The 71059-nt window shown below is 32.6% G+C and overlaps 9 protein-coding genes across 15 annotated transcripts; 2 read left to right on the top strand and 7 right to left on the bottom strand.

Moving 5' to 3' along the window:
• Nucleotides 1-571: 571 nt before the first annotated feature.
• LOC102659880 (early nodulin-55-1-like) lies at nt 572-1357 on the bottom strand. The gene has a single exon (XM_014761786.3). It carries the CDS (start codon nt 1320-1322, stop codon nt 789-791), a length of 534 nt encoding a protein of 177 aa, XP_014617272.3. The 5' UTR covers nt 1323-1357; the 3' UTR covers nt 572-788.
• A 4365-nt stretch (nt 1358-5722) lies between these two features.
• LOC100802691 (probable ADP-ribosylation factor GTPase-activating protein AGD15) lies at nt 5723-9763 on the bottom strand. Of its 3 annotated transcripts, XR_001382759.3 has the most exons (9): nt 9337-9757; nt 9134-9192; nt 8445-8535; nt 8317-8371; nt 7851-7947; nt 7546-7741; nt 6689-6869; nt 6295-6409; nt 5723-6088 (listed from the first exon to the last, which is right to left on the bottom strand). XR_001382759.3 is itself a non-coding variant. In XM_006587366.4 (8 exons), coding segments are annotated over exons 1-8 (732 nt in total). In that variant the 5' UTR covers nt 9388-9757; the 3' UTR covers nt 5723-6407. The 3 variants fall into 3 exon arrangements, 2 of the variants coding, with proteins under 2 accessions (XP_006587429.1, XP_040860906.1); XM_006587366.4 differs by having other exon boundaries at nt 5723-6409; XM_041004972.1 differs by lacking the exons at nt 5723-6088; nt 6295-6409 and having other exon boundaries at nt 6418-6869; nt 9337-9763.
• Nucleotides 9764-10960: 1197 nt separating this feature from the next.
• Nucleotides 10961-15735, bottom strand: LOC100783973 (eukaryotic translation initiation factor 3 subunit J). Its single transcript, XM_003534043.4, has 7 exons — nt 15587-15735; nt 14661-14723; nt 13657-13781; nt 12937-13079; nt 11808-11961; nt 11568-11727; nt 10961-11467 (listed from the first exon to the last, which is right to left on the bottom strand). The coding sequence occupies exons 2-7, from the start codon at nt 14671-14673 to the stop codon at nt 11373-11375; spliced, it is 690 nt and encodes a 229-aa protein (XP_003534091.1). The 5' UTR covers nt 14674-14723; nt 15587-15735; the 3' UTR covers nt 10961-11372.
• Nucleotides 15736-20204: 4469 nt separating this feature from the next.
• Nucleotides 20205-23824, bottom strand: LOC100791752 (protein BOLA1, chloroplastic). 2 transcript variants are annotated; one of them, XR_416044.3, is made up of 3 exons: nt 23322-23824; nt 21291-21340; nt 20205-20395 (listed from the first exon to the last, which is right to left on the bottom strand). XR_416044.3 is itself a non-coding variant. In XM_003534057.4 (2 exons), the coding sequence occupies exon 1, from the start codon at nt 23670-23672 to the stop codon at nt 23358-23360; it is 315 nt and encodes a 104-aa protein (XP_003534105.1). In that variant the 5' UTR covers nt 23673-23807; the 3' UTR covers nt 20205-20395; nt 23322-23357. The 2 variants fall into 2 exon arrangements, 1 of the variants encoding a protein (XP_003534105.1); XM_003534057.4 differs by lacking the exon at nt 21291-21340 and having other exon boundaries at nt 23322-23807.
• Nucleotides 23825-25220: 1396 nt separating this feature from the next.
• On the bottom strand, nt 25221-26545 carry LOC100792976 (inactive protein RESTRICTED TEV MOVEMENT 2). Its single transcript, XM_003534060.5, has 2 exons — nt 26259-26545; nt 25221-25754 (listed from the first exon to the last, which is right to left on the bottom strand). Exons 1-2 carry the CDS (start codon nt 26368-26370, stop codon nt 25402-25404), a joined length of 465 nt encoding a protein of 154 aa, XP_003534108.1. The 5' UTR covers nt 26371-26545; the 3' UTR covers nt 25221-25401.
• A 6888-nt stretch (nt 26546-33433) lies between these two features.
• Nucleotides 33434-42313, top strand: LOC100784504 (E3 ubiquitin-protein ligase RING1-like). 4 transcript variants are annotated; one of them, XM_003534045.5, is made up of 2 exons: nt 33434-34822; nt 40222-40350. In XM_003534045.5, exon 1 carries the CDS (start codon nt 33672-33674, stop codon nt 34800-34802), a length of 1131 nt encoding a protein of 376 aa, XP_003534093.1. In that variant the 5' UTR covers nt 33434-33671; the 3' UTR covers nt 34803-34822; nt 40222-40350. The 4 variants fall into 4 exon arrangements, with proteins under 4 accessions (XP_003534093.1, XP_040860905.1, XP_040860904.1 ...); XM_041004971.1 differs by lacking the exon at nt 40222-40350 and adding an exon at nt 39377-40175 and having other exon boundaries at nt 33493-34822; XM_041004970.1 differs by lacking the exon at nt 40222-40350 and adding an exon at nt 35179-39118 and having other exon boundaries at nt 33493-34822.
• A 4629-nt stretch (nt 42314-46942) lies between these two features.
• On the top strand, nt 46943-50232 carry LOC100786430 (peptidoglycan-binding LysM domain-containing protein). The gene is made up of 3 exons (NM_001254707.2): nt 46943-47385; nt 48393-48529; nt 48915-50232. Exons 1-3 carry the CDS (start codon nt 47263-47265, stop codon nt 49702-49704), a joined length of 1050 nt encoding a protein of 349 aa, NP_001241636.1. The 5' UTR covers nt 46943-47262; the 3' UTR covers nt 49705-50232.
• Nucleotides 50233-51220: 988 nt separating this feature from the next.
• LOC100780916 (dolichyl-diphosphooligosaccharide--protein glycosyltransferase subunit STT3B) lies at nt 51221-57199 on the bottom strand. The gene is made up of 6 exons (XM_003534037.5): nt 55903-57199; nt 54508-55044; nt 53635-54089; nt 52754-52876; nt 52223-52282; nt 51221-51540 (listed from the first exon to the last, which is right to left on the bottom strand). Exons 1-6 carry the CDS (start codon nt 56785-56787, stop codon nt 51411-51413), a joined length of 2190 nt encoding a protein of 729 aa, XP_003534085.1. The 5' UTR covers nt 56788-57199; the 3' UTR covers nt 51221-51410.
• A 1873-nt stretch (nt 57200-59072) lies between these two features.
• Nucleotides 59073-63599, bottom strand: LOC100782001 (succinyl-CoA ligase [ADP-forming] subunit alpha-1, mitochondrial-like). Its single transcript, NM_001254276.1, is given in 7 exon segments — nt 59073-59466; nt 59902-59983; nt 61243-61304; nt 61477-61600; nt 62092-62262; nt 63015-63224; nt 63337-63599. Coding segments are annotated over 7 exon segments (975 nt in total). The 5' UTR covers nt 63523-63599; the 3' UTR covers nt 59073-59326.
• Nucleotides 63600-71059: the final 7460 nt, after the last annotated feature.

Here is a 71059-nt window from a genome sequence, read left to right as displayed (position 1 = left end):
ATGTCATTTATATATTATCCTTTTTTTAATTTAAATTATTGTTAAATGAAAGCGTGTCACGTCACATTAAAAGTTTGGTCTATTTAAAACTACCACATCAGCTTTAAGTTAAAGAACTTCAATGAACAACTTCAAAAAAAAAAAAAAACAACTATACCAGTAAAAAATCGTAAAGCATAGATTAATCCTAATAAGATGCCAGTACTCTAATCGAAAACTGTTGTAGTTTTTAAACGTAAACAGTTAACATACTGACATTCTATATAACTATTATTTTCATTTTTTACTTATTTATTTTATGTAGATACATGATACATCTTACATTCTTTTTGGTTTTGTTGTAAAATGATCACAGCATCACCATGTTAAAATTCATGACCTCAGGCATATTACCTAAATCCCTCACTGATTCAATATACTCCGTAAACATACACTCTAAAATTAAAGCAGATAACTTTGTTATATTCTCATAATTATATTATTCACACGAAATTAACCAATTGAAAAAAGAAGAATATATAAGAGAGATTTAAACCGAAGAGAAAATACTCACATTGAGTTTGCACTGTGCAGAGCAATTACAAGAAAGCAAGGTACATACATTGCTTCTCAACAAACAAATTCGCCTATATGTACATGGCATGGCGAAAACGAGCAAGCAAACTCATTATTCAATATCGAAAATAACCCGAATCATCACATTCATCATATATGCACAATGAGCAATAGCGCGAGGTAAAAGCCGAAACACAAGAAAGGTAAAAACAAAAACAACTGCTGCAGCAAGCTCAACGCATGAGATGAAAACGGAGATGTGGAAATGCGATGAAGAAAGGAGCATGAGCCAACGCGACCACGATTACGAGTGTAATCAACGGCACCACCCCATGGCGCTCCTCCGCACGATTACAATCGCACGGTACGGGCTCGTCTGCAGGTGGCTGTTCATCACCATGAGGCGGCGGAGAAACCGGGGGCGGAGGCGGAGGCGGAGGCGGAGGCGGAGGCGGAGGAGGAGAAGGAGACGGAGGAGAACCGACGGTGCCGGTGCCGGCGCCGGGGCTTTGGTTTTGATCATCGCTGGTTCCGTTATTGGACTGGGCTAGAATTTGGACCTGGAGTTTAAGGCCCTGTTGGCAATGGCGCATTCGGCCGCATACAAAGTAGCGCGTTTTCGCGTCGCTCAGGTGGATCACGGTTTCTCCGTTGTCGTATGTGGCAAGCGCGTTCGCTATCGTACACGTGTTGTAACCTAGTTGGTTCACTTCCACCACGTCGTGCACCGGTGTGTATGAGAATACTTCCAACCAACGTGAAAACATTTCGTATTGTAATTAGTTTTTCTCAGAGTTTAATCAATTCATTGAAAATTAAAATGTTTATGCCCTTGGCTTCGTCTCTGTAATTTCGTGTCAGCACGCAAAACTAACTTAGGGAACGATTTTCGTACTCACGGTGTTCTACTCAAGAACAAACGGAATGTTTTACTGCGGAGATCTAGAAAAATATTCAGGAAAACGAACATGAACACAAAGCTTATTTGCTTTCAATTGATTTTTTCTTGATGCGAAAATTCAATTAGAACTTGAACTAATTAGCGATTACTCTGTTTCTGTTGTTAGTTCATTAAATTGCTCCTGCTAGATTTAAAACTTCAGAGACTCCAAAATTTCAATTATATGTGCTTAAAGAGATGAATGCATGCATGGAGATGAAGATCTAGAGAGAGAAGATGCAGATACGTACCGAGATCGTCACCGATGTTAAACGTTGTCGTAGAAGACCAGGCTTGGATATTGGAACGGAGATCCCAGCCGGAAGCTCCACCGACGGTGTGATTCTCGCCGCAGACGCATCGGAAGAGGATCGAAGTGAAAACGATCACGATGATCGCCTTAACGGCCCACGCTGGTCTCAGTTTCTCCATTTTTCTTCCAATCAAACAAGAAAAAGAAATTAAACTCTGAGCTAACTAACTGATAATTGAATCGCATAATATGGAATTTGAAGTTCAGCTCTTAAAATTCTCAGTGCAAGTGCGAACAATCGAAATCTAAAGCTTAATAAATTAATGTAACAACAAACTAGTTGATGTGTGATTCAGTTTTCTCATGAGAATGAAAGAGAAAATGCGAGGTACCGATGTGAGCTTTGCAGTGACGAGATGAATAGGAACGCTGAAGAAGTGGAACTAACTACCTGCAAATTTAGAAACGAAATTCTCAAAGCGTGAAAGAAGAATAAGAAGATCGAGGAAGAAGGAGAAAGAGTACGTTAGAGGGTGAAAAGGTTGATATGGCGGTGGTGGCAGTGATCGACGAGAGAGAATTCAATTCAGCGTTTTTCCCGCTTTTATACGTAACATACAGATAGAGAGAGAGAGTGAGCGCGCGCGAAATAGGTTCATAACTCGCAGTTTTTGTTTCTGTTGTGGAGAGTCAACTACAATGCGGACAGCCTTACGATGAGGACTGTGTGCCCAAAAATTCTATTTTTATTTTGTGATGTATGTAAATAACTAATGCCTCACTTTTTTATATTTTTTTAAAAATTTAAGTAGAATGTATGTTTTTTACATTGAAATTTAACAAAAATACTAACAATATTCTTTTTATAACTCTTTTTATTATTGATTAAAATTAATTAAAAATCATAAATTTTAATGAGTTTCACTACCTCTAAATCAAGTGAGACTCAATAAATAAAAAATAAGACCTACTAAAACTTGTGATAAAAAATGTTATTAGCACTTGTCTCTCATCTAGTTATATATGCAAGTTAACAAAAGTACGGTAACATTCTTGTAAGTAAAATGTTTTTGTTAATATCGATTATAAAATAACTAATGCTACGAGTTTTCCTTAACATTGGTTATTTTAATACCGATTTTAAAATCAACGTTATTTTTTTGCTTAATATAGATTTTATTAAAAATCAATGTTGTCCATGTGTATTTCTATCAAAAGCCAAGTTAGAGACCCTCGTTTGGCTCTTTTTATCAAAAGCAATCAAAGAAAGCAAAGTTAGGGTCTCCTTGACAAGGACCAAGTCGAAGAGGGTGAAGGAGGCGTTGGACTCAGTAATGATCTTGAGCCTTGTGTCTTGACGGCATTGAAGTTAGAAACGTGGGCAAAAACATGGATTTGGCAGGGGACTCCATCGAGCCCATGTGTCATGCATTGAAGCGTAAAATATGAGAGTAAAGAATAAATCAGCCTTGAAATTTCGATTGAATTGATTTTGATTCGTTGTTCCTCTCTTTTCCTGAATCATATATATGGCAAATTTTGGTGTGAATCGGTGAATTCCCAAAATGGGTGACTGCCATCGTTATCAAACTCTACGAGTTGATTCGTGTGCAAATTCTCTTTTTAGTAAACTCTATATAGACTTGGTAGACTCTATGTAGACTCGGTTGACTCTCGAATTTACCATTGAATCAGTGAGTCAACAAGTTAAAAAAATTAGACCAAAATACATGAAGTTTTGGGTTGTTTACTATGAGTTTAGGGTTCAACATACTTACATTTGGTCTGTTGTTTTTAAATCAAAGAACTCTCACCTTTAACAACAACAAACCCTTAATGAGAATATTCTACCACTATTATCATCTCTGCAAGTTATTATCTAGTAGTGATGCATTATTAGACTTAGTTATTTAAATATTGTAGAATTTATGATTTATTATTTTTCTTTATTATATTGTTAAAATATTCAAGTGGTATGTTATTTATAGATATTTAATTATTATTTTATATGAAATAGACTCCACAAGAGTTTATGTAGACTCTTAAGTTTGATAACTTTGGTGACATAAAAAAAACATCATCGTGTGCAAGACTCGTCATCTTCTTCATCCTCTTCATCCTTGGACTCCGAACACTCTTCGCGGCAGTGACAACACGAGAATGAGCAACTCAGAAAGAGCGAGGAAAAGGAGTAGTGAAGGAGGAAGAATAGAGACACAGAGAGGAAAAAAAGAGGCTCCACAATTCCGATGACTCCTACTCTTCGAAGGAGGAAGACAAACAACCTAGGGTGTCATATCGAAATGATGAAAGAGTTTCCCAATGTCGGCAACGATTTGAAGCATGTTTCACTTTAATTGCCACTCTCACACTACGTCAATTCCATTGTTAGTGCTTTTCTGGTGACCACACTAGAGTTGTGTTTGAATTTGAAATGGGTTATTATTGCATGTTCTTAGGTCAATGAAAATATTGTATGATATATATATATATATATATATATATATATATGCTTGATTCATTTGATTCTTATTAGTCTTGTTGCTGTTGTGTTTGAGTTTAGCTCTTGCAAATGATTGATGATGGAGAAGCTGTTGACATAAAGGGTACATCAGAAAAGTCTTTAACGAAGCATTTGAAAAAGTTGTTCCTTTCGTTAAACCTTGAGGATGGAAATAGGGTTTTCTTACTGCATTCTAAAGCTCACCTTAATTTGGATGTTGTTGGCCCTCTCATTCAATCCTATATGAATATGAATCCCATGAATGAGCAAGTTGAGACTTCCACACTAGTGCCTGAATCAAGTTCAATTCCAATAGATACTGGAAATGAACAGATGATCGATGACCATGCAACAACAGGTCCAGAGGATCATTCTGTTGGTCCTAGAAGAAGGTGATGAGTGATAACTCTTTTTGTCATTTTTGTTTATGTTTATTTTTAATTTTTCGAAAGTATTGCTTGCTTTATTGTGCAGGATGATTGGCCCTGCAATGCCATCAGCTGAATTACCTCTGTTGCTGCAAAATTAACAGAGGCACAGACTGAGCTCAGGTACCGCCCTATTTAAGTTCTTGTTGATTATGTTTTGTGGCTCAATTGAGTCAATTCACATCTGACGACAATGATGACCATTTTGATGCCAATGTCTTTAGAGATATTGAATTGGACGACACTAAACTATTTGTAGGACCATCACCACCTGCTCTAGTTTCTGAACGAGAATCAGCTAATGAATACTTTCAATACAAGGGATTTCCGTGCCAAAGATCTACTGTTTCATCTCAAACATGTTGACTATGATAATAATTATTGTGTAACACAGGGGAATAAACATCATGAAGATTTATATTAATGGATCATGAACAATCAAGTAAATGAACTTCACATCACACTTTAATCCAAAAACTGTAAGGTTCAAGATTATGGATTTTTCTTTTACTAATATAATATTCAACCTTCTCATTCATATTCAACATGAGACTTCACTTCAAACTTATACTACTCCAACACGATCCAATTACATAATAAGTTTATGGCCCCCTTATTGAAAAAATAATAATTAAAAATGTATTTTTTACAAAAATGATAATAAATATTATGATTTTATCTTTCATTTTTTTTAGATAAATCTTTCTTTCATTTATTATATCATCAATTCTTTTGAACTATACAAATATACAATTCAGTTCTAGCAATTAGAAATTTTATATTTGGTTTTATACAGAATCGAGAGAGACGAAATCAATGATGGATTGTTCTTATAACATTTTGTTTATGGTAATTATTACTATTCAACATTAATTATAAAGCCATTAAAGCAATTTTTACTATTTTTATTAAAAGGCAAATGATAACATTACTTGTTAAACCATTAAATTTCCTTATCTTCTTAGAGAGATTAAAACCTTTAATTTGTTTTAACGTGTGACTAATGGCACTGCAAAATTATAAGTTTAAGATAAAACTTCTGATCATGTCAACCTTTGTTAAGCAAACCCAAAATTCACAACAGAAAGTTAACATTCTCTATGTATTTTGACTGATGAATAAAAGAAAAAGGTGCACTAGAAAAAGAACAAACTTAGGCTGGGGCATATGACGTCTTCAGTCACAGACTCTTGAATTAACACTGAAAGAAGAAAAGAATAACTGTTATTTAATTCCCTTGAGCCCTTTTGTTAATCTCAATCAATGGCTGTAATAGGAGCTACAGTGCAATCAAACCATCTTATGAACAATTTCAGGCTGTGTGATACATCAACGCCAAAGTGGTGCAGATGTGCTCCAAATTTATATCCTGCTGCAGTGTGCTTTGATTGAGATCTTTGTCCCTAAACCTGTGAAAACACAGGGCTTGTTTATGAAAACAAATTCTATTATTCTATACTACTCACTTAATCTCTCATCCAAAGTCTATTTAGGTTTTAATAATTATTGTCAAAACTAGTGTATTTAAAACTAAAAAACAGAAACTACTAGGAGATGTTTTCTGTTTTCATCTTATTCAACATCCCCCTTAACTTCACAAAAGTACACACCATACCAATGCAGCTCAAAGTTCATCCGACATTGCAAGATCATCTGCAACTATAATGTTGTGACATCTATGCGAAATGCTAGCTCAACAATCTACAAACATACACCTCATAAGCCTTTTCCTGCAAACATGAATATTGATTTAATAATTTGGAAGTGCATATCATGAGCTGCCACCATCTCATTAGTTTCGATGCAAAGGGTGCAAGGATATTAAAAGAAGAAAGAACTAGCTAACTGAAGAAACTCTATAATAGCTTCAAATTTGTCTGACCAAAATTATTCTATATAAAGCATTAAACGTCTTTACGCCTCCATAATTGTCTAAAAACTTACTATCAAGAGAATGAGAAATAGAAGAAATATTACAGAAGAGTATAATACAAGTATTGTCATCTTACAATCAAATGTTGTCCAGCTAGGAGGTGTAGTTGAGAAATCCTGTTTACTATCATGGATGGAAAGCAAGCCAAAATGATCAACAGTACCATTGTTCTTTCCCCTAGAGTAGTCAAAATCAAATGATGCAGATGGCCTCCTTATTGGTGGTGGTGAATTCTTCTTTTGCAAATCTGAGGAGCCCTGAATTGCAAAGGATAAACTTTTATTGGTTTTTTTTTGGTGACGTAATAAATCTTGAAAGGCAATCAAAATTTTTCGGAGCAGAAAAAAAGAACAAAGTTATATAGCAGAGAGGAAAAGAAAAAAGAGACAATAAAATCAAGTTGTGACCTGCCACTAGATATCTCTTACCACATTCCTCCTTTTGAATATCTAGGTCTAAAGGATGTGACTAAACCCACTAAAGGAATGTTCTACACAAGGCTATGCAATGCTAAATGCTATATACCTTAAAAGGGCTATTATGGGGGAAAAAATTTCACAAGTAGGGCAAGAAATTCCATCAGATAGCATTTTGAAATGAGAAGCGAAATTTATGGCTCCCTCCTACCCTTACCCTGCCTTGCAAAAAAAAGAAGAAAAGAAATACAGAACTTTCCACAATAGATCAGGGTATCTTAATAGCAAATTAGCAATCTAGGTCATACAAATGAAGATAACAACAAAATTCTAAGAAACAAAGAAAAATAGTAATGGACCACCCATATAGACCAAACCAACAAACCATAAAAATCACCTGCTCAACAACTGTGCATGTGACTAGTTGTTCAAATTATCAATTGTAAATGTATCTGTGCAATTAAAATCAGAAGAAAAATCTTTATCACGGTTTGAACTTGACATTAAACATGAATACCTCATGAGATCTCGTTATTGGAGACCGAATTTGTGCCATGTGTTTCACAAGAATGCTTTCCTCAAGAGACAATCTCCTATTCTGAATAGCACTCTTGGCCCCAGAAGCTGGTGACTTATTCGAGTTAAAGATTATTTCAGCTGACTTTGAAGCTGGTTGTAGTCCACCTTTTGAAGCCCATCTTTTCTCCACATACCTGAAAGATTATAAGCAAGTTCATAACACTAGAATATGGTAAAGTTGATGCAAATTTAATCTTCTGGTTTTAAGTAATGTCATGCATCAGAATCCATTAGAAGTTTTACTTGGAACGAATAAACTTCTCGACTCCATATCCATTTCTGTCAAAATTTGGCGGTAATTCTGCCTCCCAGTGCTTATTTGACTTCGCATTACCCATTACTGCATAAAACACAAAAATCAAGAGATGAGCTAGGTAGACATTATGCAGACAACCAAAGTACTATGTAAATTCAGCTGCAAGAGAATACAAGAGCCCAGTAATTTTTTCTAACAATTACCCTATCTTCCATAAGTAGTTTTACCAACCAATTAAGAGGATATTATTTAATCTCCTACAAAAGGTATATCTACCTACATATATACCAAACAGACCATACCCCATTATGTTCAGACCTACACCAAACCTTTTAAGAAAACTAGTAAATTCTCTTATTTTGAAAAGAGGACAGAGTTACTCATAGTATCTCATAATTAGCTTAACCATACTTTAGATTAAGAAAGTAAGAAACAAATTGTGAACTTCCTTACATTGCATAAAAGAAATTTGATCTGGCAACCATGTATCCAAAGTTGTGGACCGCACCTAGTTGTAAAATGAGAAGGGTTAGCCCATTATCAATTTCTAAACTGACACAGAAGAAAAGATGAATATGAACCTTTGATATATGCACTCCAAGACTCCGGTGAATTCCTGAACATTGCATGCAAATGAATATCCCTAAGTTCACACTTGCCCATCGTGGTGCCCTGAAATATTAAAAATGTATGTGCTTATAAACCATGAAAAAACCTCAACATTCCCAAGTTAACCATCAATGCTAAAACCCAAGTTGATCCCCGAAATCAAAGGATATTGAACAGGAAAGTGAATGAAAAGGAAAAGTTAAAAGTAAGTATAAAAGGGAAAAAAGAAAACTTTTAAATAGCTGATGCACAACGAATATCCATGTGAATATAACACAAGTACTCAAAATTGTTTAATACTTCCCATCCTCCCCAAAGAAAGAAAGAAAAGAAAAGAAAGGGCCTATTCGGAGTTGAAGCTTCACAATAAAAAACACTATGACAAATTACATTGATACCCCTTATAGTTTCTTGAAATTTTACACGATACTTAAGTCCACCACCTTTTTAAGGCTTAATAAGGTAACTCCTCTCAATTGTTTGAAACACATTAGACTATGTATCCTTATTATCCAAGAAACACATTACATTATGTATCCCTATAAAGGCTGGAGTATTGTGTAAAATTTCAAGAAACCACATGAAGTATGAGCGTAATTTGCCGAAAACATTAATATCTATGCTTAACATCAAACAAATGGGTTCTGAAAAAGGCATATACTTGGTCCTGCAGTCTGCACATTCCCTGTTGTCAGGTAGCTTAACAAGTCCCTCTAATATCTGCATCCATTCACAACAAAAACAAACAAAAGAAAACGGAAAAGAAAAGATGTTGCTAGCTTCACATGATGCACAAGAAGATAAAAAAACACATTGTCAAAACGTTATGATACAAAACCCAAAAGGGGTGGGAAAAAATGGAACCTTGGTGTGCTTGGCATGGAGCTCCTTAGAGACGGAGGCTTTTCCGCTCATGTTTGCAAAACCTTCACCGCGTTTCTTGCTGTTGAGTCAAAGCGAAGGAAGAGCAAAGAAAGAAAGTAAGTGGGTGGAGAAAATATGGTTCAAAAGAGGGTCTTGAAATTTCAACTTGTTCGTTGATTTGTTTTTGTTTTTGTTTTGTGGTTCCGCAAGTTCAAAGGGAAACCCTGTTGGGGATGGAACTGACACGAGAAAAACACGGATATTCCGTTCATCCTTGTATGCTAAAATCGTCACTTACTAGGTTTGGTGATTGATTATTTATTTTCAAGTCAACATGGTTGGCTTATACAAAAACAACAACGACATGCAAAAAGTCAACTCTGCTTATATATTATTGATCCTCTTCAAAAGAAACTGCATGGTGTGCAGTTGCAAATAGCCATAAAAGTTAATTAAATTTTATTTTAAGTGTTGCTTTACTATATAATAAAATAAAATGAATGGATGGGGTTCATGCAGAACATCAAAATCCTCTAATTATCTATATTCTATATTCACGTGCAATGTAGTTTAACTTTTATGCATATAATTTTGTTTACATTATTAATCAATTAAAAAAAATATACATAGAATTAGGTATGACTATAAAAAAATATCATAAAACTTATCATACATATTAATTTCTGATTAGATATAAAAGTTGAATAGCAATTTAACCTATTTTTTTAAGACACTATCTAACCTTTATTTAATATTTTTTGAATCCAAATGTGAATTGGGAATTACAAACTTGATTTCTTTTTTATAGAACAAACATAATTTTAGTTGTATTTACGTACCATACATTATAGATTAAGGAGTTCAAATGAGAACAAAAAAGGAGTTTAAATGAGTATTTAGCAGTGAAATATGTCCAACTAGATTTAATTATAATTTTGCCTCCAACTTTTTAATTTTTGATAAATTTTATCTCTAATAATCATTTTTTTATTAACAAGCACAAAAATTAGAGGTAAAATTTATCAAAATAATGAAAAATAGGAGTAAAATTCATAAAAATGAGTGTAAAATATGCCAAAAAATAAAAAATTAAAGTAAAATGTATAATTATATTAGGAGTAAAATAACAAATGATAAAATTCAAAGTTTTTTAAAAGTTGAAAGTAAAATACACCAAATTAATTTGGTGGAATAAAATTTGTCAAAAATTAAAAAAGTTAGAAGATAAAAAATAAAATTATAATAGAAAAAAAAATTAAGAAACTAACCAAAAGCATGTCTTTAATTAACCTCCCAACTTTTAGATTCCCAAACGGTCATACCTAACTCAAAAATATCACTAATGTCCTCAAAAAGGATAAAAAATACTAATTTTTTTTTTAAATTTAGGCAAGTAGCTTTAAAAGAAACAATTCTATGCAAAAACCTAATAATAAGCAAATTACGCGCTCACGATAAAAACCCTCAAAACACTCGTGAAAAACTTCACACGTTAAAGTAATAATTATATGTTAATCATGCATTGCCATAATTCTTTATTACTCATTCAATCTAGTAGGGAAAGAAGAAAGATCTGTTTTGTGGCTTACTCTCGTAACTTTGTAACCATCTCTCAACAGTGTAGTGCACATCAAACAAGGCATATTCATTCTCATGCAGTTGGTAACAATGCTATCAACATCCAACATTAACAAAAAAAAGACAATGACAAGTTCCCCTAACAAGAAAAGGTCAAGTTCTATTCTTACAATCCAAGAGCATATAAATGTACCCAAGTTAAAGGTAATGCTGAATGTTGCCACGTTCATCTTCAAACTGTTCTATAAATCATATAAACTAACTTCCAAGTATATATTGGTGGTGACAAAATTGACAATGAGAAAACAAGACACTGATGCACACTCTTATTAGACAAAATAGGGGACTGCACTCATTTAACATTTGACAAGGGTAAGCCGAAGGGTCTTGTCCCAACTTTCAATGTTGAAACACTTGAATCCCGTAACTGAATCTGAATGGAACCGAACAAAAAAATTTCACATGAAATCATAATCATCCAGAGCATCATATCGATCAGCAGGAATAAAATCCTCATCAGGTTTATCAACATTAAGTTGTTTTTTCTTTCCACCTGCAGTCACAGCAAAGACCTTGAAAACTACCCCGAAAGAGAAACAAGATAACACAAATATATAAAAGCAACAAATGGTTTTAATCCAAGATGAACTTACCTATCTTCTTTTTACCAGCATTGGCTTCTTTTTCTGCCTTTATCTTCTCATTTGCAATGGCAGTTACCGAAGATGCAATATCTTTGGCATCTGCCCCTTTTAGAGAAGTCGTTGATAGTCTCATTACTGCCTTCAGCAAGCCAATATAATGATAACTTTTCTGCATTCGTCAAAAAGCAAATTGGGATGCCTTTTCGACAAATATTCATTGAAGGAGGAAGGCAGGAGTATTTAACTGACCTCAAAAGCACGGAGCTTGTGTGAGATGAGCTCTGCATACTCCAAGAAATCACTTTCAGATTTCGGTATGAAAGTGTCAAGGTTCTTTTCATCTTTTTCATTTCCCCCACTGAACAATTCTTTAGTGGCCTTATAATCTGCTTCTTCAATTAATCTGTGATAGAGAATAGAGAGAAAATTAAATAAGACAGTAGGATGCTTGATCCAAGTTTTCAATATGCTTCTTTTAGATGCTGCAGTCATTCAGAGACTATAACAAACATTAGTAAAAAGAATGATAATTTTATCAATGACATTACTTAAACATCAAATTTAATACCATTGAATAAGAGTACGAATATCCAAGTAGGCTTCTCGCATTTAATCATTTGAGTTTGGGGGCTAATTCATACTCATAGTTCTGTTGCAGTTTTTCCTTTATTTCTGCTTGGTGGCTGACTTTAATTTTATTGGGATCATTCCTTACCCTCTCCCTACTCAGCAATCCTTTTTTTCTTTACTTTTAATGATATAATACCCAAAAAGAATAAATCAGCTCCTCATTATAAGTGCCATAGCTAGTTAAAGCAAACCTTAGATATCATTTCGCTTAAACAAAGTAGTTTAAGTAGAAGACTAAAAGTCAAAGAAGATATGGCCCTCACAAAAAGAAATTGTACTTCAACAACAGAGTATTGACATTTAACAGATTATTTTGTCACGCAAACAAACCAAGTTGCCATTGAAAAGTATACGGAAGCAACTTAATGGTCTTGTTATAATCTGGCCTAGCTCATAATCATATTTTCCTAACCAGCAGATATGGCAAACCTACACATTGTCAGGTGTAGAGTTTAATAAAATGTGATACAAAAAGAAATTGTACTTCAACAACCGAGTATTGACATTTAACAGATTATTTTGTCATGCAAACAAACCAAGTTGCCATTGAAAAGTATACGGAAGCAACTTAACGGTCTTGTTATAATCTGGCCTAGCTCATAATCATATTTTCCTAACCAGCAGATATGGCAAACCTACACATTGTCAGGTGTAGAGTTTAATAAAATGTGATACCTGTACCCATAAGCATAACAGAATGTTATTAAAGGAACATCAAGATGACCAAATTGGGTGGAAAACAATATACCTTTGTTGGCGAAGTTTTTCAGCCACAGGATCTAATGGTTCTTCCTTTATTGGTTCTACTGTCTTACCCTTCTTGTCATTATCTTTATCAGAAGATTTTTTGGGAGCCTTTACAGTAGTTTTCACAGCAGGTGCTGCAGGTGCCTGACAATATTATGCAAAGTAACATAAAAATATGGCAATTAATAACTAAGGAAAAACAGAAGACCATAATTATAAGAAATACAGCATCATTTCATTAAAGTAATCATGAAACTCAAATCTAATGGTACTAAAAAAGCAATCATTGTTAAAAGTGTATGTTAAACAACTTGCACCATTTTTAGTTTTATACAAGCCCCCCAACCTCCCCCCTCCTTTCCTCTAAAAGATAATAGATAGATAAAAACAGGTATAAAAATACAACTGCAGACTTAAGTAAAAAGAACTATACTGATAAATTGTAAATTATATTTACTAATAATATCTAATAATTTCTTGTCAAAATAATAGTAGTAATAATAATAACTAGCAATTTTGATATTTTAGTAATCAACAAAAAATTACTAATAGAAGTTGCATGGGCATAGCAGTAGTATAAAATGCATTTTAATCAGCCTATAGGAACATAACTGGATAGGAGTGTAAAAAATGTCAATCTTTCTTCAAAACTTATACACAATCATATAATCATATAAATTTAACAATTCTCAGTTGTTACATCATGTTTAATTTTTCATACCGGAGCAGGCTCATCTTCATCCTCCCATGATTCCTTCACATCATTTTCATCCACATCTTCATCGTCCCAATTAGTTTTAACTGGATCTTTCAATGTTAGATCAATAGGGGCAATATGCTCATCCTCTGCAACAGTCATTCTCAAATTAACAAGGATACAGTAGATAGTAGAAGAAACATAATATACAAGCTTACAAACATATTAGCGTGTTTGAAATAAACAAAAAATGAGAATTGAATTGATTTATAGATGGAATCTTTTAGTTTGCTAAGTTAAATAAGAGTTCATCTTATTTTTTTAGTTGGATAAATTTAGAATTTACTCAACAATGGTTGAATTTGAGCAATGTGATTTGGTTATGGTTTTCATAATTCATATTTAATTGAAAAATTCATACTTACTAGTTTAGCCATTCTAACTACTTTAAGTAAGGGCAATCCAGCAAAATTGTTAAAGTAATTAACTAATTTAATCTTTAAAGATTCAAATATGACAAAAATATTACAAATGAAGTCAAATCAATTTGTTATGATTAGTTCCATACATACAAATTGATTGCTAATAAAATCAAATCCATTTTTAATAATGTATAATTAATAATTCCAAACATACATACAATGGATCAACATGTAAGATAACTATCAATTAAATCACATTATAACTTCTGAGAACCAAAAATTCATTAGCAGGTAGCAACAACTAATATAGTTTTATCTTGTGATACATACAAATATAATATCCTAATCCTTCTTTGAAAAGAGGATCTGGAATAAGCAATAAAAAACTGATGAGAAGAGTAAATATTAAAGATGGTGTCTGGACTTGGAGGTAAAATAAACAAAAAGAAAATATAAAAGACCAACACAATGAGACTGAAAGTAATAACTAATAACCTACTACTTGATTAAAGAATTCATCCAATAAAACAACATTCCAGCAATTACATTAACATTCAACAAGTTATGTGCGTGTACAAACAAATAAGTGAAGCAAGATATCATTACCCCAATCATCCATTTGTTATCACTTCGTCAATAAAACAGAATAACTGAGTTTCCGCTAACCAACTGCATAAAGAATAAAGATCATCAGATATCTGAATTTAATCATAGAAAACCAAGAGAGCACAAAGAGAACCACCTCCTCAACCTCCCCAAAAACCCCGTAGTGGGGATAGGGGTGGAAAAGGAGTGACACAGACTAAGTAAATCAGAAAATACACGTGAAAATCAAAAGAAACAATACAGTTATATACTTTAAATCCCATTCTATTAGAATATCAAAATCAACATTTTGTGATATATCTTCCTTATATCACATCCAACGTGACATTCTTCACAAGCAAACACCTCGGATATACACAAAAATTAATCAAAACTAATCCTAGCAAGAGCCACAAAGTTTTTAAAGATTCCAAAACCAGATTCTGAGAATTCAAAATAAACCAATTAGTCTTAGAACCAAAAATTGTCAAATTACTAGATTCTATAATGCCAAAGACACAGAAATCATGTACTCAAACTCTCCCTTTCAATTCAGAATCTTCAAATCCTCACACAAAACACCAAAAAGGGGAAAAAAAAACCTCACCTTCAAGGGATATTGCACACCCGTTTGAGAGAAGAAAAAAAAATTAAGAGTTCAACCCATTAACAAAAAAAGAGAAATTCTAGCATCGAAGTGCAATCAAATAAAAACACGCAAGCATTACACCCAAGTAAAAAAGGCGAAATAAGAACACTTTTTTAGGGTTTAGAAACAAAGAAGCATCAAAGACTGCTACTTGACCGAATTGTCTAATTTGGTGCCAAAAGCATTCGATCCGTGACGATGATTTTCCAGGAAAATATCCAGTAAAAAATATTCCGAGAAAAGCTATCTCAAGAGATGGTATCTTTATCGGAATGGATTAAAGAAAACGGTGAAGTACCTGGGGAGAGCGTTGATCGGAATTAGGGGTTGGGGTTGGGGCGGTGGAGTGTGAGGTTCCGATTTGAGAAATTAGGGCACAAAGGATTTGGTCTGTGTGTTTGGTCCGGTTGGGGAATATAAACTGCCGTCGAAATAAAACTTACGGACTATAAAGGTTTTTTTTTTATTGCTAACCATGTATGCAATACGTATGGATTAAGTAAAAAAGCTCAACAAAAATTATAAAAATACAATAACTATTCTATCAATTTTTTTTTATTTCATCAAATCCTATTTGATTTATATCTTATTTAATCTTATCAAATTTTATTTGATCAAATATACAAATAATTATCTTATTATTTGATTTATATCTTACTCAATCTTTAATTAATTAATTAAATCATATCTAATTAATTATGTTATTATATTATATTTTATTTAATTAAATATGTCATTAATTAATTAAATCACATTAAATTTATATTTAGCTGCTTCTTCTATGTTTGTAAATCCTATAGATTCCTACTAAATTAACAATAATATTATTCTTATAATATTATAAACAATAATTCACATCTAACATCGAGAAAATCAATTATTTGATTTCAACCTTATCATTTTTCATTCTGCAGCTTTTGTCCCTTCATCTAAATGTCTAGATCGATTGTCATTTTCATTAAGTTCAATCATCAATTTCTCCATATACCTGAGTAGACACATAGATACAAACAGATCAAATATTTTATATTAGGTTATTTTTTGCATGGCCATGCATATAATGCGCCTCACTCTGTCAAGAGACCTATGGACATAAATACTGTTATGTAGGATAGACGAATCTTATCTACATTTCTCAACATAATTGATTCATTATAGACTTAAGTATTACTTTTATGATTATCCTTTGGATAGGATTAAAGACTACAACGCTTACATTTAAATTGGAGTTGTTTCAAGTTGAAAAACTACTATCACTTTATGATTGTGGCGAGAAACATTTTTGACACTTACATAACTATTAATTATGACACTTATAATATGTCTAGTATAAATATAAATATTACTCTTAATATTCATATTTTTGTGTCAATTTGATATTTCATATGTATGACTTGTGAGATGTGGTTATCATGCTACTCACACACTAGTCTTTAATGCATCAATGTTGTCATGGCCGACAACTTTGACTACAAACACTTTAAGAATTAGGTTATATTATTCAATGAATCCTACATTATCAAATAACTCACTTATTTTAAGAATTTTACTATATTATAAAATAAATAACATAACAACTAAAATGTCTCATATATAAATATAAATATAAATCAAATTTGTAATACAAATATAGTCTAAAATGAGATTATTAGGATTAATTCCAACAAAACTAATATGAGATTTAATAATAATTTGAAGTTTGAGTCTCAAAATATACATTTAGGTTAATATTTAGAACTAAAGTATAAATATTGGTGCGTTGTATAAGAAAATGAAGGATATTATATAATAGGTTTTTTTTACTGCAAATAATATGTTGCTATTATCATAAAGATTTTTATTTCATATATTTTTTGTGTGGTGTTACAGTGGGACTAAATGCTCAAAAACTAGAAATCACAAAACAAAAATCATTGAAAGATTAGCTTACAAGAGAATTTGGATACAAGTTGGAGCTTGGTGGTACAAGTGCATTCCTTCTTTCAAAGAGTGTATCTTTTTCACTCATCAATCAACAACTTGATTTGCTTTACAGAAAACATGATGACACTCAACATTTCGATCTTCAGGAAAAACTTAACAATATCATTATGGAATTTGTACCATTAATGCCAACCTTAATAGATTCTTTTTTCTTCATTCTCCAGTTCATAAAAAAAAATAGATTTGATTAATTCAGACCGAAAGGTTGATCAATAATTATTTTGATCAAGGATCAAACTTAAATAATATTAAAACGGTTTAACTTTAACTTAAACACATTAATCATTTTTCTTCAATCACTTAATTATCTCACTAGATTATCTCACATATTAATAATTTGTATCATTATATAATTGATGATCCAAGTTCTTTTAAAGTTTCACATCAAATTAGTTCCAATGTAGAAGCAAGTAATTACTTGCTTTTACATGCACCCCGAGGTTGAAAAACACAATATCAAACATGTGATTAGAGAAAAAAAAGTAAATTGACTAATTTTTTTAATTAAATGTGTTATATATATATATATTCACGCATGCCTCACATCAACAACAAATTCCAACAGACATTAAGACTTGAATCCTATTGCCATCTTGCTTTACATTGTTTCCACATCGTTAGGATGCATAACTGGTGATTTATTAATTGCTTGATCAAAACAACTGAATCTTTCATCAATAGCAATAGCTAGTGAATTAATTAAGAAAAAAAAGATAACACGCACAAATACCAGATATCTCAATTTTTTTTAAAACAAAGAGCACGTGTTTCCAAAATTTCTTTGCTTCCAATTCAAATAACAAAATAAAGAATAAATAAAGCAAAACACTAATCCATGAAATTAATGTTACCAAGAGTTACTGATATAGACAATTTAGTACACAATGTGAGAACTGAGAAGCAAAACTTATTTTGAATTGTTCACCCAGCGACAAGTAATTTGACAAGACAATCCAATACAAGGTAAGAGGAGGATAATTTGCTTCTCTCTAATTTAAGAATAGTGCTAAAGCAATTTAACAAGTCAACTAAGTAACTAAACACAAGAACATAAAATCCTTCATCTGCTTCTATCCAAAATAAAGTAACGTACAACTGCTTAATTTACAAAATTGACAACAGCTCTAATTCTAATAGGCTAACTTATGCATAAATGTCATTAAAAACTTACTTACTTTGCCATGTACTGTGGTAGACTGAACAGGAAGGAAAAAAAATTCAAGAGAAGGAAGCATGGAAGATCTTTTGTATTCATTAGCATTTGACACAACTTCCATGTTTGTACCTTATATGGCCGGTATTATCTGAAGCAACTGCACGTATTATGTTGTTGGCATTTGCTATAAGGTTTATTTCTTCAGGGACAGAAAGTAAACAAATTGTTTTGATTCATGAGGCATCAGAAAAGCAAAAACTGAAATTGCAATAAAGGGAGTAAATTCGAAAATACCTTTCGAATGACAAAAAAAAGTTCATAGTTAGCTTTTACATGCCTTAGGACAACCAATTTGAAAACCTCAAAGTGATAAGTAGCTATATATTGAAAAAAGAATATATTTAAAGTCCATCTCTAATGAGAAAATAGGTAAGGTATTAACGCAATAAATGATCATAAGTAAATTAGAAAATTAAATGCTAGTCACTTAGCCTTCTAAAACCCCCATTCCTTATATCTCTTTTGTCCATTCTAATGTACAGGTAAATCTTAGAAGGTCATTAAAACAAACAGTCCTTGAATAATTACCACCAAAATAAAACATAGCCTTTGAAAATAATGTAATTAATTATGCAGCAATAACTTCAAAGAAAATATCAGCAAATTTAACACCTAAGACAGCTCCGACGATGAAAATATAATATAATATGCTTATACTTAAGTTTTCATTGTTGCAAAAGACTACAAGAAGTATGTAAAAAAAAACCTAGATATTTCTACAAAATGTGGTAAATAGAGTCAACTATGAGATAAATATTTCCAAATAATCATGTCAATTTCAGTGTGGTTTGTTATCTGAAACACAAACATAGTGTGGTGACTGAAAATACTTGAAAGTAGATTAAGCATATCAACAGTACATTGCAAAGAAAAGCATAGTTATTTCAGGTAAAAAAAATTTTTTTGACCATTATCAGCTTTGCAATATTAAAATGAACCAAATAACACATGATGTCAAAGGAAATATAACGTGAATCCATTACATAGAATTAAGTGTTAAATGTGAGCATTTCTTCCAATAGGATTCAAACCTTGTTTCATGTGAGAAATGAATCTTCTCTACCGGTATAAATTATTACATGATTTGAGACTATATATAGTTCCAATCAATGTGTATATTTATATATCGTAAATTGAAAAAATTGAGTTATAGAATTTAACTGGAACCATAGAAAAGTGGTGGTTTGAGATAATTTCCCTTCTACTAGAGTCTACTCTTATAGATGTGATTATACATGTATATGATTCTGATGATGTGATTATGCCTTTAGATATTGCTGCTAGATGACATTATTCTTGTATATGTTTGTGTATCGCCGGTTATTTCTTGTAGTATTCGTGTCTGGATTCTTACTTTTTTGGCATACCATATTTGTTTGTCTATGTTCTAAATTCAACCAGTGGCTGGGAAGTATACATTTCGAGACCCTGAAGATTGTGTTTGTTGATGATCATATTAGTGGAGACCATAGGTTATGGCTCATGGGTACTTAAGCTCAATTGAACACTTCAAGCATGTTTGGATGTTAATTTAACCATAATACGAGGTGTGTTTTATCCACAAATAACATCGTTAGCTTTGAAGATAATTTCGAATTTCAAACTATATTTTGATTAGAAATTAAAAAAGTTACTTGTATAGGTGAAAGCGTGATATCCAAAATTTAATCCAAATATGCTTGTATATGTGGCTTAGACAAAGATGGTGCAGCGAATGTAAAATCAAGGTCGAAATTTTATATTATTGTAATTATAATTGTTATCTGTCCCATAATTCAATTACTTCCACTAAAAATCCAAACAATGAAATGCAATTTGCTGTTCTCTGAGGATTTGCAATCATCTTTATAGTTGATACTTTTAAGCTTCAAATCCAGTGAGACATCCTCCCAGCAAAATTGAATGAAACTGAAAGGGGTGGTAAAATAAAAGTCAGCATAATATCAAGAACAAAGAAGTTAGAGAAGCATATATCGAGAGAGAAAAAAAAAGAAGTGGGGGGAAGCATATATCCAAAAAAAATAAGTGAGAGAAGCAACCAAACAATCCTGAAATCACTTCTTTTGTAAAAACTGTCGACAAAATATCAAGAAGTTTGACAGAAGCTCCTCAGATTTACTTTCTTCTACACATAATAAGAAAAACTAATTAATTTTCAGAAATTGGAACGATGGAATTAGAAGTTTTATGGCATCAGGTTAATTCATCATAGGAGCTTTAGTCAGACTTTATCAACAAAAAGCACAGGACTATCATTGTAGAGCTTCAGCAGACATGACTCTTAAGTCTTAAACTTATAAAAATTTATCTGATATAAAAATAATATTAAACAACCTATAAATAACATAAATGCATAAATATAACAATAATACTGACAATTATTTAACATTTTAACTCCACAATAAAGCAAAGTGGTAAAACCACATACGCCTAGATCCACCAATATCAGACATCATGTTTTTTTTTTTTTTATCGGCAAAGATAATATATTAGATAGATAAAAAGCAGTACCAGAGGTACTGATATACAAATATATTAGACCTTACTGCTGGTTCCACAGTCAGACAGTCCTAGTCTAAAGGAGAACCAAAGTAAGGAATAAATTATAATTTATAAATGCATCAGAACAATAATAAATAAAACTTATTAGAATAATAAACATAACACTTAATGAGCTGATAGGAAAGTAAATGGACCAAAAGGTATTAGATTTATAGTTACATTAGTGCTGAATGGATCAAAAAGTGAATGAGCTTATCACTGATAAGTCAAAGTGAAAACAATGGACCAAAATTAGACTCACATGAGTGGATGAGCTGAATGGGTCGCTGTGACAGAGGAAGGAGCTTTAACCTGTTGCAAATGGCAGAGGAAGGTGTGAGTGTGACAGAAGAGGCGACTTCAACACAGCCAAGGGAGAGACAACTTCAAAACAGGAGAAGCGACATGCAAGAGGAAAAGTAAGGGAGCGGCGACTTCAACACAAGATGTCTCCATTTTATGACTTCAACACAGCAGAATGTGGACTCTGTTTTGTGAGAAAATTGAGCCCTAATCGAGTGAGAGAAGACATGAGAGAACTGAGCCCTAATTGTTTGGGTCCAGCCACAACTCAACATTCTTTTGCTGTGCATCTAGTGCAAGATGAATTCATGAAATCAGACCCAAGCTAACTATTTTTGGCTGATTTTGAACAATCCCCACCCGAAGCGATCCCACCAAGAAACGATTCCAGAAACAAGTGAGTGCAATTTGGAGAGGAAAGCTCTTAAACTCAGACAATTTAACGAGTTAACACCTGAGTTTGATAACAATGCATGGAATTGTGGAAACTCATTGAAAGCATCCAAGACAAAAGGCCAAAGTTTACTACCATGACCCGTATCCCATAAAACTCATCTTACTAGGGTGAAACCACCCTTGCACAAAAAAAATCTAAAAGGCAATTCAATATGAGAAGCTTTTCACATTTGCTATTGCTGGGAGCCCCCATTGACATTACAAACTAATGACAAAATTAAATCTAAACATACCAAATTCTTTGAAAGAAAAAAATTAGTTTGCCATCATTATCAATACATGCACATCTAAAATGCAAGAGTCTTAATTAAATAACTGTCACAACACAAGATAAAGGAAATTGTCAATTAGACACCAGAAAGTTTTGCAATAAGATAACTCAAATTGTTATGCACATCCAATAAGTAAAAGTACACAAGCATATTAAATAAGTAGAATGAAAGTAGCATATAATCAATTTTATCACAAATAATTGTAAAACATCTCACATTCTATGGATCACTCAGCCACATAAGATGATTAAGGGTTCATTCACAGAGCAAACTCAAACCAAGTAAATATCTAAATATCATATAGTTAATACAAAATTTAAGCTTGTGTTGCTTTAGTCCTAGAAGTTTTCATCTTTACAAATTAGTCCTTTGAAGGATAAACTTGTTCACAAATTGACAACTTAAAAGGCTAAACTTCTTAGCCAGTTGACACATTTAAAAACTAATTTCAACTATAAATATGCACTTTGAAGGATTAAAGTACCACACAAGTTATCAATAATAGGACCAAGTTGTACATTAAACTTCTCTCATAAGTAAAAATCAACTTATTTACCGCAGCTTTTGAAGGAGTTTGCTAGAAGAGACAACTTTTATAAAAGTTAAGTGCATAAGTTGATTTTAACTCAGGTTTAATACATGAATATGTCTCTGAACTTTTTGAGCATTTTTAATAGTAATTAAGTCCTTAATCTTCAACAAATTTTTTAAACAAATTTCTCTAAGTTAGTTTACTACAGCTTGAAACTGCCATAAAAATAACAATATGTGGCTGTTTTACCAACTCCAAGACCCAATTACAAAAATTGTAAGAGATCTAAGAACCCAATTACAATTTATTTTTAATTTTTTTAGAAACTTCATTAAAAATTCCCAAATAATTCAATCACCTATTGATGTATTAACCCTCTAACTTATATTATTCTCTTACAACCGTTTATAAAGTTTATCTAAACAGGACTTTACTTAGTTCCACCATTCAAAAAAACATGATTTTGTAGCTTATGCATAAGTTCACTTCAACTTATGGAGGAACTTCTTTCATCTCTCTTCTTATTTTCTTCTCATATAAGTACTCAGGGAAAAGTTTATTCAAACAGACCCTAAACCTTGATTTTACTCTCAAACATATTTTTGGAACACTCCCATCGAAAATCCAAACACACCCTTAATTTCCCAGCATTCAAAAACCCAACACAGAAAGACCCAATTGCGCAAACAAATTCCAAACGAAGTTGAAGACCAAAGCTTTATGAACTCACGGCGGAAAAGCCTCGAACTTTGACACTCCCGACGCGTCACTTATTAGGGTTTGTTTCGTGGAGCGTTTTGGCGACGATAGAGAGGGCGTGGAGGCCGCTCTGGAGCTCCTCGGCGAGGAGGTCGTAGACGAGACGGTGTCGTTTGACGAGGCTCTGGCCCTCGAACTTGGGCGATACGATCTTCACGTTGAAGTGGGTTTCTTTGTCGGAACTTCCCTTCACGGCGGCGTGGCCCGCGTGCTGGTACGACACGTCGTCCACCTCCAAAACGGTGGCTTCCAGCGCCGTTTGAAGCTTCGAGCGAATCCTGCTGGCTCGAGATAGCAGCGCGCTGGCTCCTCTCGAACTCATTGGATCGGATGAATGGTGGCGTCGGGTTAGGGTTTTGAGAACGGAGGAGTTTCCGCAGATGAAAACATGGACAGAAATTGGGGAGGGAAAGTTTATATTTCCACCTCTGGCTACTGACGGATAATATCCGATTATTATGACTTCATTCAGATTTTTTTATAATCAAAAGTCGGGTATGGGTACAGATATTACTAGATTTGTCTCGACCTCGAATCCGTTCCGTCACTTAAAATATTTAGAATTTTTGTATAATTTAATTAAAAGATATAAAATTTTTATTACTAGTTAATTTTATTTTAGAATTTTTACATAATTTAATATTATTTTCTTAACGATTTTTGTAGACACATGTACTATAATAAATTTATTGATATATAAGTAATTAAAAATAAATATTTCGCAATCAAATTATTTTTTCTAAAATCAATTTTTTAATATTTTTTTAAAAAAATAATATTTTTCTAATTTGAATCGGGTATGGGACGAGGTCGGAGATATTCGATACCCAACAAGTACCCGACGGATACGAAGATGAGATAATAAACTTAAACCCGATATCAGGGATATGTTGGGAGGGTCTGGGTAAGGGATTGTGAAGACAATACCCGTCCCGTCCCATTGTCATGTCAATGTATGACTTTTTTTAATTAATTTATGTTATTTCAGTTCATCTTAATAAATCTATTAATTATTTGTAATATCATTTTAAAATTATTATTTTTATTTATTTATTTTGTATTAATATTTAGAAATAAAATAATTAAATAAAAATATATATATAAATAAAAATAATTAACACATCTAAAAATTAAAAAATTATCTTATGAAAAGAGATAAATAATTTTAAAAAAAATCTTATAATACTCTTAGTCTCAATCAATGTTTTTAGACTAAATAATTTATTGTGGTCCTTTTTTTTTCTACTTTAAAGACCAAGGTGTCATTCAATTTATTAAGTTAAAAATTAATGTTGCTATGGTAGTGTGTGTCATTAACCCATGAAAATTTTGAATATGAAGGGAATAAAACAAGAGTTCTTCCATTATATAAATCATATTTACAAATCATGTGAATAGAGTCAGATCTTATCTGGGTTATCCATTTTGATTCTTGAGAGATAAAAAATTAATTCAAATTTAACTTTTGAATATACAAAAAGTATAACTAATAGATGATTAAATTTGTAAGATCATTTTATCAGTAAATTATAATATTTAAGATCAATTTAATAATAAATTATATTTTTGAGAATCAATTTGATATTAAATTATCCACATAACCCATGTGTCACATTATTTTACACATTTAGAGACTAAATTTAACTTTTTTTTTATCTTTTAGGACCAATTTGTTACCTTCTACCATTTTTAAAAACCAAAATGAATATTTATCCATGTTTTTTAAGTTATGTTTAATATTTTAATTATTCTTAAGCTTTAATTAATTAATTAATTAATTTTTAAATCGAACTTTTTAGGTGATATAACCTCTAATAAATAAAAATTAATAAATAACACTAATTACCATCAAAGCATGAATGAATTTAGGTGATCCAAACCACTATTATTATTCTTCGAAGGTAATGTTACAAGTAAACATAAAATATGAACACCTTACTCACTTTTTCTCATTGCCACATAAAACATTCTGAAAGCATGCAATCCTATGCATTATTATTAGCATAGACCATATCCTGATTTTAACCCCACCTCATTGTAGTTTTTGTGGTCTAGTACTTAATCAACTTTCTTATTGCATCACTACTTACTATTCGAGCTATATAAGTCCCAAGTGCCACCACGAAGACCACTCCAATTGCAACTTTAGTGGGTGATATTCTCTTTCTTGTTTCTACCCCCCAAATTAAATGTTTCTCCATGACTGCTTCTTTAGGCATTGCAATGAAAAGAACCCCATGGGAAAACTTTGCACGGATTGAATTCATATTACATCCTTTTGAAATTTTAATTTCTTTACGGAAACGGCTCCATTTATCATTGGATGCATCCACAAGCCTTTCTCCATGAATTGTTAGGATCCCCCAGTCGTAGGTTTGAATCTTAAGTTGCTCCTTTTTGAAACCTATAAAAATTTAAGACTAGAAAAGATCACCATGTATAACATTAGAATAAATTTCATCTTAATTTATTATTATGATTTTCTTTACATTTTTAGTTGATGTCTGTAATATTTTCTCTTACTACTTATCAAGTTGGGGCGATTAGTTATAATATTCTTAAGTTCCATATCCTTAAAAATGAAGGTGTAAAGTTTAGAGAAATTAATTAGGTGATATATGGGAACATTATGTCACCTCACACGGATAAATAGACATTTGTAGGTGATTTAATAACAAATAGTAGTCTAATAAGCGGAACATTATTAGAACTTAAAATTTGAATTTAATATTAACTTAAGAAATTAACACAGAAGATGAGAATTTTTCCCACTTACATATTATATTTTTGTTATGGAATCTTCAACATCTAATTCTAATGGATAATAAATTGACTCAAAATATAATTTGCATATTAAGATTAATGTCATCCAAATAAGAACATATAAGGAGAAAAGGAATTTCAATACCCTTCAAATTAATCTCAAGAGTCGCTTGTCCATCCTTTGTAAGCCATTTGCAATAAGGCTCAAAATCCTCATACATGCGATTACGAGTAGCTTCAGCAGTATTGCTTTCCATTGCAGGTGATCTCTCTTCTCCCTTTAATTAATTGACTTGAGATTTTTCTATTGCTAGAAGTAGTGGAAATGGATTGAATGAATAAAAGAATTGCGATTCAATCTCTTTTTATAAAGGCTACGTGGCAAGAATTGGCGTGAGGTTTTCTAGTTTCATTTTCCTTTTGGTTGAGAATAATTCCTTTTTGGTTTGAGTTGGTTTTCTATAGGATGTTGCTTGATTCTATCCTTGTATTGCATGGTGAGAATCAGGTGTGTAAACTGTAAATGAAGGAAACCTGTGTTTTAAATTCCTTCCCCATTTTATATTCCTTTTCTTTTCTTAGCTTACTTTTGATCCTTTTACTACAACTTAAGAATTTGAGATTTCATTTTACAAAAAAAAAAAATGTTCCAAAAACCTTGTGAGATGTGAACTTTTTTTTTTTCGAAGAAGGATTAAAAAGCTAAAAATGAGCTTGGGAACTAGAATCAGTTAGAATTTGTAAATGAATAGCTAGCTGAGGTTTTATCATACAATGAATTGAGCTGCTAATAAATCTTGCTTTCAATCTAAGCCTTTTTTTTACAAGGCTTTCAATCTAAACCTAGTAGTAGTTTAGATCAACTTCAGAAAAATATATATACTCCCTTTGTACAATCTTATTGCATCGGACTTTGCATCCCTTGTGCTTAAGTCTGTTTTAAAATATGAGAAATGCTACCCACTTGGCATCCCTGTGTACTATCATCAGCCTTGACATCTTTTACATTCTTTTTCTAAGTTTTTTTCAAGTTTTAATTATTTTCTTTCCTAACTTATATTAAATGAGAATCTTATTGTTATTTGTTTCTTAAAAAAGATAAAATGAATTATATAAACTTATCTCATGAGTTAATTAAAATCAATTTATACACTTTAACTTTTAAGAAAGAAAAATACTAATCATTGTCCTTAGAATATTGATTAAGAAACTAAACTCAGAAATTTTTTATTAAGATACATAAAATTGTGTTATTTATGACTTTTTTTACACTCTCATATGATTTTCACATTAAATATTTTATTTTTTTAATTTTTTAACCAATACCCTAAAAACACTTGTTAGCAAAATACTTTAAGAAAAATTAAATAAAAGATTTGGTCAAAATATATAACAGAAGTGTATTTTCGTGATATATGTATACATATTTGACAAAAATATGTTTCGGTTTTTATAAAATTTTATCGAAATACAGAATGAAAATTTGTTTTCATTATGTTTTTGAGGTGTCAAACATTTAAGAAGGGATTATCTGATGATTACTATAACTTTGAAGAATTAGATAGTGATGGTGAAACAAATGATGAACAAACTGCAGCCAACTAGTGACTGCTCTGTTTAACCAGAGATTTTTGTATTGCCAAAAGTTATTATAATGGATTGAATGAATGACAGAACTGTGGTTTAACATCTTTTTATACAAATACATGACTGCATGCAAATGATATTTTGGCCAGAATTGTAATGGGGTTTACATGGTTTAGTCTTACTCTTGTTTGAGAGTAATTTCTTTCTGGTTTGAATACGTTTTCTAAGGGGTTGTATGCTTCAATTATAGTATTGTAAGTGAGAGTCAAGTGCATTCAACTTCCAATGAAAGAAAACGGTGTTTTAATTTTTTTTCCCCACCTTGATTTATTTTTCTTTCCTTATCAGACTTTTTATTCCATTTTCCAATGAAAGAATAAGATATTTCCATTTACAAAAATATTGATACATGCAACATGCTTGTGAGTTATGAATTTTTATTTTATTATTTTTGAAATGAGGAATACAAAATTTTGAACAAATTTTGATTTACTTGTTTATTTTATTATTTTACCCCCTCAACTAAAATTAGAACCACTTAATATTGTAACCACTCACTAATAACTCTTCACTTTTTCATTTATACCATATTAACAAATAATATCTAAAATTGAAATCAGTTTTTTCTTTCTAAAATGTAATTTTGTTTGTATTGTTTCTTTATTTTGGTAATCTTAGATTTGTATGTATTAACTACTAATTAATACCCATAATTTGATAGTTGTAAATTTATTTTTATTTTCTTTTCATATCTCTTAAAATTTCTCTTTTATTGATAATTGTTGCAAGATTTATATTTCTTAATGATTGTATTGGATAAAGTATTTTTTAACCCTTTTAAGCATCAACATTGTAAACTAACTAATGTTATCTAGAAATAACAATATCTTTTTAAATTTAAGATTTTACACTATCCCGATATTTTCTTAGTTTTTTCTTAAATAAATAAGTATTTCTTAAATATATTCATTTCATTCTGTTTTTAAAATCCTTAAGTACCTCATTACTTCCTTTAATTTTATTTTGGTTAAATTACTCATATCTTTTTTATTCCTATAGTTTAAAAGTGATATCTATAATTTGCATTTTAATTTTCTTTTAGTCTTTATAATTTAAAAGTGATTTTTTAGTCCTTATATTTTATATTTTAATTCTCTCTTAGCATCTATAATTTGAAAATGATTTTTTAGTCCCTATAATTTATATTTTAATTACTACAAAAAAATAGATAAAAATAATTAGTGATAAATTATCAATTATTTTTTATTATAAATTATCTTGTGAAAATTAGTTACGAATTATTTGTAATATTTTTGTAGTCAATTGCAATTGATAATATTATTCATATTTTGATGGTAAGAACTAAAAAAAATTAAAATATAAAATATAAAGATTAAAAAAAATATTTTCAAATTATAGAGACTACAAAGAAATTAAAATGCAAATGATAAAGAGAATTAAAATATAAATTATAGAAACTAAAAGAAAATTAAAATGTAAATGATAGGGACTAAAAAAAGTACTTTAAAACTATAGGGACTAAAAATGTATGAATGGTGAAACTATATGGATCAAAAGAGTAATTAAAGCTTTTATTTTTTATTCCAACAAAACTTGAAATGTTTTTTTTAAAGAAATATAAAAATTATTTTTTCAACAATAAAATAAATATATGATAATGTCTGAGTTTTTTTTCTTTTTAATTTATATACAATATATATAATAATACAAAAATACATCGGCTGTGTTTCCCGCTAGTTATATATGACCGCGTCAAATTAATGTTTGGTTCTTCCCTTAGCATTTGACATTATCATTTTCATATTTCAAGTTTGATTCTACTTTCCCATCCCAACACTTCAACCCATGCCATAATCATACTACGCCTTCCCCCGCACTCACCTACCATGTGTTCCTCAGCTTCAGAGGGGAAGACACACGTTATGACTTCACTGGCACTCCCTACAAAGCTCTTTGAAACAAGGGAATTCATACTTTCATTGATGACGAGAAGCTTCAGAGAGGAGAGGAAATAACACCAGCACTTCTGAAGGCAATTCATGAGTCCAGGATTGCAATCACTGTGCTCTCTGAAGACTATGCTTCTTCCACGTTTTGCTTAGATGAACTTGCAACCATCCTTCACTGCGCTCAAGAGAAAGGGATGTTGGTTATACCTGTCTTTTATATGGTGGATCCTTATGATGTCAGACACCTGAGAGGTAGTTATGAAAAAGCATTGGCTAAGCAGAAATGGAAGAAGACGGCTGTGTAAAGTAGCGGACTTCTCTGGCTATCATCTGAAAGAAGGGTATTCAACCATACTAATCTTTTTACTTTATGATTTTTATTGGATTAAGTTTCATTTATTTAATAATTTAATCACGTTAAAAATTTAAGAGAAAATGAAATGCTTGCTAACCTTGACAGCATATGCATTAAAACTTCTTTTTGTTTGAGACAGATCAGAGATGGATATGAATACAAGTTTATTGAGAAGATTGTTGAGCAGGTCTCTCGGGAGATTAATCCCGTTTGTTTACATGTTGCGGATTACCCAGTTGGACTAGAGTCACAAGTGCTACAAGTAAGGTGGCTTTTGGATGTTGGAACTGATGATGGTGTCCACATGTTAGGGTTTCACGGAATGGGTGGGGTAGGAAAATCAAACAAATGTGGGCTAGAACACCTCCAAAGCATCCTTCTTACGAAAATACATGGAGATGGAGAAGGACATCAACATAACAAGTTGTCAAGAAAGAGCTACAATGATACATGATAGGCTCCAACAATTGAAGGTTCTCTTGGTTCTAGATGATGTTGACAGGCTCAAGCAATTACAGGAACCTGTTGGAAGACCTGATTGGTTTGGTCCTGGTAGCATAATTATCATCATCTCCACTAGGGACGAACAATTAATTGCTAGCATCTCATAAGGTTAAAAGAAGGTACAAGGTGAAGGAGTTGAATGAGAAGGATGCTCTTCAGTTGCTTACACAGAAAGCTTTTGAAAACGAAAAAGCTGATCCAAGGTACAAATTAAGAGGTCTTAAATCTTGTAGTAAAGTATGCTTCAGGCCTTCCATTGGCTTTGGTAGTGATAGGCTCCAGCTTGGTTGGAAAAAGTATGGAAGATTGGAAACTTGCTATCGAAAAATATAAAAGAATTCCAGAGAATGACATCCTAAGAATTTTTTCATTTTCTATTGAGCAACCTATTAATATCAAAAAAATAATTTATGTGTGTCTAATTTTAAGAGAAGAAATTATTTATCCTTATAAAAGAATGATAATGATACATAATATGAAATTTGTTTAATCAATCTTTTTTATTTATTATTTTTATTATCTTTAATTATAATTATTTTTAACCAATCTAATATATTATTATATATATTAACATTTTTTCAAAATAAAAATAACATTCTAATATATTAAAATAATTTAATCTATCTTTTTCTTTATTAAAATATATATTTAGATATCTTTATCTAAATAATTATTGAATTATTTTTGAATGTCAGATAGAATTCCGACACTGACAAGCTTGGTTTTGATTTAAAGTTTAAACTAGTGATGTAGGTAACGACTAACTTTAAGGGTAATTCTATGTTGAAATGGACTTATTATCAAACTTACAGCAATAAGGGTAAGATGAAATGAAATAAACAAGTCAAAGTGCAACAGACCACACAATCTAATTAAGAATGAAATGCAGAGGATAAAACGTCGAAAAAAAAAAAACCAGTAAGGCAAAGATACTATGAGACCATACATGCACATGTGACAAGGAAGATGTTGTTAAGAATGGATTATCTTGCTTTTTTTGGAAAAGAGAAGGGATTATCTTATGATAATTATAACTTTGAAGAATTAGATGGTGGAGGTGAGACAATAAATGATGAGCATAGTCAGAAAACCCCTCAAAAGTTTGTTGTCCTTCCTTTGTAACTTGTAAGCCATTTGGGGTAAAACCCCCCACACAAACTATTGGTAGTTGCTCCAGCAGCTTTAGTTTCCAGTCAGGCAACTAGAGATTTTTGTATTACCAAAAAGTTATGACAATTGTGAATCTGTGATTCAGCATCTTTTTATACAAACATAGGACTTCATGCAATTGAGATTTTTATGAGGATTTGTAATGGGATTTCCATGTTTAATTGTCCTATTGGTTGAGAATAATTCTTTTTTGGTTTGAATTGGTCTTCTAGAGGGTTGATTGTTTCAATTCTGGTATTGCAATCAACTTCCAACGAAGGAAAACCGTGCTTTAATTTATTGCAAGCAAGCTTGAGAGTAATCAACTTTTCTTTTCTTTTTTTACAGGGATTAAAGGGCAAAAAGTAAGGTTAGGAACTACAATTGTATGGGAAAAAGAAAAAAAAGTTGAATATTCCTAATTATTTTATCAAAATGATTGTTGTAGATTACACATCTTACTTTTTTTACTATACAGTCTGTACTCATTATGTCCTTTTTTAAAAAATGCCAAATTTATTTTTCAAAAATATTTTCAATGCTTTCAAAACTAATTGATAGAGCTTAGAGAATCGTTAGAGACATGAACTTGTTGGTTGTTTGGAAGATTCATAGATTCATAATGCCTTTTCCCTCCTTTAAAACTTGAGAAATGAGAAACGCTTATCAGTAGACACTGCAGTGCAGCATCTGAAGCAGTGTGAGTGTATTTTTGGTTGGTATATGCTTTGAAGTTCCAATAGTTCTGGGAAAAAAACATTTTTAATATTTCAGTTAATAACTTTTACATCATCTTAAACTTTTTTCTTTTTCTTTTGCAGGTGTAACCTTTTCCTTCTTATTGCTAGAATGATCAAGCTGGTGGTTATGATAAATAGTTTGATAGATCAGGAAGAAGAAGACTTAAACTGGTTAAATTTGTAGCAGTGTTGCTTAGGTTTAATCATACTACTATATTGGCTGCTTATAGCACTTGAGAAAGTGAAATTTATGAGATGTGGAATTCCAGTTTCTCTGACAATATGACCTCGGTAATTTAAGCCCAGTACACATCATATATCAGAACCCCAAATACCAACAAATATATTGGTCTTTAATTATATATGAACATCATAAAGAGACAAATGGACCTCTTCCATTTTTTCATAAAGATCATCAACATCTTGAGTGTTAGTTTCAATAATACTCAGTGTTTTATCCTTCCTAATAGCATAAATTTAGTCAAATTGGAGAAGAATGTTCTCCTCCCAAACCTTATAGTTATCACACTTTAGGGCAAACAGGGTCCAACTCGTTTCATTATCTGAATTCAGTCTAAAGTTAATTTAGACGAATTTGAATTTTGAAATTAGACTCCTCATAGTTTTTAGAATGGATTAGAGTTATGCTTTGGGTTGTGCCATTATATTCTTTTGATATAATTTTTTAAAACAATTATGTATTCAAATAATTTTTTATTTAATAGATAATATTTTTGTAGTACAACATAATATTACTGTAATATTAAAAGAAATACCAATTTTTCATGTACAGAATTTTTAAACTATTTTACACTTTAACTAATTTACCTACCTATCAATCACAAATTCACAAAATTATTTCAATAAAAGATAACTCCTCGATGGTAACAAGAAGCATAGTATCCATTTTCAATAAGTATAAATGTTAAATAAGATATACATTAATTCAAGTTTTATACTGTTTTTTTATTGTATAATTTAATTGAGGGGTTGGAAAAGTGAAGATGGTCGTGTCTGGTCTAAGTCCCGCCGCGCTTAATGTCAACTCCCGAAGTTAGCGCGTGACTTCATCCTCCATTCACCGACTCAGATTGATTTTCCACGTTTATTGATATTTACAATTTTGCCACCACTCCATCTTCCTTCTCTCTCTGTTCCGTTTAGTTGCAATCCCTTCCTTCCTACTTCTATTTCCCTTCTCTCATTATCCTCTCTTCTCTTTCTCTCTCTCTCTCTCTCTCTTATCCCTTGACATGTCTTCTGCCGGCGGCGACAGCGGCGGCAGCGCTACTTCCGGCGAGCCTCGCCAATACTTCTGCCACCAGTGCAACCGCACCGTCTCAATTTCCCCTTCTCCCTCCTCCGATCTCCTCTGCCCCACTTGCAACGGCGGCTTCCTCGAAGAACTCGAAATCCCAATCCCCGACCCTAACCCTCCTAATCCTTTTTTCTCCGACTTCCCCCTCGGCGGCGCCGCCACCATTCCCCTCGTCCTCCCCGGCGCTGCCACCTCCCCTCCCTTCGGCGATCTCTCAGCCCTCTTCGGCGACCGATCCGACGCTGCCGCCTCCGATGCCTTCAACCCCCTCGTCTTCCTCCAGAACTACTTCCAAACCCTAAGAGCCGGCGGGGGCGGCAACCTCCAACTCGTGATCGAGTCCGGCGACCCCGGCGGAGTCTTCCGCTTCCCCGGCGTCACCCACGGCGACTACTTCTTCGGGCCGGGCCTCGAGGAGCTGATCCAGCACCTCGCCGAGAACGATCCTAACCGCTACGGCACCCCGCCGGCCTCCAAGTCCGCCGTCGAGGGCCTGCCGGACGTCTCCGTCACCGAGGAGCTGCTGGCGTCGGATTCCTCGCAGTGCGCCGTTTGCAAAGACACCTTCGAGCTCGGCGAGACCGCGAAGCAGATCCCCTGTAAGCATATATATCACGCAGATTGCATTTTGCCGTGGTTGGAATTGCATAATTCTTGTCCAGTTTGTCGGTATGAATTGCCCACAGATGATCCTGATTACGAGCAGAGGGCTCGTCGTGGTGGCGGTGGCGGTAGTGGTGGTGATGGTGCCGGAAGTGGGGCAGCTCCACAAGTGAATTGGAACATGGCATTGGGGCCCGCTGGTGGTTCTGCGGATTCATCCGGTGGCGGTGGCAGTGGCGGTGATAGTTCGCAGAGGAGAAGATTTAGGGTGTCTTTGCCGTGGCCGTTTAGGCAATTTGCCGAGACAAGTAATGTTGGGAGTGCCAACAATGATAGCAACAACAACAACAACAACAGCAATAGCAATAGTGGTAGTAGCGGAAATAATGGTGGGCAATCGAACTCTGGAAACCGGGGGAATCAGAATTTTGACTCGGAGACCAGACAGGAAGATCTCGATTGAGAACCACTCGTGTTTTATATGTAAGTTTGGATGTTACCACTTGCTTTTGAGTATTGAATTCTGGTTCCATTGGATGGCTGGGCGTTTTGCAAATTATGGTTTAGGTTTTTCATTGTGCTGTTGTCTGTTTCTGATGGCATCATGATTAAGATAATGAAGTTACTGTGGTATTTTCTTTGAGCTTGCAGCTATGGAATATCTGTGAAGGAAAAATTCTCTCTTCATCTTCAATAATATTGTGGTTTCTAAACTTACAAATTCAGCTAAATTATTGTGCAGCTGCTACTTTATCTTCTTTATGTTCCCTGGGTTGTGTATGATTTGGGGGGAGAGGGGGTATGAAGTGCTTTGGTGATGTTTTGTTCTGTTTTGTTAGACACAATCACCTTATTGATCAATGTCCGCAATTATGGAAGTTAGCATGTGCCATCAAAGGATGTGAGTTTGGTTTCTCTTTTTTCTGACTTGAAAAGCAAAAGTCTTGACTAAAATAATAATTTATGGCCGACTTACCTCTAAGGAGATAAATATAAAAATTCATTGTCACACCAGTTTTAATCTTTTGTATTGTTTTAATTTGAGAAGTTAGCAACTAGTACAGCAAGCTTGAGCCACCATGATTAGAACTTTGCTTTCATAATATATAATATATTTATATAATAGTAGGACATATACTTACAGTGGTTCACTATGATTCTGTGAACCATTTGTTGCTTGAAAAAAGATCTACTCAGTTGCTAATATGAAATTAAATGCATGCCATGAAGTGGGTATATTTTATAAAAATTATTTAACTTCTTGGCGGTCAATGACTCCATACTGCATTATTGTTAATTTAGGAAGTAGTAGATTTTGTTAGAATACTATGAATTGTCTGTTTGGATTGTGTACAGAAGCTATTGTTAAGCAGGCTGATATAGGCCCATGACTAAGAAATCTATGGGCCTGTTTGGTTTAGTGAAATCTTTTCTGTTTCTATTTTTTGTTTCCACCAGCAATTACAAAAAGAAAAAAAGAAAGGTTGCCACATTTTCCTCTTTTTTCTTTCTAAAATTGTGATGCATTACTTGTCTTACTCATTCATGTAAAACCCCTTTTAATTTCAATGTCTATCTCCAAAACCCAAGTTTAAAGTTAGCCTCTTCCCTTGATTCCTCAGTCAAAGCTATATCATCTATAAAAAGCATGCCTGTAGGGATAATCTTTTGTATTTCTTTGATAAGCATATCTAAGAGACTAAGACTAGATTAAAGAAGGACTCAAGATTGAGCCCTGATGTAAACCTATCCTTATAGGAAAGTACTTAGTTTCACCTATATCATACATGTCTTGACTCTTGAATAACATGAAAGGATGGATATAAGCTACTCGAACAGTTTTCTTTTCCAAAGTCTTCCACAGCACTTCTCTTGGCACTCAGTCATATACATTTTCCAGTAAATCTCTTTCTTTGCTTTGGTACCTTTCCATTAAACGTTGTAGAAGATAAATTGCTTCTTTTATCCACCTTCCTGGCATGCATCTAATTGATTCTCTATAATCCTAGCCCCTTCTCTTAAATCTATGTTCAATCACTTTTTCCCCATAATTTCATGGTATAGCTCACAAGTTTTATCCTTTGTAGTTTATAATACACCACTACACTACTTATAATTATGGCTTTCCATAAATTCAAATTCAAGGTTTAAGAAGGAACTATTTTGTTTCTCGTGTTCTGGATCAGTACTCTTATGCTTTGTTTGGATGGGGAATAAAATAGAGAAGAAAGAAATAAGAGGAAAAGAAATAGAAATGAAATGAAGTGGATAAGATATGTTTGTTTGGATGGGTGAAATTAATGAATGAATGAAATAAGAGGTAATAAGAAAACACCATTTTAACCTGAAAAAACTCTTGTAACAACAGAGAAAACCTGCAATGTGTGGACAAAATCAAAACTGCTTTCACAACCCAATATTGTGTTTTGCTGTTCAAAGTCATAACATATGTAAGTCAGCACATTTGTCCTGTTAACAATTTGGTGCTGCACATGAATGTGGTAAAGATGTTGGACCTCTTAATGAGGACCAATGCGGATGTGATGAGGGAGGATATGCAGAAAAGGGTGAAAGATTTTCTGTGAAAAAATCGATCTCATTTCATGCCTAAGATTAGAGGAAGAATTTTATGTGGGACCCATGAAATGTTATCATTTCTCACTCCCATTTTCCTTCAAACATGATTGAAATGTTACCTATCTCTCTCATTTCACTCCCTTCTGTTTTCCTTCCTCATATTTCAGGCGAAACAATCCTAGTGTTACTGCATATCTCTTAAAAATTATTGGTTTGTAAATTGAAATTCAGATTACCCCGATAACAATTATTTGGTGGTTTACTCCATACTGCCGGATTTTTGGCAGTTTTACCTAACAGGGTTTAGACACATTCAACGGCAAGGATCAAAATAGAATTAAAAGTGCATGTGTAGGGATTAAGGCTGTGTTTGGTTTGGTGTTAAACCATCTTCAACGACAAAGCTTCATCTCACAGGAATTGCGTTGAACATGCCTGGAAACATGTGTTTTGAGTAAAACAAACTCACTAAAATGTCTAGTTTTAGTTATAGGGAGTAAAACATAAAAATGGTGCAAGGATAAGGACCAAACGAGTATTTAAACCAAAACTAAATAAAGCACATATAATATAATATAATAATAAATTAAATAAAAATATTAATAAAAAAATTCTGAATAGCAGCTATCTCACAATTTGCCATCCCACTATAGCGGTTTTGGGATTGGCCACTCCATACCACTATCTAGGATTTTGATAACTATGGTAGGCCTGACAGAATATTAAGACATTTATTTTCTTCAAGTTCAGTCATTATTTGTTTGCACTATACAGAGACTCTCTTGGGGTAATGGTTCGTCACGTGTACCTGACATTAAATAGGTGGAGTCTATTTAAAGTATTTGATGAGATAAACTGAGAATTTCAACACGACTTATTGATGTTAAAATTTGACATGAGAATTCCAGTCTTTTGGATCTCTTATTGTTATAGATTCTGTTTATTTATTCAATTAAGTTAAATTTCATAACAAATAATGAATGATAATTTCCATGGACAATGTCAGACCTCAAGATTTTCCAAACTCAATTTTCCAATCTGTCTTCTGTTAAAATTAAAATTTCCTTTCATAGGCAACATGATGATTCTCTTGATGGCAGATGTTCAGTAATAATGTAATATATCAAGCTTTTTTGAAAGAAAAAAAAATTGTTATTCTTTTTAAGTATTATGGCTAAATATGAAGGATATGAATAAAACTTCGTACCCCATTGCTCGGAGGCTCTTCGCTATGCGAAGGTATGGGGGAGGGATGTTGTACGCAGCCTTACCCTTGCATATGCAAAGAGACTGTTTCCGGATTCGAACCCATGACCAACAAGTCACCAAGGCACAACTTTACCGCTGCACCAGGGCTCGCCCTCAAATATGAAGGATATGAATAATGAAGCAAATCTTTTAGCACTAGAAAGTGTTCACCCAAGATCTTGGTTTTTGTTAACAGGCGGCCACACTTTGCTAGAGAAACCATTCAGGAAGTTTGAGTAATTATATTCAAACAAGTGGACCCTATTTTATTTTATGCGACTATCCATAAAATCTCCCCAATCAGTTTTATGTTTTGTCATTAAGTCTAGTGATAGAAGAGGAACACTAATTGATAAAGTAATAAAATATAATATTGAATACTGAAATCACACACAATGCAACAATACACTTGCTGTCCCAGAGACAAAATAGTCTCATACAAAGAGTATTCTCTGTTCACAAACAGCAAATAACTACACACTTCCTAGTTACACAACCTACTATAAGATATATTCTAATACTCCTAATACATAATTACCTATGATTGTTTTTTTATGCATAACTGTCATACAGTTTCTAGTACAAAACTGCTTCTAGTAGATTTGCTATCAGATATATACTTCTAAATCTTAATACATAATTATCAGCAGTTACTTTCTACACATAACTATCATCCTGCAGTTTCTAATACAAAATTGCATTCTAATAGATTTGCTATTACAGAACCAGTTATTTTCTCACTTATACTCCTAATTATTAATTACGTCCAATCTATTAATGGAGCTAAACTTGGATCTTAGTTCCCATTATCTACACGTCAAAGCCAGTAGACCTAGCATTTTTTAGGGAATTAACGAGCATGCTATAAATATATTTACAATTTACATTTAAGACTAGAATCTCTTGCACCTTATCTAGGCTTTGAAAAGCCTATTAAATAGAATTTTGACTACAGGCTACCTTCATTAATTTGCTTTTAAGTTCCAATACTGCTAAAAAGACATGTTTGAGAAATTATTGGTACTGCTTGATCTGGATGGCATACTTGCCCTTTATTGAATTTGAATTGGATTTGACCATGCCTTTTACTTTGGCAAGTAGCTATATTTGATGATGGATAATGTACAGGGTGCTTTAAAACTTCTCTTATTTCAGTGCTAAGGGTCATGGCTTCATATGCTTCTGTTTTTTTTTTTTTTTTCAAATCTGAAGGACCATATAGATATCAATTATCAACGACAAAAAAGTATGGTTCATATATTCATTGAATGATCATTATTGAAGTAATGTTATTTTCATTTTTCCTGCACTTCCTCTTATTCTTGAAAGATTTCAACTCTTGAATTTGTTTTAGTTATTGATGGACTTTCTATGTTCATTGTTGAAACTTGTAGAAGTCATGCTTGCTTTCTTTAGGGCCTTCTTGGTTCCTTGGAAGATTTCAATTGTAGAAATTGTTTGTATGTTTCTTTCTACTATCTTTGGCTTTTGATGCTTTCTGTGTTTCTCATCTGCTGACTCAAACAAAAGTCACCAAATTTCTAATGAAACTATGATGCTAGATGAAACATTGGCCATCTCTGCCACTAAATGTGGTATGCGATTTATCCATGCCAAAATTCTATCTTCACAAGTGAAATAAAACTTCAATCTTCTTGCCAGGAACATTAATTGTAAAATGTAAAGGAAGTCAAATCTTGTGGTGTATTACAATTTGATAAGATATTTATCCCTGATAATTTTGAAATTTCAAAGAGCAAGGCTTGTTGTATTGTTTGTGGAATGTGTGTTCCACTGTTTCTGCACTTGATAGCTTGTTCTTAAGTTGGAGTTTAATTTAGAAATCTTTGTCCATGTATGAGGCATTCTTTTTCTTTTTGTTCTTTTTTAAAAAGAAATATATTGCCACTTCCAAATGTCCTGGAAGTTACTTCTATTTTCTTTTCGTGACCTTTTGCTGGAGCTACAATATAGTTAGCATCTGCTATATGATATTACTTATCAGACGCCATACACTTGAGCATGCTTTCATTTATTTATTTTTAATGTTCTTGCAGGTATGAAGAGTTTTTTCAAAATTGCAGCATTTTGTTGAATAGAAATGATGTTAAATATCAATTAATGTTTTGTGACAGTTGAAAATGTTATATTTGATTATAATGAACTTACGCAACTGTCCATCACCATTTTTTAGAGTTCTTTATATAATTATATGTACATTATTGCTTCAATATTTCCTGAATTTTGTTTTTATTGACTGTGACTCGTTCCCTTCGTCTCTTCTACGCCATATCCTACTTCGTTGTGTTAGCCTAATCCTTCTGCTGCATCGGTAGCAAAGCTACAATGCACTTGGTCTTCACCCTAGTTGGTAGAAACACTCTTCTGTAAGTTAAAATTTATTGAAAATTAAAATTTTACGGATTTCATGTTTTATTTAATGAATTCTTCATGATTATGTACTTTTCAATCAATTCTAACATAGTAAAGAATGTGTTAGAGGGTGCATTGTGAGTATTCCTTATGCAATCTGAAAAATTGGAACAGAAGACACCTACATCACCCCGACCATTACTTTCGTAGATGGGACTCATTCTATTCTTTTTCTCCTAAGAAATTCGTTAGTTTTCCTTGTTCCAATGGAAGCGAGGGGTAGTCTTCAGTCCTGTGCTGAATCAGTAGGTTCAGGACACGTTAGTTTCCCTCACGCTTAATGCCATTTGTTAACTTTACAAAGCACTTGTCTAATGGTTAGTTTGACTAGAAAGGTCAACTTGTTCACCCCCAAAATGGTGGCATTAACTTTGCCATCACTATAGGACCTTAGGTTCTGAATGAATATAGGTCATAGGTGGTGTCTAATCCTTTGTTGAAAAGTTTCAATGTTTCCTTAAGTCGTGGCACGCACTTTGCCATCAACTGAGGATACTCATCCTGTGTAGAGAAATCTTTGTGGAGTTATTTGGCCAATACCAATATAGTATTGACTCAGTTTGTTCAAAGATGATGTCATGTCTTGGAAGTGATAGATATTATGAAGGTGCTTATAACATACAATAATTAATAAGTTCCTCGTTGCGTACCAGTTAATATAAACCTTGGATATGTTTATTAAAAAAAATCAATAAACAGATAAATGACACCTGATACTTGATAGAGATGGAAAGATGAAGTTCTGAATTTTGTGGATTAGTCCCCATATAAAATTCTTCAGGGGTTAGAAGGAACCAAATACTAATAATTTAAAGAAAAAAGCGGTCTAATTCTAAGATCATGATAAAAGTTTTTAACTAATCATTGAATTAAATGTTTTAAACTTAAATTATAAATACTAATTAAGTATTAATAATAGTAAGTTATATTTTATTAAATAAAGACTTAAATATATTTTGATCTATTATGTTTAAATTTATCATTTGATTTCTGATAAAAAAAAAATTTCACATTTATTCTTTGATAGTTAAAAAGTTTTATTTTAGATATTTTGTGGTGATTTAAAAATGATAAGTAATTATTTCAAAATCAAATACAATTTTTTTTTTGCAATTAAAAATTGCTAGAATCAATTAACGTAAAAAAAAAAAAAATCAAAACAATCTAATGGTCCATGATGACCTACTAAAACTTTCTCTGCTTCTCCCTTTTTGGTGCTTCTGCCAGGACATGCTCCCCTTGGAAGTGATCGAGAAGTCGACAATGGCCTCACCTCGGTCATCGCCTAGAAGTGCTCCACTTTGTAGGAACTCCAACTGCAGCGCTACAGCGACAACATTCTCCGCGGGATTGCCGCTTGTGGGAATCTGCAGATTCTGAGGTGACCAGATCTAATCCACAACGCCTCCGACCACCATAATCGCGAGCGCCACCACCACTGTCCCACGGCGAACTAACCCATGTTTGGCAAAGATGTCTTCATGTGTGCGTCCCCTGTGTTGCCGGAAGACATCAATGGGTCGCTCTCTCTCTGCCCCCTTCGTCCTCCATCTTGTGCACGCCGTTGGTGTAGTTGGAGAGCATGGCGTGCACAGCCTCGCAAAAGCCCCCAAACGGGGAGAAGTGGAGAAAATTCTAGTACTGATAATGGCTCATTGGATTCCTTTAATTGATTTTGGTTTTTAATTATTATAAAATTTAAATTTGATTTAAAAATAAATATTGATAGTTTTTAGTTGTCATAAATTATATTATTAAATATTTAATGGATAAGACCTCACGGTGGGATTTAAAATATTTTTTTTAAAATATCAAGAAGCAAATACAAAAATATATTTAAACTTTATATAAATAAAAGTGCTAGTAAGTTGGCGTGTTATCTAATAATCTTTGTTACAATTTTTTTCATGGAAATCTATTATCACGAACTCTTAACAATTTTTTTCTCTGTTACAAACTCTTGACAAATTTGGACATAAAACAATTTTTTAATATGAAAACTAAGGTAGTTTTTCCATTACCTTGGGAAGGCTAGATGTTGTTATTATTTTAATCTCATGATGTGAACACAAGTTAGTGATCGTTTGACAGTTCTAGACAAACCACTCCTCTTTCCTCATCCACACTAAAAGGATTGCATTATTTTATTTGACATGCCATCATATATTGAAATGAAAGGATTGGGAGGAACAACATTTTCATAGGTATATAATTTTCATTTTTTTTTCTACTTTTAGATGCAATAAAAGGGAAAATTGAAAAATAATTACTTATGTCATTTCACAAATGTAGTTTTTATTACGTTTACTGTTTTGAGTAAGCTTGCGGATTATAATTAACTATGAATCTTGTATATATTGTAGAACCTAAGAAGGAATCTTAAGAATGTGATGGAACCCGTTGAATTGCCTTCTCGGAGTAATACTATTTGACTCAATTATTTGTTAGGCATTAGTTTTTTATTGTTCATAGAAAAAAAAGATTTGAATCTTACTTTCATCACATTAATTATTTGTGATCAATCAATTGATTTTTTAGCATTAGTTTATGATTACAATAACTTTTTTATTTTTAAGTATAATGAGAAATTGGCTTTTTAACTAATGAAAGAAGGTCTGAAAACAATACGAGTAGAAGTGTAATTTACCCAAATTCACATTCGTTGATGAGTTAACACTTATCATCTCAACAACTAGATTTTTTTTTCTTAAAAGAATTATTTAACAAAAGCCATTCAGGGCAGTACACTTGGTCACTGGTTAGGTATGTGAATAGAAAAATGGCATTAAACATGATGTATTCAAAATGTGATAAAAAGCAAAAATATCTGTATAATGTTTTAGTGGTTTTTTCTTACTTGACATGAATAATTTTATTTTGTAATTATTGAAACGAGGTATATTATTATAAATAATGAAGTTCTTTTTTTAAATAACCTGTATATTGAGAACTCAAAGGTATTTAGGATTAGAAATAGAAGAACTAAAATTTAATATATAAAATTTTGTTTTATCAGTATTAATTTTGAATATCTAATTAATTGATATTTTATTAAGTGAAAATGTAGAAATTCATGAATTAAATTGAGTGCTTCTAATATTGTATTTTTTGTGTGTGTTGATCTAATATTGTAATTTAATTCTAGAATATTGAAACTGAGAATAAGCAAAAAATCAATGCTACCAATTTTTACATCAGATTTTTGCATTGCGATGGGATGGGATGTTAAATGTTTTAATTACTTTTATCTCATGATGTGTGGACATTGGTTTGTTGTCTCCGTTTGACGGTTTAAGACAAACCACTTTTTTTTGCTCGTCCACACACACAGCTTGTGTGGAAAATAATAAAGAGAAGAAAATGATTGTATTCATTTTTTTATTTGACATCTCATTATATATTGATGGAAGATTTGCGAGGAACAATATTTTCTTACTATATTATTTTTTATTTTAAGTGCAACAAAAGGCAAAAATATATTCTGTAAACTATAATATATTTAAAGTACATTTTATTCACTACCAAAAAAACTCACATTTTATTTATAAAGCTTCAATTTCGTACATTTGACATTATAGTTAGTTGTATGCATTCCCCCTTCCCCCTCTTCCATTCTCACTTCCAATTATTAAAAAGTTTGGTTTTGACTTTCGAAGTATATTTTTCTTAATATAAAATTTCAATAATTATTAATTACATAAAATATTTAATTTTAAAATAATAAAATAGCATATTATAAAATGGGGCACAATTTTTTTACAATAATAAAATGTCATAACAAACCTCATAAACTAAACTTTAACTGATGCTTCACACCATTCTGGAGATTAACTTTTATTTTAGATGATGCTGAAGATTAACTATGAAGTAGTATAAAAATGTACTTTTAATGATCAGTTTGCACATGTCATTTTGCTAATGTAGTTTCTATCACGTTGACTGTTTTGAGTAAGCTTGCATATTATAATAATCTATTAGTTAATCTAGTATATATTTTAGAACCCTAAGAAGGAATCTTAAGAATGTGAAAGAATCATTGACTTGCCTTCTCGCAGCACTATTTGACTTGAATTTGATTAATTTGTTAGGCATTAGTTTATGACAGCTATAACTCTCTTTTACTTTTGAGTAATGAGAAATTGCCCTTTTAACTAATGAAAGAAGGTCATGAAACAATACGAATAGAAGTGTAATTAACACAAATTCACTTTGGTTGATCAGTTATCACCTCAATAATTACATATTTCTTTTCAGGAGAATTAGTTAAGCAAGCCATTCAGGGTAGTATACTTGGTTTGGTAGGTGAGTGAAAAACTGGAATTAAACAATATGCGTTTAAGTAGTGATAAAAGTTATGAACTTTTTTTTACAGCATAAAAGTTATGAATTGAAAAGCCAAAACATTTGTATCATGGTTGTACTTTTTTTTTCCTTTAAAGTTTTACCTAATAGAATAATCTTAATCATTAAAAAATTTGGCAAACTGTGACGCGTGCAATCTTTGAAAATAAATTGCTCATTATTACACTATAAAAATGGTTAAGAAAATAATCAATAAAACTTTTATTACTTATCAAGGTAAGAAATACTTAATAATATTAAATTTTATATTTTATTGAAAAGTAGTTTTAATTTTTAATAATTCTTTCTAAGATAATAGTCAACACTCAACACAATTTGGCTAAAAAAAAACTCAACAGAACTACTATTAAAAATAACATTGCAGATGTATAAAAAATTAAAAATTAAAAATCACGCGACCATAAATGTGTTCAGATCAACGAAATAAGGAACAATTAATGTCCCAAACACTTTTTTTTGGCTAAAATATTAGTGCAAGCGCACATGATTCTGTTATAGGAATTCGTTCTCATTAGAATTTCTTTGAGCTTAGAACTCATAGAAGTGATTAAGACAAAAAAATTTATCTATAGTGATTATAAGACAATTTTTTTTTATCTGTAGTGATTAAGACAATTAAATAAATTGAAGGGAAATATGTTAAAATCATGCTTACTTAATGAGACACATAGGCTAAACAACACTAACATTACACATTATGTAAAACGAGACAAATCCTTAGAGGAAAAAAAAAAAGAATGAAAATTGGAAGAATGAGAGCTACCACCAAACAATAATAATTCAGAAAAAAGAAAAAAGACAACGGGATAAAAATGAAATGAAACATTTCAAAAGTGTTACAATCATAAGGGGGACCAAACAATAATAACAGTGCTTTTGGCTCTGTTATACTATGTGTCGGTGCACAATATCTCTCACCGCGTTAACTAATTATATAAAATTGGGGACATAAATACAACTCATGCCACTTTATTAGACTTTACAACGCCAGAAAATAATATTCCTTTTAATAAACTGAACATAGAAAATTACTAAACGAATAAATTATTGATGAACTCAATTAAAAAAATGATAATAATAATAATAATAATAATAAAAATAAAGAGAGTAGAGTTCGTCATCGTGATTCCAAATCCAAAAGTTGTAGAAGAAGAAGGTATCCCTTCCCTCACCAATGTGTTTGCACAATCATTTGACTTTGTTTGCTTTTTTCTTTTTAATTTTAGTACTAAATTTATATAACGCCACGTTAAAATTGCATGGAAACAAGTTAACCCACAAAAAGAAAAGACATTGTCTATTTAAAACCATGAGTCGTGTTTTCATCAATTTGCTTACACTTTAATTTATCTTTATTATCCCATAAACTGTTCTTTCCACCAAGAAAAAAAAATAAGTATTATATTATAAATTTCGGAAAATGGTAAATACAGAGGGTTGAATATTATAAAGAAATTAAAAATCATAAAATAATTTTTAAAAATGAGCGTTGAAAAATAAATTAAATTTGAGTTTAATAAGCATTTACTTTGAATGTAAAAAATTCCACACTATCAATCAACAAAAAAAATTAATTTTAACATTTTTTAAAAAAAATTAATTATTACAAAAATAAACAATCAATCCATTAATAATATAAAATATTTTTATATTTTCATCCAATTTATAATTATCGTATATTATAAATAAATAAATTTTTAAAATAAGCACTTTTAAAGTCAAATCTATCACAATATCTAAAAGAAAATTATACTTGGTTTACATATAAATTCAACTTTGTTATAACAAATTTATTATTTTTCCATCACTTTTATTTATCTCTTTTTAATAATATCTATTTATTTCTTACTTTGTTCACAGTAAACATTGACTAAATTTTGGTTAAAAATCTCACCTACTTGAGGAATTACAGGGTTCACATTGACACTCATTTCAACCAAAAAGGAAAAAAAGCAAATAACAAGAAATAGGGAATTCCATTGCAGGAGAAGGAGTGGTGTGCGTGGAATAAAGTCAAATTCCTGTAGAAAGAAAGAAACTCCGTTTTTTTTCATTTTTAATTTTCTTTCTGCCAAACCAAAATAAAAATAATCACACTCATAACCAACCTTCCTTGTATAGTTTTCTTCTTCTATCCATCTTCAACTTTCCTTTTCTTTTCTCCCTCCAAGATCACATTTTTCTTTGACCCTTTTGCTCCCTGTATCTAAAATTCCCCTCTCCACCCACTTTCCCTTTAAGTCAATTTCATGCTTCTCTGTCTCAGATCCTAGATCTTGCTGTCGGTGGGTTGATCGGAGTAGATGTCGCCGTCAAACGGGTTGCAGAACGGCGGCGGCGGCGGTGGTAATGGGGTGAGTTATATAGAGCACCAGGTTTCAAAACTTGACACTCTTGCTGGTGTGGCAATCAAGTACGGTGTTGAGGTAAATTACTATTTGTTTTTTTTTTCCCTGTTTTTTGTTTTGGATATTCATTTTATTTATTTTTTTGTTTCTGACCTTGAATTGGTTCAGGAATGGTGAAGTTGGTTGCTTTTTATATTTTTCTGTTTTGGGTTTTATAGGTTTTTCATTTGTTCTTTTTAGGGGGGGCTAAATTGGTGTTTATTTTATAGGGTTTTAGATGTATATGGACAATAATACAAGATACAGATTTTGTGTTGTGTTGTGGTTTTCTAAATTATCAATTTTTTTTTTTTTGGAGGGGTGGAGGTTGTGTGTTTTGTTTTGTTTTTTATCCTTTATTAGGGGTAAGCTGATCTGACAACCGTTTGAGTTAAGTGCCTCAATTTTTCCTCTAATGATTAATAATGCCAACGGGGGGAGAGTCTCTGAAAGGGGTTGAACTTTTAGTTTGGATAGTTCTGGTTATTTGGAAGTATTTAATCCGTGCTTTCTTTTGTGTTCCATTCTCCATTTTTAGGATGTTTTTGGTGAATTGGGGAATGGGAACAGGAATGATGGTTTTTAGTTTTGGCAGTTGCTTTTTGGGAGAAAAAGTTGGGAAATTTGGGAAGAAAGAATTTATCCCCTCCCATCTGACTTTGGCCTGAAAGATGGGAGGAGCAGGTGTTTCGAAACTCATGCATTGAAATCACTTCTGAATTTGTCATTTGTTCTTTGCATTGGTCAAATATTTACTTGTATGCTTTACCTATCACTTTTATGGACACAATGTATTGTCTTGTAGAAATGCCTTTATAAGAGACATATATGATTTTATAACATGGAAAATCACTTATGCTAATGGCAGTATACACTTTTTGAGATACATACACCTCACCCTTGATTGTTTACGAGTGTCAATAACTTATGTTATGTAGGACCAACAAGCTAAAATACGTAGTAGCTGATGTGATGTGCATGCATGTATTGCTCTCCGATAACATGATACTGAAATCTTCCGATAAAATTTCCTTTTAATGATTCAGGTAGCTGACATCAAAAGGATGAATGGGTTAGCCACAGATCTTCAAATGTTTGCACTGAAGACATTGAAAATTCCATTACCAGGACGTCATCCGCCATCTCCTTCTCCTGGTCCACATGAAGAACCTACAAAATCAGGGTACTACTATCATACTCATTTCAGTTTTCTTCCCCTTGTCATGCTGCAATAATTAAATGTTTTTTTCTGGAATGCTTTGCAATGTCCTCTATGATATAACTTACAATTACAAGATACCTCTATGTAGTGTATTATCCACCCATGAGAACCTACTCCTTTTAGATTTTGACTGCAGTTCTTGCTTCTAATTTGAAATTAAAAAGGCTTAGGTATCAGCTATTTAGGCTGAATATTTTAAGTACAATGAATGTAATAATTCAATAATTAAGTTTAAGATTGATGCTTAGAATTTGTTTCAGATACCAAAGCTTCACCAACCAGTCACTTTGATTTAAAATTCTGTGCTGGATAATGGAAACTCATTTTTAACTGAAACTCATTGCAGAGATGCTAGCAGTGAGAGGAAACCCCTACGCATAGGTCAATCTGCCATGAAGGAACCTCTCCAGTCCTTAAGACTGAAACCACCTCAACCGAATATTTCTCCAGCTATGAGCATTTTACAGAAATTCTATGGCCTCAAATCTTCAAATTCAAGAGATACGTTGAATGGAACAGAAATGGCAGTTTATTCATCCTCAACTTCTGATCATTCTAATGGGGAATGGCTTCCCAAAGCCTTGCCAATTTCTGACCTGCCATCAGCATCAAATGATTACCCCAGGTCAACAAATTTAGTGTATGATCTACTGACCGGGGATGATGAATATGTGCCTCTTGCGGAAATTGGGGATGCAGGAGCTGAGAAGTCTGATGAGAAATCTGTCCGAAGACGTCAGAAAGCTGAAGTTGATAACGGAGCCAGTACCCCAGAAAAAATTATGAAAGAAGGAAATGGTAATGGATCAAATGGTTTTTCTTCAACTGGAAAAACATTAGCCATGAGGCCGAAATCGGCTAGTCGAGCAGCGCTGTTCCCTGAGTCAGAATCAGGATGGTTAGATTCAATTCCAGTGGGGTTGGGAGAATCTATATTTACTGATGGCTTCTCCGGAGTGCGCAAATCGTCGAGCGCATCAAGCCTCAGAGAGCAGGAAAAGAACAATTCAGCAGCAGCCTGGCCACCTGCAATATGGGGCTTGAAACCTGACTTGCAAGCAGCCATTTCGAAACCTATCTTTGATGGTTTACCTATCCCAATATCCGGCCGCAGAAGCAAAGCTGCCCTGGATTAGTGTAAAATTGTTCCCCTTTTGAGCAAAATATTTTTTGACATTACACAAACAAAAAATTGCAACAAGATGCAACTATTTTGGGTTAGTAAGCCTTGGAAAGAAGGAAAAGGAAAATGAAAAAGAAGAGGAAAAAAAAAAAAAATACACAATTAGGATATTTATTCCAGGCCTAGCAAGGGGTAGATGACCTTCTAAGAAGAAAAGCTTCAGCAGTAGCAACTGAGGAGAAGGTGCATGAAAACGGTAAGCAACTGATTTTTCTATTGTACCAATAATAATGTAATTGTGTCCAACCCCACCTGGATGATAAAAAGTTATTATTTACAGATTGATTATTTCCTTTGTTAAATGATCGAGTCAAGTAAGTGAAAGCCATTCTGTTAAGTGGTTAACTGTATCATGTCATAATTATTATTATTATTGAATACATTGTGCAAGTATTTATCATTTTTTTTTCTTGAGACCCATTATACTGCAATACCATTTAATTTGTGTTAACCATGTTTACATGGGTACTCTTCTAGCTCCGTGGCTTGTACTATTCAATTGGATTAGTTCTTTTACTCACGTTGATACATTTGAGTGTATTCTCATCCATCCATGTAATAATCAAACCTATCAAGCACTCCATCTTATTTTGTGGTTTTGCTAATTGATGTGTTGATTTTTGCCAGTCTTGAATTCGAAATATATGATGAATATAAATATATAACAGTTCCATGAAGTGGTTCTTCCAATCATGCCTACATTGTACAAGATCTTTTATCGTGTCCATACGCAAAGTAGGGGGGGGGGGGGGGGGGGGGGTGCTTTTTGATATAAATGTGCTTTCAAAACCGATTTAAGCAAGGACCATTTTATGAAAAAGATTGGCATGAAAAATTGTCTTTTGGTGGAGAAGCAATGCTAAAAATTGATTTGAAAGCAAATTACCTCCAAAGCAGGGATTACTCACATGCATGTTCCCCCTTTCTATTACACGTTATAATGACAAAGGCACATGGCTGAATCACATTACCGACCCGCTGAGAAATATGATCATTGTTGAAATTGAAGATCTGTGTGACCCAAATTATTAGATAGCGATTAGCTGTATGAAATCTAAGACGCGTACATGTTTTAATAAAATAATTATAATATTTACTTTCAATAATTTTAGGAAGATTCTTCTGGTGTCAAACAAGCTATCAGATTCTAGTTGGTGTGCTTTGCACCGCACGTCACTAGTGATTTTAATATATTGATATTTTTTTTCTTGGATAAACCAGTTATTGAGATTTAAAAAGAAAATCTTGAGTAAGGTTAAAAACATTAACCCCCAAAAGCAATTTTTTTAATAAATAGCATAATCTTCTCGTTTCCTTCATACAACGAGCCGAGTGACATCAAATAACCCAAAATTTGAACGAAATATCAGGCTATTGGCCACTCCTGTACGATTCAGTTAGTTTCTACACAGTTCTATTCCGGCCACCTTGTATAATTTGTGTCAAACAAGTGGTACCAAGCCAATAGGTTAAGTTGGGAAGTTGACAAAAAGTCATAAACCTGTAACATTTCAAAAATCCACAAATTACCTCAACTAATTCTACATCAAAAATAGTCCACAACCTGTAACATCTAACAGATTTTCAGCGCTCAAGTTCACTAGAATGCTATCATTTCCCGAAGAGTAGTCTTTGTTTTTTGGGGCTGTTTTTTTAGAGTTACCATCTGTTTTTAGGTGGTTTCACTTTATAAATACGAACTATCCAATTCTGTGTAGTGAAAGCCTCTTCCAAGTACTCAAGCTTTATGTCTTTATTTCCAATTTCAACACCTCTAGCACGATCATACCTGTCATTGCAAGATACACGTTATAAATAGATAAATAAATCATATACATACTTGAAACAAAACATGTTAACACGCATACACAATATTCCCAAATTATTATCTTGCCTGTTTGAAATCCTCATTCTGGCTTGTCATTGGACATGGTTAATAAAAGAAAAATGTACAATATTTCAAACATATTAACAGGCGTACATTCAATATTCACACATTATCTTGGCAATTTGAAATCCTCAATCAGGTTTGTCATTGGACAAACAATATGAATATAGCCACTGGTATATAAGAAATCACAATCAATGCCTTTGAAACATCTGGTTGTGAAATTTTAACAGGTTTGATATGAGGCTGAATTTTGAATTCAAGAGGTTGAGAGTAAATATCTCAATCTAACTGCCCATAAAACTGAGTATCAAATTTTAACCTTAATTTATCCATAACATAGGCTACCTATCATATCCTTATATGAAAATATTATATCAAATACAAATCCTCAGAAACTTATCCAAGTCCAAGAAAATGAAAACATATATCGGATATCAACAGAAAGCATGATTTCCATATAGCTAATTAAGTGGCATAGATTCTTCATAATCCCTTTGTAAATAACACTAATGCAAGGGCCCCTAAATTTTTTGGAATTTTATTGTTAAACTGTAGCAACAATAGGTGCTATGAAACTTACCCAGGTGGTTTGCCATATTCTGTTGTCAGCTCCCCAAACCGATAATAAGACAGCTTGTACCTAAATCATAAATGAAGAAAAATATAATTAAATACATTATGTATCCATTTATTCCATGCCTTTACATATAATATGGTATCCTGAAGTCCAGAATAGTTTCCTGTTTCTATTCCATTTTTCAGTGCTTAAAAAATAGCACCTGATTCACACTGGGGAAGCACTAGGGTAGCATTTGGCTCACTTTTAGGATCTTAAAAGTTACTTTAAAGTAAAAAATAAAAGCTTTAAAAGTAAAATTAAATCTGATTGGTAATTATATAATTTTTTAGCTTCAAAGTTACTTTTAAATTGAAAACAGTGTGTTCTTGCGTCTTGGGATTTGACAGTCACTATTTCTATATTTTTTTTTGAACAGAGTCACTATTTCTATATTGTTATACCAAAACCAACAGACCTGTGTGCATACAGATTTGCTGGAACTTAAAAGATAATTCAAATGCCAAGCCCAACTAGGAGTGCTAAAAAACTTACATAAGACAGTTCAACATCTTTGGAGCTGCTCCTTTATCTACACGATATTCTCCATTGACAAGGTAATCAGGCTCCTTTATCACAGGAAAAACTCCACCACCAATTCTCACCATCCAAAGAAATCTACACAAAAATTGGGAATATCATACAAAAGCACTGGAAGCATTGTAGAAGGGTAGAGAAATACTTGTAAAAATCAAAATAATGAACAAATAAAAAATCAGAGGAAAAACTGAAATGTTTATATCTGGGACATGATCAATAAATATATAATTATACCTTCAAAACTGAATAAAATTTTGCAGCAGAAAAAACTAACAACATACTATCCAAACTCAATCCAAAAAGTCAGTAATTAGAAACTTAGAGATGTTTTTGCAAGCCAAAACAGTAAATCTACCTAGTACCTACAAATGAGAGAAATATATGAACCAAGTTTTCCTAGTTCGTGTTTTCATTCAAATGGCCTGTCAATCTAATCTGTCTGCATCAACTTGATGATGGAATGTCTATAACTTTATTATTTTTTAAAAACTACGAAAGCTAGTAATAGCATATGAAAGGGGGGCAGGGGGGTAAGAAACAAAATAAAGAATGAGGACAGAGTAAAAAATAATACACCAACTTTTGAAGATGAGAATGATCGGTCTCAAAAATAGAGAAAGAGTAATGCTACCTACACAATACAAAGGGCTTGAGCTTAGGGTGACTGCACTTAAAATATCTATATGCTCAACAACTCTAATGAAACCACATTCGCAAGTTTTGTGCAAAGCTCTGAGTGCAAGGATTATCTATGTAGCATTTTTCGTAAAGAAATGTGCACATGCATTGAGGAAATGTGGAGTGTAAAAGCAAAACATTACTTCATATGGCCTTACTTATTGATATCATCAGAAGAATAACCAGTAACACCACCGAACACAACTAATACATAGTCAACATCAAGTGATCTCATTATGTCATAAGCCTCATCCTCATAGGATGACATTGCTCGCCCAACAGTAGCTATGTGTGTGTTGTTCCAGGTGTTATTGTCAACAATAACTGTTCTGTTTCCCATGGCAGTGATTTGATAGCCATAATCCCACCATGACATCACCTTGGCATCTTGTGGAGTGTTCTGGCGAAGCCAAAAGTAAGCTTCACGATAATCATCAAAGATGACCCTGTTGCCATGGGCACCCCTCGCAGCCAAGACAATTGAGGGAGATGAGTAAGCCTCTGATGTGACCCATGTGCAGTGAATGGCATATCTACTGAGCAAATAGAAAGCACCAAGGAGTAACACAATAGCACCATTCTTTTGGAAAGGCTGGGAGTTGTCAACTACACCCTGCACCACATCAGTAATCATACACCTATTATTAAATTGTCACATCAACATTCACCGCAATAACATTAAGACACAAAAACACCATTCTAATACAATATTTATAAGATTCTAGCTGAAAAAAGATGAACTAATGAAGTTAAAAACTATGACATAATTGTTGTGAAAGAACACAACAATTATAGTACCTGTTATTAGGTGCACATTATGGCATTTGAGTAATTACTTAGTTTATAAATACCAAGCAACAACTGATTCATCTTTCTTATAATTAATGAAATGGAGCAAGTGGACAAAATTGAAGGATAGGTAAACCATTTACTGGATTAGCATGTGATTAAAAAGAGAAAAATTGAACACAATATAATGCAACTCATCTGAAGAAGCCTTTTGCTCAACAATCTACTTAAAAGAATCTAACCTTGGCAGAACTTTTTGCAGAGCTAGTTCCTTTTGTAGATCCACTTTGAACAGCTTGGCTTTTGGCCCTCACTACCCGAGTCAAATTCTTCACAGTGGCAGAAACCGCAATAGCACTAATGAGGCACACAGCAGGGGTAGCAACAAGAATCAACCGAACCATAACCCCAGCAAAATACATGCTTGTAAGACCATACATAACTAAAAAGATTGTGGCATCAGACAAGCGCTTGAAGCAAAAATAGAGGCCAGCAGGGAAAAGGAATAGCAAGATATGGAAATCAAACATGAAGGATGACCAAGCAGTTGGCTGATGCTCAGAGACAGATGCAATAATCGGAATGTGATCCTTAGCATAGGTTGGATCAAGCAAAGAGTAAAACCTTCCAGTCCACGGAGATATATAACCAGATGCTGTGCCCACTCCCAAAGCAACAGCACCAACAGCAACCGCACTAGTCACAGTTATCCTCAAAAATGCCTGAAACAACTTGGTGTCACTAAGCAAATGCCTCACCCAATCCAAGAAGAAAAACACCTGCGGAAACAACCCAAGTTAGACCTTAAAGAGAAAATCACCTTCCATAAAAGGACAAAACTTAAGTACAGTTCCTCATGTGCTTTCACTCTTGTTCTCCAATCAAAATTGAAGTTTCACCTTAGCAATCTAAATTGACATTTAATGCAAACAAATATTTATTATCTAGATTACCTAAGTGAAATTCTAGTTTTGATTCAAGAACAAAGGTTTAAATTACAATCCCGACTCCCTCATAATCCTTGATGTTGAAGGCAAATGCAGCCATAATCGTTGTCGTAATCCTAACATTGCAGGAAATTGCAGATAAATGCTATCACAATTGCGATCATAAAAATCACAAAAACCTTGCCATTGTGGCCACAATTGCAGAAGTGAAGATCCCAAAAGCCTTGGCATTGTAGTCAAAATCACAATCTCACACAAATGCTGAAAACCATGACATTGCAGCCAAATTGCAGTCGCAGACTGTCAATTATGGTGCAGAAATCCCAAAAGCCTTGACATTGCAACCGAAATCACAGTTGCACACAGTTCACTAAAACCTCATCAGAACTACCTAAAGAACTGCATCTAAACTTCTGTCCAGCTAAAATCCTACACTCATTTGTCCAAAAGTTCCTGCAACATCAAAGATCACAACAAAACTGTGACCGCAATTTAAAACCTTGGCGGCACATAAATCCTAAAAACCTTGACATATTGCAGCGCAGAAATCGCAAAAACCTCGACATTGCAGCTGAAATAGGAGTCACAGACCATTTTCCAAAACCTCATCAAAACCACCTAAAGAACAACATCTAATTTCCATCCTCACTAAAATCCTACACATTAAAAAAAAAAAAAAACAGAATCAACCTGAAGCAAGAAAAACACGCCCATGGCGGCCATGTGTTCGCCGGACTGAACATGCTGGAACCCCACAAACCTAATCTGCATGGCGAGCAGCATCCCCAACACATACATGCAGTTATACGCCACATAGAGCCTCATCGAGTACCTCCCCGTCACAAGCAGCACCAGCACATAAAGCGGCACCAAGTTTATTATAAACACATAACCTCCCCACGCCGACACCATGTAGAAATACCCGAACGCCGAACCCAGGGCCCACGCCAGCGAGCCAGTGTTCACCGCCTTCACAAAGAGGTAGAAGGTGAGCAACAGCGCGAAGATCGCGACGCCCTCGTTGTCATAGGACCCCGCGACGGAGCGGGAGATGTAGCCGGGGCAGATCGCGATGAGCGCGGCGGCGACGATGCCGGCGCCGGAGTCCCAGACCTCCTTCGCGAAGAAGTAAGCTACGAGGGTGGTGTTGGAGGCGAAGAAGGGCGCGGTGAGGACGCAGACCTCGCGGATGTGGACGAAGAGGCGGAGGAAGCGGAGGAGGGAGTGGATGGCGGCGGCGGTGAGCATGAGTCCGGGGTAGAGGGTGCCGCCGATGATGCGGCCAAGCGGGTACCATGATTCCGAGTCGAACCAGTTCCAGAACTCGGCGAAGCCGTTGCGAGTGAGGAAGAGCGTGGTGCGGTAGTTGAAGTAGGGGTCGAACTCGTGGATCATGGACTCGTAGCGGAGCACGCTGAAGAGGCGCGTGATGAAGGCGAGAACGTAGATGAGGGAGAGCGTGGCGACGCGGATCAGAAGCTCTTGCTGCTTCGTCTTGAGCTTTAGGGTTTTGGGGAGAGTGAAGGAGGTTTTGAGATCTAGTGCCATTGGAGAAGGTTTGGATGTAACAACCATGGCTGAAATTAGGGTTTCATGGAGAAATTGGGAATGTGAGAGTGAGTGAAATTGGACGAGTGCAGTGCAGTGGATCTGAATCTGAATTGGTGGAGATGGAAGGGAAGAGAGCGAGAAAGTGAAGAAGAGTCAAGAGTCAACGGTTTGTTAATTCCAGGGTAGGATTTGGATAGTGGATATTCCAATCCAAACACTCTACTACTTTTGGAGAGATATAACGTAGGATCCAAACTAATAACTAGTACTACAACACTGAGGTGTATCACTGTCAACACTCTCAATTCTCAACTACTCAGCACATTTCACGTGTTTATTCTTTTTTCTTCAGAGCCAACTAGGGCAGAGTTTTTCTTTTTTGGTGCTCAAATGTTGTTTGTTTACTCCGGAGTTTTAAATAGAATGCGTGGGTTTAAGTTAGACTTAAAAATATTGCTGTATTTTGAATTGAATTTGATTAATTAATTGACTTGGTTAATTGATTTGATTGATTAATTATGTAGCAAACAAATTATTGGATGAGATTACGTGTGTTTAAATCAAATCTAAATTGTAACAAAAATAACAAATCTAAATTACACCCGATTGATCCCTCGTCTCTCTTTCCACACACACAAATATTAGAATTTAAAAAAAATCTGAAATTTTAACTTTAAAAGAGAATTAAATACATTTCAAAACCTTTTTATCTGTAAAAATCAAACTAAAACACTAAACTTTCATAGTAATTCGTACATCATTCTCATTTAAGTGAGTTAGATCTCCTTTCTTTTAAAAGTTTAAAAGAGCATTAAAAAATACTTACAAATTTTAATTATAAATGTGACTTAAAAGCAATATTTGAGAATTTCATTTATTTCTAAATATTAGTCTTTGACTCAGCCAAAAAATACTCCGGATTCACCCATAAATTCTACAGTATTACTAAAATGGATGATTAAAAACAATTCAAAAGATCTGGAATGAATTTATATTCCTAAAATTTGGAGGAAATAGTTCTTTTCAAAGTCTAACAAGAGTTAACATGCAACACCAAAGTGACTAATGGTAGTGTATACATGTCCGTGTATATGTATTTCTTCTCACATGTCACCATAACAAAAATATATCCATCACAATTAAGATTACCACAAACATTCTCAAGCAAAGTTATGAAATCTGATCCGGTCATTGATTCAGTCAAGATAATGAGTCAGTAATTAGTCCACTTTGATTCAGTATATATGTATTAAAAAAATTTAAATTATATATGTATTTATTATATATAAGTATATAACTAACATTATTTGATTAATAATTTTTTTTTCATATTTTAAAATCCTAAATAACAATTAAAATATTAAATTGATAACACAAGTCCTAATTCAATAAGACAATTACACAAGTCTATGATAAATTTTGAAATGAAAACATAAATAGCATCAACATGATAGCATTCATAATTTATATCCTATTTTCTTTTCCCTTTTGAAGGATGAATTTCCCTACGTGCACCTAAACATTATCAGCAAGCTTGATCTAGTGAATGTACAAAATATTCAACTTGAATATGGTCTAAAGAGGTTACAATTAAATTAACTATATGTGAGAGATTGAATACAAGAATACATATTGGACTTTTTTTTATCACTAGAATACATATTGGACTTGGTAAAAAATAAATTTTAAAATAATAATTACCAATCAAATTATAGTTACAAGAATAATGAGAACAAAAAGAAAACTACACTTACACAAAAACACTAAAAAGAAAAGCAAAAGTGTTTTTGTGTGTGTATGTAGTGGGCAATGGACATGAATGGATGAAATGAGGGATGGTGGCAGCGCACTCAGCTAAGCTAGGTAAGTGCATTGTGTAATTTGTTACTTTTTTAAGATTTGTGTACCTATGTGACTCCAAATCTAAGCACATCCGGGTCCATTAGATAATGTAGCTAGAACTAAAAGCTAACCTTATTCGACAAAAAACTAGTAGACCGCGTTAGAGAAGCTTCTGGTTGGGGCTTTCTTTTCCGCTTCCTGCCGTTAGAACTTGTTGAGGGAAATCAAAGAATGAAGAAAAGGGTTGAGAGAAGGACAGATTTTTTAGATTTTGTTCAAAACGGCTTTGACAGTTTTGTAACTTTTCTTTTACGCTAAAATCCATTAGAAACTGACCGGATCACCGGGTTTGCACAAAACCGGCTGGGTCATACCAGGCCAGATGCATGGCCGGTCCATTTAACAAACTGGTCCGGTTATGTCACCGGGTTCCAATCCGACCGAGTTTTTGAATATGTTCTCAAGCATTTGAAGTTGCCATAAATTCATTGGCAAAGGGTATTGTGTTTACAAATCAACGCCAGAAAAACCTGAGTTCAAAGACTGTATCAAACTTTCTGCAAATATAAAGCATCTTGAATTTTATTTTAATGCCCCTCTCGTAACTTAAAAAAAAAATAAAAAAAAAATAGCCCATCATTACCAATGGGAATCAAGAAATTTTGAACAGTTTGTAAATAATCGAAACCAAAATGACTTGATGAAATTAAATGAACCCAAACTATTGAACCAAGCCCCTCTGCTTGAAAACATCTAGCATGGCAGCTCCAATTTTGGCAGGGGACTCCACAACCATGACCCCAGCTTCCCTGAGGGTTTTAATTTTGTCTTGTGCAGTGCCCTTGCCACCCGACACAATAGCTGCACAAGCAAGAAGGATTAATATCACATAAACATGAAAACGTAACTAAACTAGAAACTGATATTGCTTTATTGTTGTGTCACTAAAATTACAATTTTCCCATGCTAACTTCTTCAGTTTCAAAATGCAACGACATTTTACACAAGAGGAACATACAGATTATTAATTACTCAAGTAATCCATCCTAGATGATTAATCCTACTGCCAAATTCTTCCCCAAATCCAATTGAGGGTGGATGAGTGCCTGAGTGGATTTAGTCAAATCGTGACACACATTAAGCTTAAAATATTTTGCATAAGCCCAAGATGCATCCAACCTTATCAAACACAGTTCAATAAGTGGTACAACCTAATTCATGATGAGTCAAGCAACATGCTGAAATGATATTTTCTATCAAAAGCCATCAGTTCCAGAAATTTGGAAATAATCTTACCTCCAGCATGACCCATACGACGGCCAGGGGGAGCAGTTAAACCAGCAATAAAAGCAACAACAGGCTTCTCAGTTCCACTATCCTGAATAGTCATTCATAAAATCAATTTAAGAACTTGTGAAGATAACATTTTGAAAAGACAAAAAGGATAATTATGAGTATGTGTTTGTTCTTTCTCTATAAAATGAGATAATTGGCATAAATATTACCCAGAAACACCTAATAAATGTTTAATTTGTTTACCAAAATAAGGAGATATGCATCCACCAAGACAAGAACTTGAGCAATTAAAAAGAACATTCAAAATTTTCTTTATAAAGAAATGCCACAGCCTACATCCAATTTATATGCTTTAATGACCTCTGTGCCTATAGTCTATCTTTAGCCATCCAAGTATGTCTAAAGCACAACCTCCATCATTTTGAACTTAACATAGGCCACACCATATAACCATATAAATGAATTTATACCTAACAACATGCCATAGTGTTGAAGAATACACCAGAGTTGAGATAATGGTATCAAAATGCTACTAATGTGTAGTGACAAAACAAAATAACAAAAACCGTGCCTAAACTAAAGAAGAGATATTTACAGTTGATCACTAATCCATCAATGCATTTTATGGGGAATAGATATAAGAATATAATATCATAAATGATTTAATTAAAAAAGATAATAGAATTTGGAACAGAATAATAACTCGGCAGGTTATGCACTAAGCAGTTTGCAAATCTCATAGGACCTTTACCACTTGTTGAGTAGAAAGCATAAAGATGGACCTAGAGGGAGGTTGCATCAGGTGTCTACAAAAGAAGGCAAGGAGACATTCATAGAGAGTAAGGAAGGAAATCCACTCAATGGAGAGAATGGAACAGAGGTGGAATTGCTTACGGGAAGGAGAAAGAGGGACTTAACAGAAGGGGTAGCTGGAAAATGGGGAGCAGGATTCTGGTAGGCAGAGGGGGAAGAGAAAGAGAGCATGTGTGAATAAGGAGGGAGAATTTCAGGGTGAATTGGGTGAGGCTGGATAATGCTTTTTGATGTATTCTGCTTATTTTTCCTTATTTCCTATACCATTTTTTTCTACTTTTTCTATGCTTTATGACAGCTTCCTCCGTTATAAGGAGCTAGACCCATTGATAACTATGTTGAGTTTGAATCCAAGCTCTACCAAAATCCCTTCCCCAGAATTATTACTGTAGAAGTTAAGAAGCATATCTTAGTCTGGTTTACTGGTGTCCCTTCCCCACAAGACAGACAAACTCATTTTAATTTTTAGGATACTGATAACTATGTAAAAGACATAAGTTTATGCACAGGTAATAATTAAAAAGGAACCTTAATTAGTGCAGCAGCATCCTCTTCTGCAGTTCCTCCAATCTCTCCTATAAGAATGATACCTGACTTACACAAACAAACAGTAATAATAAATGACATTGTGTCCTTGTCCCATTAGTCCTACAAAAATACTTGTTAGGAAAAGAAACTATGCACAGAAAACATAACCCAGGTTCAGTGGATAAATAGAACACACAGAAATATACATGACAAAAATAAAATATGATAAAGTACCTTCTGTTTGAGGATCTGTTAGGAACTTCTGAAGGCAGTCAACAAAGTTTGTTCCATTAAAGGGATCTCCTCCTATACCCACACAAGTGGATTGTCCAAGGCCAACAGCAGTCGTTTGGAAAACCTGAATAGTTAAAAACAAATACATGGTTTATCCATGGGTAACCATTATTATTGTATCATCAAAACTATTCAAAGGAACTTCAAATTTCAAATGGTAATAATTCCCAAGTGCCTGTTACTAGATAATACACGTGTAATCATGTCAATAACTAATTCTGGAGAAAATAAGCAGTTTGATTATTATGCAAACACTACTGTGGGAAAAACCAAGACATGATAACATCACAAGTGGCACAAAAGATTCACAAGAATGCTAAGTCAGGAGTGGAAAAGTAGTAAATGCACCTTCCACTTAAGAGAAGTAGCATAGCATAGACAAATAATCCTAGTACAACAGGCCAATATTTTGGACATATCAGCAACATATCATTACTCATCAGCAGGGGGCCCTCAATTTGAAGTTTCAGATCTCATCACCAATACACATAAGTCAATCTCATACACTACTGCAACAAAACAAATAGTATTCTCCACATCAAAACAAGCACTCACCGCTTCATATGTCAAGGTACCAGAACGAGAGACAATTCCTATGCGACCAGGCTTATGAATATAACCAGGCATGATTCCAATTTTACATTCCCCAGGCTTGATTATGCCAGGACAGTTTGGTCCTATCAAACGTGTCTTGGACTGCCTGTTAAGGGCTGCTTTAACCCGAACCTGAAATAGAAAAAATATCAACTTCGGCCGTTCAAATCAGCAGCACAGACCCCAAAGTAAACTACACACCAGACTTATATTGCTACATTCCCAAGCTCAAACAAAAGGTTCCACTACACAAGACATTTAACATTAGCACATTGTTGGATCTGGCTTCTCTAAAGTAAGTAACTCACTTTAAAGGGTGAAGTAAGTAATCTCAACCCTGTTTGGATAAACTTCTTCATAAGCACTTATCAGAGTCTTTTTTTAGAAAAAGCTTCTCCTATAAGCTGAAATTAGCTTAGCTTATGCATGAGACAAAATAAGCTTTTGAATAAGCTAAAACGAAAGAACTTCTACAAATTAGCTTATGCATAAGCTAATTTTAACTTATGGGAGAAGTTCATTTCATTTTTCATTTTTATTTACTTCTTCTACAAGTGTTTATAGAGAAGTTTATCCAAACCAGGCAATCATTGATTTAAAATTCAACTGTCAATAGTAGCCACACATGTAATTCAAATTAAAATGTGTTGGAATTACTATACCCTTCCCTCCATTAAGAGGAGCCAAATACATTTCCCCTCTCAAAAACAATTAAACAATATCAAAGGCATCCATTAGCCATCATATAATCTAAGCATTACCCAAATATTCATACAGACTTCATACCAAAACGCAATTAAAACCACAAAAAACGAGAAACCTAAAACAGCAATGCGCATTCCACACATTTCGAATTACGAATTCAGGATTCCAAAACGACTTGCCATATCGTGCTGGGGAATGCCCTCAGTGATGCAGACAACGAGATCCAGTTCAGCCTCCATGGCCTCCATGATGGCGGCCGCGGCGAACGGCGGAGGAACGTAGATGACGGAAGCATTAGCCTTAGTCTCCGCCTTGGCTTCAGCGACGGTGTTGAAGACGGGAAGGCCCAAGTGTTCGGTGCCACCTTTCTTAGGAGTCACACCACCAACCTGATACAAGTTAGGGTTAGCAAAAACGAAAGCGTGCATACGATGGTGGCGTTAACAAGAGAGGAATCAAAAAGACGAAAAGATCGAAAGAGAGAGGGAATAAGGAGCGAACCATGTTGGTGCCGTATTCAATGGCTTGCTCGGTGTGGAAGGTGCCGTTTTTGCCGGTGATGCCTTGGCAGATCACGCGCGTGCTCTTATCGACGAAGACCGCCGGCGACGCCGCCGAGAAGAGGCGGAGGCCGTGGCGGCGCGAGGCGATCGAGGACAGCAATTTGGTCACGGCTTGTCTTCCCATCTTTATGTCTCAGTCGTCGATGCGATTTCCGCGCTGCTCAACTATTGCTGCTGCTTCCCAAACCAAAACCCATCTCCCCTCCTTCTTGGACTTTTTACTTTTCAAAAAACAATAACAATATTTAAAATAAATAAATAATAATTGGTCTCCTATTTTATTCAATTTACCATTTTAATTTTTCTATAATTTTAGCCCAATCCTCAATGTTTTCAACATTTTATCTCTCGTATTTTGAGTCCTTCAAACCCTAGGCTTAACTAGTTAATTCGTTCATTTAGAATAGCTTTTGGTACAAGGAAATTTTTTATGTTATTAGGAGAAAAAAAAAAAAGGTTATCCCATTATATGATGAAAGTTGAACCAAAGCAAGCGGATAATGCTTTAATTAGTCCGCGGTTTAAACAAGTTTTCCAGATTAACGGACCTATCACATACTTTTTAGGCTTAAACATTTTTTTTTGTGTAATTTAAAGTTTTTTTGCTTTTGTAATTTTTTTCTTTTTAGTCTTTATAAAATATATTTATTTTTTCTTTTCATTTTAAAGTATTTTAGATAGTAATTTAAATAATAAAAAATATTTTGAAAAAAAAAACACTTTAAGAAAAAAATAAAATAAACGCATTTTAGAAGGATTAAAACAAAGAAAAAATTATAAAATGAAACTAAAAATATTAAAATTGTAGAGACAAAAAAACAGTAATATTTATAAAAAAAATACCTCAAGTAACTTGGGTTTTTTAAATCATCTTCGCTTCTTTTTTCGCATAAATTTTATAAATTAAGATTGTATATGTTTCTTTTTAATGAGATGTATGATTGAATCATTAAATAAACTTAATTGTAGTGACTAAAAGGGAAAAAATATAATGAATATAAATATAAAAAATGTTACTATAAATAGTGTCAAAAAAATGCTACAGACTATTAAAAAATTATTTAATTAACTACTATTAAGATTTAGTAAATTTTTTAACTAATTAAAAACTAACTTGAAATAACATATCCAACCTAACATTCGTCTTTCCCTTCTGAATTTATTTTAACAAGTTATCAAGTTCACTGATCGTATTTTGGAAAACTAATAATTTAGGTAAATATTTGAAGATTTTAGCATGAATTAATAATGGAAATATATACTGGTTATTAAGATGATCATCTTATATGTATTATTACAGGCGTAATTTACCTAATCAAAATAAAATGAAATCTCATTAGCATATTGTCTCGAGTTATAATAAACACACCTCTGGTTAGCTTGCAATTTCTGTATTGTAAACTATGTTCGCTTATCAGTAAGAAATTTTCAAAACAAGCTAACTCCTAATAAAATATTTCTTGAAAAAAAACATTTATTTAATAAAATAAACAATTTTTTATTTTTTAAATATGTTTATCTAAATTGTTTATGCTTAAAAAAAATATTTTCTTGCTCATTTTGAGAAACAGATCCTACTTGCTTATTAAAAAAGTGATTTTTTAAAAATTCTTATTTTAAAAGTAATTTTTAAAGTTTAAACAAACCAACCTTTAATCTTCGAAGGATCGAACTTAGCCAAACCAGTCAAGTTGATAGCTGCTAGCGAATCAGTTTCACAAATGACTTTTTTGTAGTCTGCATTCTATGCCAAATGTAAGCCATTATAGATACCTTGTAATTCTGCATTCATAATTGCTGAGACCAATTGGTCTCTGCTGATGAACAATGAAGAATACCATATTGTTGATTTGATTTTATGAGAAATATATTTTCATAATTTATACAAATTGAAAATATGATGCATGTCCTTTAATAAGAGTACAAAATGACACACATGCATATGCCTCCTACACATGAGATTAACCTTTTGGAGTACTTTAAGAGGAAACTCAAACGATTGTTATTTCCAGAGAGTGAACTTCAGTTCTATCTTAAGAGTGGGAGTCACTTATCACTGCAATAAAAACAATACTTTCCTTTGGCACTTGGGACAAAATCATATAAAGCACACAATACTTTCACAATGCACATCATAAAGCACGGAAATAGCAAATCAATTAAAATCAGGCCTGAACAACATGCTTTCGTAAAGCCTAGAAATTTAAAGGAAGTAAGGAAACAATAAGAAGAAAGAAGATTCAAACCGACTTCTAAGGGTAACAGGGTTATCTACCTAGCATAATGTTCTGCAATTGAGTATTGAGTCTTTAATCTTATGTTTGGGAAAGTACAAAATTGCATAAGAAGATAAGACATAAAAAAGCAAGAACAATTTATTTTCTTCTTGTAGCAAAAAAAAAAAAAAGAACAATAGCAATTATAATAGTTTTCTACCGTTTTTTTTTTAAGAAATAGTTTAGTCATCTTTCTTTTTTATCCTTAGTCTCTACTCTTGTTTTCAGAATTTGCATATCATTAAATTGTTGCCCAAAGTTCTAAGTACCAAATTGAAAGATAACCACTTCTTTAATCTATGTAGACACTTAGAGGATATTTTACCATACATGCATAAATAAAACTAATGGCTACATTTGGCGTTAAAACTTGTGGCTTGCCTCTTCTCAATTTATGCAGCTGCCAACCAACCATAGCAGAGCACATGTATTTCTTATTAGTTTTACCAAGAAACAAGATAAATTTCTTGCCTCTGATATGAATATTTGCTAAATGGTTTAATAAATAACATTGCTACTCCAAATTTAACAATCTCTACGCACAAAAAGCTGATTATGAAACTCACTTTTTTATTCAAGAAGAAAGAGATCAGCCAATCTGATGTTACAGCATTTCACTGGTTTAAGTCTTTATCCTTCCTGATCAAATTCTTAAATCTGTATTTATTTTTCATTAGATTCTTCTGTCTAACTATCATTGCAAAAAAAATAACCACAGAAACATAGTTTATAAATTCAGTATTGTAATCTTTGTAGTTTGCACCGAGTGTTCTCATTTCTCTAGGCCAATATTCCTAGATCTATAGGTTCTTCGACCAGTTTCTCACCACTAGCATATTTACTTAATCCAATCTAGGTATTTATTTTCACAAATCTTTTCAAGTTTGTTCGTATAATAACTTTGCTTCAAACTCATACAACCAACTTAGGTAGTTAATTTTCTGTAATAGCAGTTAGATGAAAGAACCTAATAAAAAAACAAATAAAACTTTAAAGATTCAATTGAAAAAGAATTTTGATGAACCTAATTAAAAATTATGAAATGGTTCAGAAACTTATGAAGTAATTCAACCATTTTAAAATTAATAGTTTTAATTCCTACAAATATTATTTTAAATTTGTTTCCATCTCAAGCAAATCACAGACCCATCACCCCAAAACAAATCATGCCGTCTCAAGCAAGGTTAATGCAATATCATTCAATCAAGAGAAGAAAGCTTAATATGATTATAATTGGCACGTGGATCCAACATCAAACTTCGAATACAAATTACAAAGGTTAAACTATTTTTTTCTCTAATTTAATATTTATGTTCAATTTAATCTTTAAATTTTTTTTGTTTAATTTGATTTTTTAATTTTTAAAATTGATTTAATTTAGTCTTTTAATTTTTTTGGTTTATTTTAATCCTCTAATTTTTAAAATCGATTATTTTTTTGAAAAAATATATTTTATGATGGTTTAAAACTACTTAATGATGATTTTGAATCATTATAAAATGTGATTTCTTATCATTTAAACTAAAGAACTAAATTAAATCAATTAAAAAATTTAGAGAATCAAATTGAAAAAAAACTAAAAGATCAAAATGAATTAAAATAATTAAACAACTAAAAAAAACTAATTTAACCCGTTACAAAATACGAAATCAATAGATGGTTTCTTTCTCTTTCTTCTTTGTAACGCGGATGAACATTATAGAGTTTTAAATCTTCATATATTTATTTTCTTCGTGCCTCTATAAATTGAGATAATATTGTACTGTTTAGGATTCAAAAAATATATATGACAAGCGACATGATACTCCAATTCGCATTATTTATAAATTATCATATACTAGTTATTATCTACAAATTAATAATTATCTATAAAAAATTATTACACCATCGAAACAGTTCTTGCAAACAAGGACACAAAATTCTTATTGTACTCTATAAGTACCATAATGCAATTAAGTGACATGATGCTAGGGACAACATAATAAAAAAATGATACTATTAGTAACGATTCAATATTTTGCTTTTTTTATATTCATACAAAATATTTGGCTCAACGTCTCAAATGAGGTACGCTCATAGTGGAATGTAATCACCTCTTGCATCCACTAGCAATCTTGTATAATAATAAAAATAGAACCAGGGTATCTTCTTCAGTTTAATATATAAATTAAAGCATATCACATCATTTTTTACCTTTTGAAATTACACCAAATGGGTTTGTTGTATTTACATTTGGGATCCAATGACTATCTTGTATGATATTAATAATGCCATATATGATGTACCCTTTGGGAGGGATATATTTGTGATCCATGCATAACCCTTTCTAAACTAAAGTGTTTTAATAAAAATAAACTTTTGAGAAATAAATTTAAAGTCCCTTAAATTTGTTTGTACTACCAATGGTTTACCTTGAGTGTTTTCGAAAGACAAAACCTAATCAAGAAACATGTAAAAAGTGTGAAATTCGAAAGACAAAACCTAATCAAAAAACATGTAAAAAGTGTGAAACAGTGGCTTACAATGAAGTTGTTTCAAGCTCAGAGTTTGTCCAACTTCAAAAGCAAGATACCAATATTAGAAGGACAATGATGTTTTCTTTGTCAAAGAGTAATATTAGAAGTTGCATGTAACTAAAAGCATAATTCTAGAAGTACCTTTAATCAAGGGATAAATATCAAAAAGGTACACATGACTAAGACATCATTAGAAGATGCATTACAAAAGAGAACAATGAAGACAAACATGCATGTCTACACAATTTAGAAGCACACATTAGAAGCAAGGAAGGAGATGCCATGCCATGCAACAATATATTTGCATATGAAGTGACAAGCTCTCCAAAAGACATGAATCATTCTGGAAATGAGAGATTAATTTGTCATCATAAGTCTTATACAAGCAATACAACTAGAAAACAAGAAAAAAAAACTGCACTTACGTGAAGAAAGAAGGCTTACTTTTCTAAAGTAGCAAAACTCATGACTATGTTGGGGGAAAGGAGAAGTCATTTTGTAGATATATAACTCTATAGGCCTTTAGAGCCAAATTCACTTAACCATAGAATGTATGTAAACATATTCTCAATCGAGTTTTTTTGTATTAGGTATTTGTCCCCAAACAAAACTCATTTAGGATAGGGAATCTTAAAAGATCAATTAGGGAGTTATTGCTTTTGAAGGTTGAGAGTAAGCGCAACAAGTGTTGTTGAGCCAAGTCATAGTTGTTACTTTGGGTTCAAAGCTTGGAGAGGTTTTTTTGAAATAATACTTAAGTAAAGCCTACATAGACATATATAATATTGGGGTAAAACCTAAAGAGACTTTTAGAAAGAATTTTTAGAAGAATCCACAAAGGTTTGGAGAATATTGGTTGTAAGTTTGTAGAGGCTTTAGAAGAAAAATATCACAGTGGGTACTAGTATATAGGTGTAGGGATGGGAAGTAACATAAGGTTGTGGGTAAACTAAGATAAATTATACGTGGGCTTTATCCTTTTTTATTATTTTTTATTTGTTACTTATCTTATGTTTTGGAAAACATTTTTACAAAGGTATCATTGATATAATTCATAAGTTTTTTTAAAACAATTTTCACATATCAAGAAGCAACACCTACTTTTCTCAAGAAGAAAACAAGAATCTACATTAACTAGAATTTGATATTTTTCAAGTAATTTCTAAAGCATTATTTTTAAGTATCTTCAAAGTACTTTATCAAATAATTATTTTCATTCAAAATACTATAGAAGGAGAAGCCTTGCTCCTAACAAAAATTCTAAAATTCAAATTGAATGATAAATCAGAAACTTTAAAAATTGTGTTCTTTAAAAAAAATATCATAGTCAGTTAGTGTCAATATTCAATCCCTAACATTTACCCTTTGGATTCACAAACAATTGTGTATGATTAATAATAACAGTGGAAGCAAGGTATATTATTTAGTTTAATATATATACTTTGTGACCAAAAAATATATCTATATAATATAATAAAAAGAATTGAATCATAATATAGTTGTTACAGATTTAATTTTTAATTTAAATTCCCCATAGTTGCTGTTAAATGTAATGAAAATAATTCACGATGAATAGTCCTTAAACTTGCAGATTATTAGAAATAAGACGAAACCCTATGGATAATATGGTTTTAAACTTTTATTAGTCATTCTAAATTTTAATTATTTAAGATTAAAATTAAATAATTAATTGCGATAATTTGAAAATTCTAGAACTGATATTTCTTATATTAATAGTTATAGTTAAGTGTAATTTAAATTAAATATTTTAACATCTTATTAATAAGGTTTTAGTCGGTGCTTTTTCATACTTCTTACAGTAAAATTATAGTTAATTAGGTTTTATATTTCATTTAAATAAAATAATTAATAAGGTTCTGTCTTTGTAAAATCGGAATATCTTAGGAAATCACAACTTTAGTTTCGACACAGTAGTTATTATTTTACACATGGTTTGCATAATGTTCTGAATTATTACAACTTTGTGGACGATACGTGGATAAAACTCGGTTTATATCGGAGGACAGGACTTTCTCGTTAGAGTGAAATGGATCTACCAATACTATTTACACTATTAGTAGTGACATGCACTTTTTTTAATGGTTAAATAATTCATTTGATTTCTATAGTTTAATTTTTATTTTTTTAATTCTTATAGTTTAAAAGTGAATTTTTTAGTCTCTATAATTTATATTTTAATTATCTTTTAGTTTAAAAGTATTTTTTTTAGTCTTTATAATTTGTATTTTAATTCTCTTTTAATCCCTATAGTTTGAAAGTGTAATTTTTAATTTTTATCATTTGTATTTTAATTACCTTTTAGTCTTTACTACAAAAAAATATAAAAAAATAATTAACTACAAATTAATTATAAATTATCAATTATTTTTTTATAAAAAATTATCTTACGATAAATTAGTTATGAATTACTTGTTAATATTTTTGTAGTTAATTGTAATTGATAATATTACTCATATTAATGATAAGGACTAAAATGGAATTAAAATATAAAATATAGGGACTAAAAAGACTACTTTCAAACTATAAAAATTGAAAGAAAATTGAAATACAAATTATAATTACAAGAACTAGAAAAATCACTTTCGACTAAAAAAGAATTAAAATGTAAATTATAAGAACTAAAAAAATCATTTTTTGAACCCAAAAGATAAAAATCTTAAAATTATAAGGATCAAATCAGTAATTTAACTTTTTTTAATTAAGTGATACATAGTTCAAATTTTAATTGATACATATATGAAATAAATCAAAAGATTTCCCACAAAAATCTGTTGCTGCTTGCTTTCATCAATAACATTGAGCAGGAAAAAAAAAATGGATCTACTTATTGTTACTCTATTAACATATT

The sequence above is a fragment of the Glycine max genome, chromosome 9 (genome assembly GCF_000004515.6).
Source record: "Glycine max cultivar Williams 82 chromosome 9, Glycine_max_v4.0, whole genome shotgun sequence".
Taxonomy (NCBI): Eukaryota; Viridiplantae; Streptophyta; class Magnoliopsida; order Fabales; family Fabaceae; genus Glycine; species Glycine max.
This window is presented reverse-complemented; position numbering and strand designations above follow the sequence as displayed.

Coding starts and splice junctions, on each gene's coding strand:
- LOC102659880 (XM_014761786.3), bottom strand. CDS start 1,322: ATGTTTTCACGTTGGTTGGAAGTATTCTCATACACACCGGTGCACGAC.
- LOC100802691 (XM_041004972.1), bottom strand. CDS start 9,387: ATGAGCGGAAAAGCCTCCGTCTCTAAGGAGCTCCATGCCAAGCACACC. Junction 9,193..9,336: donor TCCATGCCAAGCACACCAAG/GTTCCATTTTTT, acceptor GAATGGATGCAG/ATATTAGAGGGACTTGTTAA. Junction 7,742..7,850: donor GAGAAGTTTATTCGTTCCAA/GTAAAACTTCTA, acceptor ATAATCTTTCAG/GTATGTGGAGAAAAGATGGG.
- LOC100783973 (XM_003534043.4), bottom strand. Junction 13,080..13,656: donor ATGAAGATGAGCCTGCTCCG/GTATGAAAAATT, acceptor TAATATTGTCAG/GCACCTGCAGCACCTGCTGT. Junction 11,728..11,807: donor ACAAGCTCCGTGCTTTTGAG/GTCAGTTAAATA, acceptor TGACGAATGCAG/AAAAGTTATCATTATATTGG.
- LOC100791752 (XM_003534057.4), bottom strand. CDS start 23,672: ATGAGTTCGAGAGGAGCCAGCGCGCTGCTATCTCGAGCCAGCAGGATT.
- LOC100792976 (XM_003534060.5), bottom strand. CDS start 26,370: ATGGAAAGCAATACTGCTGAAGCTACTCGTAATCGCATGTATGAGGAT. Junction 25,755..26,258: donor TCTTGAGATTAATTTGAAGG/GTATTGAAATTC, acceptor AAATTTTTATAG/GTTTCAAAAAGGAGCAACTT.
- LOC100784504 (XM_006587362.4), top strand. CDS start 33,672: ATGTCTTCTGCCGGCGGCGACAGCGGCGGCAGCGCTACTTCCGGCGAG.
- LOC100786430 (NM_001254707.2), top strand. CDS start 47,263: ATGTCGCCGTCAAACGGGTTGCAGAACGGCGGCGGCGGCGGTGGTAAT. Junction 47,386..48,392: donor CAATCAAGTACGGTGTTGAG/GTAAATTACTAT, acceptor TTAATGATTCAG/GTAGCTGACATCAAAAGGAT. Junction 48,530..48,914: donor GAAGAACCTACAAAATCAGG/GTACTACTATCA, acceptor AACTCATTGCAG/AGATGCTAGCAGTGAGAGGA.
- LOC100780916 (XM_003534037.5), bottom strand. CDS start 56,787: ATGGTTGTTACATCCAAACCTTCTCCAATGGCACTAGATCTCAAAACC. Junction 55,045..55,902: donor GCGTGTTTTTCTTGCTTCAG/GTTGATTCTGTT, acceptor TTGTTTCCGCAG/GTGTTTTTCTTCTTGGATTG. Junction 52,283..52,753: donor AAGATGTTGAACTGTCTTAT/GTAAGTTTTTTA, acceptor TTTATGATTTAG/GTACAAGCTGTCTTATTATC.